Genomic DNA, 72,089 nt, shown 5'->3' on the forward strand with positions numbered 1-72,089 from the left:
TTGCACCAAGTTTTCAATAATACCCTTGATCCTGCTTCCAAAGAACGAAAGCCTTTTGTGCCAAATCTCTCACTTTGAATAACCAAGTGCCACATCATGTCCTATATGAGAATCGGTGGAATTTAATGTCACTAGCCCGTATGTTGGTGCTCAAGTTTGCAACAATTTTTGGCCGGTCTTGTAAGTCGGGTGTTAGTTTTTTGCTACGCTTTGTTAAGTCATGTCTTTGGATCTATGTTCTTGTCTTTGTTGAAGTTGGTACGTAAATTAGGCTTTTCTGAATCGTGCTAACGCTACGCTACGTAAGTTGATCTCTATAGATTGTGATTTAAACTTTGCAACTTTGTTTGCATGAAGTTAACCACAAACCGGTTGTCATCAAACCAATATGTAAGTGCTTCTTGTTCCTCTCGGTAGTTGTAATGCTATGTAGTTTTGTATTACTATATGTGTCAAACTTAACCGTATATTGCAAGTTTTCGATAGGAATGAGCATAGCTAATATCGCCCATTAAAAACCATACAATAAAGTACTTGGTTGGGAATATGGCTAAGGTTGGGAATATGAAACTTATCCATGTTGATAAGCCTTTCTTGGTAGTTCGAAAAATGACCGAACTCAACTTCACTTTGATACTTCTCCAATTTTACGAAAGTCTCTTCCTTTTCCTCTCGAAAATTCCTTATTTGCCAATTGAATTTTCATTTCTTCTCTCTTTTTCTTGAGCTCATTGATGGCTACCGACTTCTTAGCATGCTCCTTTTGTCGTTTTGCAAGCTTTGACTTCTTTTTCTTACCGAAGCATGGAACCATGAAGCATGATCCTTTCTTAACTTGTGAAAGAAATCCTGGATATAAATGAATAGAAATCAGCTTAGGATGTTGTTAAGACCGATGAACCGATGAGCATAAAGACCGTGTTTAGCATAATTGCGCTTAATTGATGTTCGTCGTTCCCCTCGTCGACTCGCAGCAAAGAACAAGTGCCGCATTTATGCAACCTTGTGCCCGTTAGTCCGTATTACTTGTACACCAACGAAAAATGGATAAATATACGGCTTTTATCTTTGGAATTCATTTCTCTTTTTATTTGGTAAAATTGAATGGTTAGTATTCTTGATGTTTTAATTTAACTAATTATTACAGAAAGATATCAAGAAATATTACGGGAAAATCACGGTCTCGGTACCGATATTGATCAATGAAGCATATTACGAAGTCCGGGGGAACAAGGAAGAGAAGAATATATGGTCTTGTATCTCAAGTACACAAAGTTATTATGGGCCAAATCTTTGCGCCAATTTTGCCTTTAATGCTTCAAGACGTCGAAAGCATCTTCAACTTCTCAATCGGCAAGACCTACTTTAAAATATGGAGGAGTTAGTGATGCGATTGATTCCTACCTTCGACTGATCGCTTGCTTCCTTTATTTATTGAGAAGGCACGCGAGTGATTTCTTCACCATCACATCATCCAAATACTCCGCCGACAAACCATCGGTTGTGACACCCATAGTGCCTCCTCCTACCATCGCCAACGTTGACGATGTTGATCCTTTAGTTTCGATGGTGATCGTAGTCCTTCACCTATGCATTAGTTTTTTATGTTATCCGCTTTTTGTTGGAAAGAACAAACTTATGCACTAACAATAGTTTTGATGGATGTGCAGGGGTTCTTTTGGTAGTTGATAGCTTGGTGTTGTCGGGTGTTTTGGACTTAACGATTGAGATTTCGCTATCTATTTTGAACTTTTTTTATAAATATTATTTTATGTGAATGTCAGGTTATTTTTAAGGGTATTTATTAATTTGTATTTAGTATGTTTCAACGAGCGTATTTAAAAAAAAAACGAGAAGAAAAATATTTGTGACGGCGACGGATTTGGTCGTTGCTAGAGGGACAAATATTCTATTGTCGCTAAATGCGAGCACAAATAATTCAATATTTTGCGACGGAATAGCGATAATGGTTTTCGTCGCTAATTTACTAAAACGACGAAATGAAATATGAAATTAGTCACGGAATTTATAACAATAGCAACAAAAATAATCCGTTGCTATAATGTGCAACGGATCTTGCACGCCGCTACCCGTCGCTTAAGTTTGCAACGGATTTCAATTTTCCGTCGCTAATAGGTTAGCAACGCGCAAAATTTATGTGAGACGCCATTCCGTCGCTAATCCGTCGCAACACATGTTTATATGATATATGTCGATTAGCGAACGAGTACGTCCGTCACTAAACGCTGTTTTTTTAGTAGTGAATTAGGGAGTATAGATCTGCTAAAGGAAGATTAATTTCCTAACTATGAACCATTATAAACCAACAGATTGGTTCATTATAAACAAGCATAGAGTCTATGATAGACAAAAACAAAGTTGATTAATATTGAACTAATACAATAAAAATACATTCAAATTAAAAAAAATCAAGTGGGATGCTCTCTCAAATATCGACATGTTGTTTTCTTGTGACCACTTACTTGCAAATCAAGCACGTGTTTTCTCGTCCCTTGCTACTTCCCTTGGACTTGAAAGATTCTCTGATGCCACGAATACCTTCACTCTCTTCCTTCCAAGTTTGGGGTCGTAAGGGGGTGGACGAATATACATGTTTGCGTACTTCTCTGGGACTTCCCATTCTGACTCTTCAGGGACTACATTAATAGTTTCACCAAATGCAAGAATGTAAGACTGAACTTTATACATGGGCGAGGAATACTCATAGATGCTCGAACCATAATCAGGTCTGTACTTCAATCTCAAGGCTGCCATCGCATGAGCGCACGGTAATTTCACCAAGTCATACTCTCTACAATTACTTGTTTTGTTCAGTGGATTGACTTTGGCAGTTAGGCCACTGCCGACTATGGTGAACTCCTTGGCATCCCCATTTATATTATTGACAAACAAGGAGTCACCCTCATTCATCTTTTCCCTTAGCGTCCTTTCAGCCGAAGGCATAAATAAATTGATTGAAGCTGATATACACGTCGGCTGCCAAAATTTCACCTCAAAAACCTCCTAGAAATAGAAGTGAATAAGGCAACATAGGTAATCTCTTTCATCCCTCAACATTGAGTTTTCGACTCCATATTTTGTGGTCAAGACATCGTAACTATTTGCTGGAAAATATGCCCTGCTCCGCTAGTCAAATCCAATAATCAAACTCGAGGTAATTAGCAGCTTCGCGACATTTATCCCTTAATTGCTGAAAATGTTCATTGATCTCCTGGTAACCATATGCCGTTACTGTATCATAGTACATATGAAGAGAATCTCCACATTGGAAACTTTTTCGAAGGTTATCACCAAGATTCTTCATGCATAGTCCATGATGGGCATGCAAAAAATTATAGAAACACCGCTGGCTATGCTCTTATGCCTATCAGAGATAATGCACAAGTCTGGTTCATCGACGATTATGTAACTCAGTTGCTCGAAGAAGTAGATTCAGGATTCATCACACTCCTTGTCCGTCACGGAAAAAGCAATTGGATAGATATGATTCTCAGTATCTTGTGCGACGGCGGACAACAACACACCCTCGTGCTTGCCGTATAAATGTGTGCTGTCAACGGCAATAACCTTTCACATGTGTTTATATCCTCGAATACAAGCTCCGTAAGCTGCAAAGTAATATTTGAACCTATCCGCATCATCAAGACTAATGCAAATTTTGGCACCTGGATTTAGATTTTCAACCATGTATGAATAAGCCGGTAAGCAAGCATACCCGTGCTCCGGTGTCTCCCTAACCATGATTTTAGCCGTTACACCTGCCTTCCAACACTGCCAATAGCTTGATTTACAATGGAACTCCCTGAAAACCGTCCTCTGGATTTCCTTTGTCGCTGGCCCTTTGTTGTCAATATAGTCATTCATCAAGACTGATGCAAGGACAGCTGCCGAGGCATGCTTATGAGTGCTCGTAACGTGTTCAACCCTGCATTGGCCCGCAACATCGAACCATAATCAGGAGAGGGGCATTCCACCTTATAATATTTATTGTTACTCTTGTTTGGTTTAAAACAAAACAGAGTCTTTATTGCAGCTTTCTTCAATAAAACCTTTAAATACCCTTTGTTCTCAAATATTTGCCCATAATAAAAATTGGTTCCATCACTGAAGTTGTGGTTGCTTTGTGAACCACTTGGTGGCTGCCCATCACCCCCTTCATTTCCATCACACTCTTCGTCTTCACTGTTAGGATCATCCATATTCATAAAATGATCACCTATGCCCTCATGTTGTATTGAACCTTCATCTACGCCGGGCCGTGTGGCTGGTGGGTACGTGGGTGGGGTGGTGTTGTTGATGTAGAACCAACTTGAGACCTCTCAACAACATTTATTCTTAAAACAGGCCTAGAACCATCAACAACAACATCAAGCATGTACAATACCACATGCCTATCATTCGTTAAGAAAGAAAGATGGGTTTTTACCCTAGTGAGCAAAGCATTAATCATAAAATTAATGCGCAAGTTGCTAGGCTCATAATTTAACTCCCCGCTTTCCATTACGCTCGTGACCAAGTCATTAAATGTACCATTGTGACGCATGATAATCGGCAGTGTCACCTTGCTCATAGAATTCCAATTCCAACATTTTGGGGTCTCCTCCCATTCACCCATGTAATCACCACCTACTATAATATATTCTGAAATTGACGCCATAATAAAATATATAATAGACTATGTGTAATGACCCTTCCAATCGTTAGGGGAAATTAGGACTCCGTTAGGAATTCCGAGGCCGCGGGTGAATTTGTGGGGCGTCATTTTGTATGTGTGTATGTTTTGTGTTGTGTTTTTGAGGCCTTGGATGAAATGTGGGGTGATAGGGGGAAAACTGGTCAAAAATCGAACTCACTGCCCAACATGGACCGCTACAGCGGTGGGTGTATCGCTGCGGCGGCTTGACCGTTGCCAGCGGCCATCCATGTCTGTGGCGGTACCGCTATAGCGGTGGGAATACCGCCATAGAGGTCAAGCGGTTTCCATTTGGACCGCTATAGCGGGACCGCTGCAGCGGCGTGACGACCACCATAGCGGTCGACGTAAAACAGTAACCCGAATTTTATATACTCAGTTTTTTTTCTCTTCTCACAAAACACCAACACACTTCCCAACAAGCACCTAGAGAGAATTTTCAAGCTAGGGCAAGATAACGTTGTGAGGTAAGTTCATTGAATTCCATTCTATCATTCCCTTCTCCTTTCTTATGGTAATCATCTTCATGGGTCTTTAATGGTGAAAGTGATGTAGAAACCCTAGAATGTCAATAAACCTTCTAAACTTGATGGGTTGGGGTTATTATCACGTATTTATCATTTAAATGGATTGATTAGTTGTTATTTGTCATAAAGTGAACATTTAGAATCATAAACTAAGTGATTGAGACCTAGGGTTCTATAAAAATGGTGTCTTTGCCATAGAAAACTGTTTGTAATAGGAATGTTTGATAGATTGTTGCATACATTGATGGTAAATGAATACTAAGGGCCTTGATAGGTTGTTTATCACCTAAAAAATCATCCACTCTCGGAATGGGGAAAGGGAAGGGCATTCTCGCTTTGGTGTTTGTAAATTGAGCAATGTGACTCATTGAGCCTTCTATTTTTAGATCGTGAATGTATTGAAGCTTTGACGAAAGGAAAGGTTGTAGCAGAGTAACCTGTGCGTTCCAGCTCTACTTTGAGGTAGGTTACGGTTTACTTAAGTTAGACTTTGGTTAGTTGATTGTATGTTTGGTGATCTCCTTAGGAGGAAGCATGTCTAGTTTTCATGCATGGTATTGTGTGGTTTAAATTCCTACGTGAATGTGATTGATTGATTGTGTAGGCTCCGTGCCATTATTCCTGTGTGATTAAATCTACAGTGGATGTGTTGTGATGAGAAGCTAATATAATCTTCTCAAAGATATTGTGACATGAAATGATGAGTTGATTATTGGTACATGGACACTATGGGTCCCCTGCAGGTCATGGCTACTAAGCTAAAACATCATCTAGCATGTATGTACAGTGCGTGCGGTTATTGTGGTAAATTGGTTTCCGTTATTGACTTACGTGATTGTGATGCTTGACATCTTGGTGATTGATTGTGATTGTTCTTGGTTGACTTGCTGTGATTTATTGATGTTCCTGACTGTTGACTGGCTTGTTTTATTCTATTGATTTTACTAAATATGCATGATACTAATCTTAGTTGACCTATGATGCTTACCAGTATATAGTGTTTGTACTTATACTAATTTGCTGCATTCTTTGTCTATAGATTTTGATATAGAGACCGCTAATCGTCTTCACATCTAGCGTGAAGGATATTTGCTGACGGATTTTGGGGTGAGCTTCTTCCTATGCCAGGCCGCCCGAAGATCTTCTTGCTATGATGTCTTTTCGTACTCTAGACATTATGGATTACTTACTTGTTAGACTTCAGATTCTTAGACATGTTTTTGGCTTAGAGTCCTATACGATGACTTTCGAATTTTGAGGATTGTAATAGTTAGAACTTCCGCACTTACTACTGTATTTATGGCATGATTTACTTGTTCTTTTGTTGTTAAATGAGTAATAATTGTTTAGCTTGATTAATATAAAATCGGATTGAATGGATAGGTGTTTTGTATGTTGGTTCACCCACTAGGATTTAGATGGGTACCAGTCTCGTAGGCGGGTTGGGTCGTGAAAAAGTTGGTATCAGAGCTTTAGGTTTGTTAATCTCATCGTACAAGGATATGTCTCGTAGAGTCCTGCATATCGGTACGGAGACGTTTGTACTTATCTTCGAGGGGCTGCCGGACACTAGAAAAACTCCCTTTTCTTTCTTTTTTCGTGCTACTTGATTCAAATTGGTATCTGACTATCCTGCATTCTCTCGCAGATGGCGAAAACACGCACGACAGCAGCTAGAGGTAGAGGTGGAGGCAGAGGAGCTAGCAGAGGGGCGGTCCCAACTGGGGGTGGCATCTAGTGGTTGACCCCGTGCCTCCAGTGGTTACGAAGTGTGGCGGGTTGCGGCCCGCGCCCGGCCCGGCCAACGGCGGTACCGGTTCCACCGGGAGGCGCGGTACTCGGGGTATACCGGACGCGATAACGAGTGTTGAATTGGTTGCATGGGTTAGCACGAGCCGGAGCTATACCTAGCGGGTCTAGCGGGTAGGGGCGCGGGGTAGCGGCCCGGATCCGGACGAGCACAAGCTCCGGGGGTTCGGCGTACGTACGGTGGCGCACTGCTTGGATGAGGTTTCGGGTTTTAGGCCTTAGGAGCTGTTACGGGGCCGATGTTAGTGGTGAAGAACATGATCTATTTTGGAGGTTCACTAAATGAAGCCTCACATGTTTTATGATGCGAGTCGGAGGACGCATATGAGTTCATCGTATTTGTCATGAGAGGCTCGTAAGATGGGGCCTGGATAAGTACGGGGTAGAGTTTGTGACGTTCCGGTTCTTAGGTGATGCCTAAGCTTTGGTGGAGGGCTTATGTGGAGTGTAGGCTATTTGGGTCTCCCTCGGGTTGACTTGGGTCCGGTTTACTTTGTGTTTCTTGACAAGTAGGTTTAAAGCGTACTACGATCGGAAGGAAGGATGAGTTCGCCACTATTGATGGGGAACTCGTCATTTCTTTGTATATGAGTCCGTTTCCCTCACTTTCTCGTTATGCTCTTCGATTCTGCCTTCGAAGGGGAGAGGATACGGCGGTTCGTGAAGGGGTTGAACACGGTTGCGGTTATCGGCTTCGGTTTTAGCCCCTAACGGGGCTTTATTTCGGGAGATAGTGGAGCATGCCGTGTCGTTGAGGAGATTAGGCATAGAGTTATATAGCTCGAAAGTTGAAGAAGGTCAGTAAAGGTGGGATGTTCAGTAACTCCTTCTTGAGGGGTCAGAGTTCGCAGGTATATTCAAGGTGTCCGGTTAAGTCCGCGATGCAGGTGTCAGCTGGGGGCCCATTAGGGGAAAGTTACCACGCTTCCGGTCAGCATGGAGGTTCTGTTTTCTTCGTATCCCTTGTTCGGCGGCCTCTGCTAGACCGTGCTAGCCGAGTGTGGTGAGATAGGGCATATTAAGAGGTATTACCCCAGACTTATACAGAGTGGGCAGGGGACTCGGTCAAACTCGCCGAGCTCGTTTGCACCGGTCCCGGGGGTGAGATCGCCCGCGGCAAGGCGGGGGTGACTACGCCGCGGGTAGGGGGGTGTCTTCGGCCCTAGCAGGCGGACGGCGGCGGCCCGGTGCGGCGGGGCTCGGAGGCTGGTAATGGTAATTGCGGGGGTACACAGGTGAAAGGGGGGCGCGATCATTTGTACGCCTTCCGGGTGAACCGAGGTGAGGCTTCGATCTGGATTATCACGAGTACTTTATCTCGTTTATGGCTAGTATGGCTTCTGTTTTTTTGGTCCGGGTTCTTTTCCTATGTATCTACCTATTTTGCTGTGGGTCTGGATATGATGTGTGATACTCTTGATACCCCTATTTTTGTCTTGATACCCCTATTTTTGTTTCTACTCCTGTTGGGGATGTTGTGGTAATGGATAGCGTCTACCCTTCGTGTGCAATTTCTTTTATGGGGTATAGTACTTGGGCAGATTTGATGATCTTAGACATTGTAGACTTCGATGTTATTTTGGGTATAAGTTGGTTGTCCCCGCATTATGCTATACTTGATTGTCATTAAGGCGTACAACGTGCCGGGGCACCCGGACTCGAGTGGAAGGGTAACCGTCCCCCCCTAAGAAAGTAATATCCTTTATTCGTGCTAGGAAGCTAGTACGGAAAATTTAGCTTATCGGCACGTATCCGTGATACCGGTGCGGATACTCCGTCATGATTCGGTTCCGTGGTACGAGTTGCGGATGTGTTCTCGCCCGACTTGCACAGTATGTGTCATAGGATCGTGATATTGACTTGAGAATTGACTTAGACCCGGGGACTCTATCCTATCTCCATCCCTTATAGGATGGCACTAACGGAACTCGGGGAATTGAAAAGAAGCCGGTTGTAAGATCTTGAGTAAAGGGTTTATTCGCCGAGTGCCTTCCGTGGGGTGCTCACTTGTGTTGTTTGTTGAGAAGAAGGATGGGTCAATGCGTATGTGTATTGATTACCGTCGATTTGAATAAGGTAAGCGTATCAAAATAAGTATCCCATTCCCTGTATTGATGACTTGTTTGATCAGTTACAGGGAGCTTCGGTGTTCTCGAAAAATTGACTTAAGGTCGGGGGTACCGTCGGTTGAAGATTCGGGCGGAGGATGTTCCTAAAACTGCTTGTCGAACCAGGTATGGGCACTATAAGTTCTTGGTTATGTCTTTTGGGCTTACGAATGCCCCAGCTGCGTTCATGGATTTGATGAACAGTGTGTTTAAGTCCTATTTAGACTCATTCGTAATAGTGTTTATCGGTGATATCCTGGTGTACTCTAGGAGTAAGGAAGAGCATGAGAAACATTTGAGAATTGCTCTTGAAATATTGCGAGAGAAGGAGTTTTATGCTAAATTCTCCAAGTGTGAATTCTGGTTGTCTTTTGTGTCATTCTTGGGGATTATAGTGGATCCTCAGAAAATTCAGGCAGTCAAGGAATGGGCTAGGCCCATGTCAGTAACCGAGATTCGTAGTTTTGTGGGTACGGCTGCCTACGTCATCGGTTTATGGCAACGGGTTTGCCTCGCTTCTCGTACGCGACCCGTTTGACCCCGAGAGAAAGGGTGTCGTTTCGGTGGTACGACGAGAGTGTGAGGAGAGTTTTTAAAAACTCAAAACACTGTTGACCACAGCACCAATTCTAGTATTGCCCGCGGAGGGCAAGGATTTTATTGTTTACTATGATGCTTCACGTTCTGGTTTGGGTGCTATTTTGATGCAGGAACGGAAGGTGATTGCTTATGCTTCACTGCAGTTGAAGGTGCATGAAAAGAACTATCCAACTCGCCCAGTCTAGAATTGGCGGCGGTGGTGTTTTGTGTCGAAAATGCGGAGGCGCTTACTTGTATGGTGTCCATTGTGAGGTGTACACGGACCGTGTGATTTGCGGCATATGTTCACTCGGAGAAAGATGCGAACTACAGACGGCGAAGGTGGATGGGGCTAACTGAAAGACTATGATATCACCATTTTGTATCACCATGGTAAGGCTAATGTAGTAGCTGACGCATTGAGCAAGAAGTTGGCTAGTATGGGAAGTCTGGCTCGTTTGATCTCCTCTGAGCGTCCGTTGGCTAGAGAGCTGCAGACTTTGGCTAACAGTTTTATGAGACTGGATATCTCTAACACAGGCAAAGTGTTGGCTTGTGTTGAGGCTCGGTCATCATTTTTAGAGCAGAATAAGGCTAAGCAGTTTGAAGATGCTAATCTATGTAAAATACGAGATAAGGTGTTGTGTGGTGAGGCCAAGGAGGTCGTGATTGATGAGGAGGGCGTGCTATGAATAAAAGGGAGAGTGTGTGTGCCACATGTGGGCGACTTGATTAAGACTATTCTGACAGAGACTCATAGTTCGAGGTATTCTATCTATCCTGGTGTCACTAAGATGTATCTTGATTTGAGGCAACATTACTGGTGGACTAGGATGAAGCGGGATATTGTAGAGTTTGTTGCTCAGTGTCTAAATTGCCAACAGGTGAAGTATGAACATCAGAAACCTGGGGGTACATTGCAGAGGATGCCCTTTCCCGAATGGAAGTGGGAAAGAATAGCCATGGACTTCGTGGTGGGTCTTCCGAAGACGCTAGGGAAGTTTGACTCTATCTAGGTTATTGTTGACAGGTTGACTAAGTCTGCCCACTTTATTTAGGTGAAGATAACTTATGATGCAGAGAAGTTGGCTAAGGTTTACATTCGAGAGGTGCTTAGACTCCACGGGGTTCCTATCTCCATCGTGTCCGACAGGGGCACCACGTTCACATATAGGTTTTGGGAGTGTTTGCATGAGGAGTTGGGTACAAGGTTGGATCTTAGCACAGCCTTCCATCCTTAGACTGACGGGTAGTCTGAGCGGACTATTCAGGTTCTTGAGGATATGCTTCGTGCGTGTGTGATAGATTTCAGTGGGCATTTGGATCAGTTCTTGCCCTTAGCTGAATTTTCCTACAATAATAGCTATCACTCGAGTATTGATATGGCCCCATTTGAGGCATTGTATGGAAGGAGGTGTAGGTCTCCTATTGGATGGTTTGATGCATTCGAGGTTAGACCGTAGGGACACCGACCTTCGAGAGAGTCCCTAGAGAAGGTGAAGGTGATTCAAGCCAAGCTTTTGGTATGAGAATAGACGAAGGAGTATGCGGAACGCGAGGTCGAGATCTTGAGTTTGAGGAAGGAGAGCGAGTCTTTATTGAAGGTCTCACCCATGAAGGGTGTGATGAGGTTTGGGAAAAAGGGCAAGCTTAGCCCGTGGTTTATTGGTCCGTTTGAGATTCTCAAATGTGTGGGAGAGGTGGCTTACAAGTTGGCTTTACCTCCGGGATTATCAGGCATTCATCCAATGTTTCATGTGTCGATGTTGAACAGGTACCACGGCAATGGTTCTTATATCATCCGTTGGGATTCGATTTTGTTAGATAAAAATGTGTCGTATGAGGAAGAGCCCGTTGCTACCTTAGACAGGGATGTTCGCAAGTTGAGGTCCAAGGAAATAGCACGTGAAAGTTGATGGAAGAATCGACCGGTGAAGACGGCTACTTGGGAGACAGAGTCCGATATGCATAGCAAATACCCTCGACTTTTCGCCGAGTCAGGTAACTCCTCCCTAGTTTTCTCACCCTTGTCCGTTCGGGGACGAATGGTGTTTTAATTGGTATCTGGTGTAACGACCCATCCGGTCGTTAGGGGAAATTAGGACTCCGTTGGGAATTTCGAGGCAGCGGGTGGATTCGTGGGGCGTCTTTTTGTATGTGTGTATCTTTTATGTTGTGTTTTTGAGGTCTTGGATGAAATGTGGGGTGATAGGAGGAAAATTGGTCAAAAGTCGAGCTCACTGCCCAAAATGGACCGCTGCAGCGGTGGGTGTACCATTGCGGCGGTACCGCTATAGAGGTGGCTTGACCGCTGCCAGCAGCAATCCATGTCCTTGGTGGTCGCTATGGCGGACGGTGGACTGCTATGGCGATAACATTATAGCGGTGGGAAGACCGCCATAGGGGTCAAGTGGTTTCCATATAGCGGTCACTTGACCGCTATAGCGAGACCATTGCAGTGGCGTGACGACCGCTGTAACGGTCGACGTAAAATAGTAACTTGAATTTTATATACTCAGTTTTATTTTCTCTTCTCACAAAACACCAACACACTTCCTAACAAGCACCTAGAGAGAATTTTCAAGCTAGAGCAAGATAACCTTGTGAGGTAAGTTCATAGAATTTTCATAGAATTTCATTCTATCATTCCCTTCTCCTTCATTATGGTAATCATCTTCAAGGGTCTTTAATGGTGAAAGTGAAGTAGAAACCCTAGAATGTCAATAAACCTTCTAAACTTGATGGGTTGGGGTTATTATCGCGCATTTATCATTTAAATGGATTGATTAGTTGCTATTTGTCATAAAGTGAACATTTAGAATCATAAACTAAGTGATTTGAGACCTAGGGTTCTATAAAAATGGTGTCTTTGCCCTAGAAAACTGTTTGTAATAGGAATGTTTGATAAAATGTTGCATAAATTGATGGTAAATGAATACTAGGGGCCTTGATAGGTTGTTTATCACTTAGAAAATCATCCACCCTCGGAATGGGGAAAGGGAAGGGCATTCTTGCTTTGGTGTTTGTAAATTTAGCAATGTGACTCATTGAGCCTTCTATTTTTAGACCGTGAATGTATTGAAGCTTTGAGGAAAGGAAAGGCTGTAGCAGAGTAACATGTGCGTTCCAGCTCTACTTTGAGGTAAGTTACGGTTTACTTAAGTTAGACTTTAGTTAGTTGATTATATGTTTGGTGATCTCCTTAGGAGGAAGCATGTCTAGTTTTCATGCATGGTATTGTGTGGTTTAAAATTTCTACGTGAATGTGATTGATTGATTGTGTAGGCTCTTGTGTGTGCCATTATTCTGTGTGATTAAATCTGGAGAGGTAAGGATGTGTTGTGATGAGAAGCTAATATAATCTTCTCAAATATATTGTGACATGAAATGATGAGTTGATTCTTGGTACATGGACACCATGGGTCCCCTGCAGGTCATGGCTATTGAGCTAAGACATCAGCTAGCATGTATGTACAGTGCGTGCGGTTATTGTGGTAAATTGGTTTCCGTTGTTGACTTACGTGATTGTGATGCTTGACATCTTGGTGATTGATTGTGATTGTTCTTGATTGACTTGCTGTGATTTATTGATGTTCCTGACTGTTGACTGGCTTGTTTTATTCTATTGATTTTACGAAATATGCATGATACTAATCTTAGTTGGCCTATGATGCTTACCGGTACATAGTGTTTGTACTGATACTATCTTGCTGCATTTTTTGAGTGCAGATTTTGATATAGAGACCGCTGATCATCCTCACATCTAGCATGGAGGATATTTGCTGACGGATTTTGGGGTGAGCTTCTTCCCATGTGAGGCCGCCCGAAGATCTTCTTGCTATGATGTCTTTTCATACTCTAGACATTATGGATTACTTACTTGTTAGACTTCAGATTCTTAGACATGTTTTTGGCTTAGAGTCCTATACGATGACTTTCGGATTTTGGGGATTGTAATAGTTAGAACTTCCGCACTTACTACAGTATTTATGGCATGATTTACTTGTTCTTTTATTGTTAAATAAGTAACAATTGTTTAGCTTGATTAATATAAAACCGAATTGAATGGATAGGTGTTTTGTATGTTGGTTCGCCCACTAGGATTTAGATGGGTGCCAGTCATGGCGGGTTGGGTCGTGACACTATGACTTTTGTCTATGCCTGGTCGATGATTCGTTGATGATTGTGGTCTATTACTGTGGTCTATTACTGACTGGAGAGTTGTACTAGATGCAGAACCAAAAAGAGCAGGGATAAAGCTCTTACCAGTTGCAAACTAAGGTATTTGAATGGAGAAGTGACGGAATGTCGGAATGAGGCCGGAATTTTCGCTGAAAAAGTGAGCTTTTACAACAATGAGGAAAGTTCCTTCTCAACGATTTCTACCAAATTTTACTTATAATGGCTGAAGTGTGGAAGCTTGCCGTCGTTGGGGATCGATTATCCGGTGAAAAGTCGAAATTTTTGCCGGAAAAATGGTCAGAAAAAGGCAGAAAATAGGAGCTTTTGGAGGGAAATATTTTGTTTTTTATTTCTATTCCAGGTAATAAAAATGTTGGGGCTGAGGAGGCCAAAGTGTAGTTTTCAAAACTTTGATGCTGAGATTTGACACAGCAATTTTCTAACGTGCTGGCATCATAAATGGTGGTCAAAACACCAATTTCTGAACACTTATGGCCTTTTGCCAAAATAACTTTTCAAAATGGCCTTTTGGCCGACTTACGGTGGTAACCTAGTTAGCTTACACGCACTTTAACTGTTTTATTGAGTACCTAATAGCTCTAGTCAATATACATGCAGAATAACAGAGGCAACCAAAGCTTAGGCAGACAGACGAAAAATCAACTAGCATTGTTTTATTTTTGTTGGAATTTGGCCGTAATCTACCATAACTTTCACCATCTTCATTAATCCGTAGACACGTTCTGTTAAAAATTATACATATATCGTGCCCAAGTCTATATCCTTAATGTAATCATTTTGTGTGCAAATCTATGGGTGTGTTTGTACGAAGGAAAATATCTTGGAAAATATTTTTTAGGAATATAAGTGGGTTTCTTATTTATTTTTTTTATGTTCGGTATGTAAGCAAAACACTTTATTCTAAAAGTATTTGTATATAATATAGACAAATACTATCGGAAATGGGGTAGGGGTTGCGATGTGGGGTGGTAGGGTTAGGAGCTACTGAGTTGGGGGTTAAGATTATTAGAAGATGGGAGGACACAATTAACACTATCAGTATAGACAAATGCCACTTGTGAAATTTGTTTTTCCTACTTTCACTAGGTAAGTTATTTTCCTCATTTTAATTACATTTGGTCTTCTTTTTGAATCGATCTACTCTAACGTTAGTTTGCCTGCAGAAAAAATCCCCCATTCTTCATATCCTCCTTTTTGTCCAGAAATATAAATCTTACTTTCCTAAGAAAAATTTCTCCACTATCTGATAGAAATTTAAATACTTGTTATATCTATTTATTTATCCGTTGTATTAATCGCACAGCAATGTCGCGAAGGAAAGAAAACAAATATTGTTAACAGAAAAACATGACTAATATTACAAGTATTCTTTATTCGATCGTGTTTTTTCTAACACATTCTTTAGTGACAATCCTTCTATCAATGCCATAATCTTCCCAAGGATACAACTTAGAAGCACTCATGAATGAGCATTAAAGTCACACCAAGTCAGTGTACCTAATGTGTGACATGTCCAATTGGACAGAACCCACCTCAAGTTCCAAAGAAATCGGCCAATGAAAAAAATTGCTAGCTAAGGTCTTTGGAACTCAAACTTGTAGACTAATACGTCCTGTACACACACTGATCATCAATTACTTCCAATTTAATTTCTCTTTAGCGTTTCTTTAAGTATACTTGGGACAGCAGAGATGAATGTAGAATTTTTAGTTTATGGGTTTTAGATTAATTATTGGTTCTTGATAAATTACTTGAGATAATATTTCATATGGTCACTCAAATATAGTTAGTTTACTCAAATATTTGTTTTGTAGATAAGACATGTATAAACTTTTTTTTAAAAAAAGTATCATACCATAAAAATATAAACAGAGACAAATGTTGATAATTTAGAAGGTAAAATAGGCATTTGAAAATTTAATTGAGATAAATGGGGGAGAATATATATTATTCAAAGTTGGGAAAGATGTTTGATCTTTAAAGCAAAGTTGGAAAAATGGTTTTCACCCTTGTTATATTAAAAATTAAAATAAGAATATATATTAATTCACTAGATTTGTGTAACACCAAGTACGGGTAACGGTACATTTTTACCGTCAATTATTCCCCACATCCCTTTCTTCCCAAAAATTAGGATCACGGAGTTGGAAAACAAAGATCAAAGTATATATTTCAAGATGTGAATTAAAACATTGATTTTTAACTATCTTTTAAGTAAACTTTGCACATTTAAAAAATTAAATTAAAAAATATGAACCATAATTTTTATTCTTAAAATGTTTGAAAAGAAAGTGTTAGGAAAAACATTTAACTACCAAAAAATTAAATGGTAGCGTACAAATTGAATCGGGAATATCTTTTTGTTCAATCAAAACATTTCCAATGACTATTTTTACGTGAGATGTAAAAAAACTCAGAAAAATTAAAATATAAATAACTAATACGCATAAAAATTAAGGAGATTCAATACATAATATATCCATTAAAAAATATTTATCTATCCAGTATAATTTTCTAGTAAAACAAAGGTGGCTCCCACTACTAAAAAAACAGGGATTTTCGACCAAAAATTTCGACCACACACGTAGGTCGCTAACACGTAGGTTGAAATTTTTTTCCGACCACGTGTGGTCGAAATAAAATTCTACCAAAATTAATAAAAGAAACTTTTTTCGACCACATGTGGTCGAAAATATTATTTTTATATTAAATTATGTTTAATTTTTTCGACTACACGTGGTCGAAAAAATTATTTATATTTAAATATATAAAAAAAAATATTTTCACAATTTCGACCACATGTGGTCGAAATTTAGCATTGGGCCCAGAATTTCGACCACATGTTGTCGAAATTGTATTTTTCTGGATACAATTAGAAATAATTGGACTGATTTTCGACCACCTGTGGTCGAAAATCTGGAATATTTTTTGTGGCATTTGCCTGCTTTTGGCAGCCCACCTACTAATTTCCAAACAACCAAATTCATCAACCAAAACAGTCGTCCAATTCATCAACAATGCAACATAACAACCATAAACAATGTTCAAACACTTGAACACTTAAACATTGTCCATTCAAACACTTATAAACAATCAAATTCAACCTCAAAGTACTTAAAATTAAAACTACATTCAAACACTTAAAGTACATTCAAACAATTAAACATCATAAACTTAAAAGTACTTCTAATTCGAATTAAAACTACATTCAAACCCTTAAACATAATATACATATCCATTTAAACATAGCAGAGTTAGAATCCACAAGTACACTAATCAAAAAGGTCTACGTTGGGTGTTAGAGACATGATCCGTATCCTCCCCACTAGACTCATTGATAAGAGCATGATCTATGTCAGCCTGTGAGCTACGTCATCTACCGTGGGAAGGTCGGGGTTGGCTAGGGGGCTGTGACCTACGAGCATCCCCAGGACATGGGGGAATCGGAAACACCCCCGAATTGAGTAAGCTATTAATTTGGGCTTGCATACCCAACATCCTGGCCTCCGAGGAATTAAGTGTTCTTGTTAGCTGAGCAACTTGATGGTTCATAGCTTCATACTCCTTAGGATCAATTGCCCCATCATCAGCATCACCTATGCCTTCAAGGACCGACGGGTATGGACGAAAGGCTCGATTAGGCATCCCATCAACTGTCCCATGCCTTGTTGGGGGAGCACCCTTCTCAATCCATTGTTGTTGTATTACCTCTTGGGCCATCGGCGTGCTACTTGGCTGAGTGGCTCGAAACTCCCCAAAGTGTTGTTGAAATTCGTTCTGAAATTGAAGGATACAATGTTAGTAGTCTAATTTAGTACCAAAAATAGATTATTATTGTTAACTAATGACTTACCCAAGTTCGCTCGACTTGGCTCAACCCATCGATGCAGCCACCGTCGGCTTTGTTCTCCTTCCTCGTGTGAGTAATCTTGAAGATCTCATCTTGAGGTCTTTGCTCGACCCTTCCGTAGCTCCCCGCAAACAAATCAAGATTAACAACTAGAAAAGTAATGTTTTTCAGTTTTGTTATGCATAACTGACAAAAAAATGAAATCTTAACTCACATATACTACCTAACTGTAGAAATGCACAACATTAAGAAAATTTAATAAAGATGACATGTTCAATCATGTGCAAAAGTTAGATACGTAGCTTGATTAAAAAATATAAACAAAAATCTGAACCAAAACAGTCCAAAAAATGACCAAAAAAGTCTCCAAAAAAAAAAAAAACAGTCCAAAAAAAGAACTAAAGCAGTCCCAAAATTGAACCAAAACAGTCCCAAAAATCTGAACCCAAACATGACAAAAAATGAACCAAAACTCTCCAAAAAATAACCAAAACAGTCCCAAAATTGAACCAAAACAGTCCCAAAAAACTGAACCAACACAATCCAAAAAATGAACGAAAACAGTCCAAAAAATAACCAGAACAGTCCCAAAAATGAACCAAAACAGTCCCAAAAAACTGAACCAACACAGTACAAAAAATAATCAAAATAGTCCCCAAAAAAAATGAACCAAAATAGTCCCAAAAATGAACCAAAACAGTCCCAAAAATCTGAATCGAAAGAGACCAAAAAATCTGAACCAAGAAGAATAAGAAATGTCATTTGACAAAGCTAAAGAAGGAGACATACCAGCCACTTCATCAAGTCCACTTGGCTCATGCGCCACTAGTATGTAGCGATCCACCCTTCACTGAGGCTCTAGCGGCCTTCCCATTTTTACTTCGTTTAAAAAACATCGAATCAGTCGCCTAGTAGTGCAGTAGGTCCTTCCACCATTCATCTTGGATCCAGCCAGGCTGAAGGCAATTATTACGGTCTCTAAGTAATGCATCCTTAAGTATTTTCGCCGCTTTTTTCTCAAAATTCTGCGCTACTAAATCATGATGTTCTGGCTTCCAGGAACACTTTGTCTGCAAAGAAATTAATATGATTTAAATGCATATTAAAGGAATATCCCAGAAACAATCAACATATAGTTATAGTATTTTACTACAAATATTAAATACCCTAAACTCTAGAAACATCTGTTTCTTCAGTTTCACTGGCACCTTGCCCCAAGACGGAACGGCGCCTCCATAGAGTCCTTTGATTGTCTTTGAAATCCTTTTAGTTGCTTTGCCTGGATAGAAGCTGCATCAAAACAATAAGATAATTATATGCTATAAAATTAGATGTTTTATAATAAAATAAATAACTTATGCAAATTAAATAAACTTACGTGTATCCAACTGGCTCGATTATGAGACGACCATGCATATCAAAATTCAAAAGCTGTGGAGGGTCTCCTTTTTTGGGACGTTTTTCATCAGAATCGGAGCTACTTTCTTCTCGCTCCGAGGTCCCAACATGTGGAGTAGATGATGTCGATGGCTGTGACATAGTCGGGCTAGGAGTAGCTATCGAAGTACCGCTCCTACTCGCTCGCTGTGATACATGATAAAACTCAGGGAGTCCATGTGGGATTGTCAAAGGTGTGATAGGGGACTGAGATCGTCGTGCATGTGGCTCTGTCTGGCCCTGAGGCCAAAAATATGGGGGCATTGTGACATGGCCAGTCGGCTGACTCCATGACAACCCATCTGTAACATGTGGCATTGGAAGGCCAAGTGGTGGAAGGCAAGGTGCAGGATCTCTAGCTCCAATCCGAAGGGGACCTGACTCTATGCCCTCTGGTGGTAAATACAGACCCTTCTTTTTTGACTCTTTCTGGGCTTTCGCAATAGCCTTACCCTTTTTATCACCCGCCATCTACAAAATAAATATATGTAAGTATTGCAATTAAATTATGAAACAAAGATTAAATGTTAATGGTAAATACTTACGCACAAAACACAAAATAGTTGTAAGAGATTAACATTGAACTACTGAAGTTAGTAAATCTTCAAAATATGCTCGGGTATTATTAAGTACTTACCAACTTAAAAAATCTCACAGGGATAGCTAGATCGAAACAAACATAAAATACCAACCAAATACCCAAACAATATGAGACATTTATAAGTCTTACATTCAATTAAGATTCAGATACTTATAAGTCTTACAATCAATTAAGTAAAACTACAGATATTAAATAGTTCTAAAATGAAATACAGGCTAATTTTGATCATTTTCTTCCTCGTCCGACCACTCTTCCTCATCGCTTGTTTCAATTTCATCATTTTCTTCGACTTCATCAGTAACTTCTGCTACATCGACTTCTTCTAATATATGTTCTGGATGCCCCAGTTCAGTTACTAATTCTGAGTTGACCACTTGGTTAACATGTGATATGTCGTCAGTCTGAAAGGCAGCAGGCAGATCATTCTCAACTTCCACACGACCAATCGGCTTGGTTTTAATAACCACCCACCAATCAAACTTATCTGGTCTCAATGGATAAGGGACATAGTACATCTGCTTAACATTGTGTGCAATGAGGAAAGGATCATAACCTGCATACCTCCACTTGTGCTTTACTTCAATGATATTGCACTCCTTCAGTACCATCGTACCTCTTTTTGGGGTTGGATCAAACCAGTTACATAGGAAAAGAACAATTTTTTTAAGAGGCCAACCAGAATAATCTAACTCTAAGATCTCTTCGATTACACCAAAATAATCAACACCATCAGCACTTTTAACCCACACACCACTGTTATTAGTTTTCATATGGTTAGCACATTCACGGGTATTAAATTTGAAACCATTAACCACATATTTTTCCATACAATGGACACTAGTAGGTCCCCAAGATATGTCCCTCAAAAATTGTTCATGAAAACCACACGGATTATTGTAAACCTATTAAAAGTTAAGAATTAGAAAGTTAGAAATATTCGAATTCAAAACTTAGTAATGTTGCTAGCATTGGGTTAGAAATTTATATATAAAACTTACGTAATTGTTAAACCAAGGGGCAAATTGGTCGGACACTATTTCTTGGCCATGTATCTCCACAAAGAGACTGTCCAACAAAATGGAATTTAGGTTAGCCCCTATTCTCAATTTAAATGATTAATTTTTGCAATTTTTGGTAAACTTACTCATAATAAGATTGAACTTCTAGGCAATTTAACAAGATATGTGTCGAAGCCGATTTAGACTCCATTTGATTCAATGGTCTCTCACGTTCTTTTGACCCATCACCGGGATCCACAACTGACTCAAAGTGGTAATAAGGATATTCATTCGAAATAGATACACATATTCAATAGCAAGTTTGAGAGTCCGTTGCGTTTTGCACCCCTAACGTATGTCCTCTTTTGTAATTCGCATCCTGTCCTTCTTTTTTTTTTTTTTTTTAATGAATAGCACCCTAACCTCTTTAGTTTTTTGCAAAAAAGTGAAAACACTCTTTTTTAAAAAATTTCACAAGTGCAAAATTGGAAATACAATTAATAAAGAAAAAAATGGCACAAAATAAAACTGAGCAATAAGAAAGTCGTTTGGGGGAATGGTTCTTCCATTTCTGATCACCATTCTCACAATATGTCAGCTTTGTTTGTCTATGAATGAAAAAGACGCATGTTTAAAAGATGCTTGCAAAGGAATCGAGAACTCCAACTTTAACTTATTGCTGAGTAGAAATTAGGCAAATCTTTTGCAGTCAATTCTTTGAGTCCTAAAGCGGCAAAACCAGAGGAAATGCTAAGAGATATTGGCAAATGCTAGCCTGAACGACAATCCATTACGGATAACGATCTTTAATTTTCCAATTAGTTACCTTGATTAGTAGATGTCAAAAAAGTTCTTTTCTCTTCCGTCCAGTGACCAAGGAAGTACTGAAGTGGTTAAGTTAAACTGTTAAAGGGACATAATTCATTCATCACACAATTTGCAAAAGTAGCAGAGCAATGTCACAGTAACTTTTATTCATTCGAACAAGTCGTATCCACTTTTCTTGAGTTTCAGATATAGCTTCTTTTTTTTTTTTTTTTTTTTTTAAAGTTTCAGATATAGCTGATTGTGTTTCTGCACTAAATTGATGAGGAATCTTTTATTTATGGTTTCTTGCATCAATGAAGTTTATTCTCATTAGAAATATTTGTGCTTCTACAGTTATGGTTATCATCTTTGATTTGAATGCTTGTACGCTAAAAATGGTGATCAAACGAATTTCTAATTTAGCTCAGCTTTATTTTGTGCCATTTTTTTCTTTATTATTTGTATTTTCAATTTTGCCCTTGTGAATTTTTTTTAAAAAGTGTGTTTTCATTGTTTTGCAAAAAACTAAAGAGTTTAGGGTGCGAATCATAAAATAAAAAAAATAAAAAAAATAAAAAAATAGGATAGGGTGCGAATTACAAAAGAGGAGATACATTAAGGGGGCAAAACGCAACAGACTCCAAGTTAGAAGTGAGAGTTCACCATCAAGAGGTGCCGCGAGATAAATGAGATATCTCTACCCTTAACCAAAGATTTCGAGTTCGAGCTCTGAAAATGAAGATAACACCTAATAGGAGGAGCTTTCCCTTTGAATGAACATTTCAAAACACAAATCTGAATAAACCGGAAAGTAAATTTCAAATACAAGATAGTTATATCAACAAAATAAAAAAGAAGAAGTTTGAACCCCATAAATCATGGCTTGTCATAACCTTTCCATAATTGAACCCACACCACAATTTCACCTTGTTTCTTATAAAAAGTTCACATTCTACGAAGTCAAATAGTATCCTGCTTTGGTTAGACAGCTATGGTACTGAAAATCTTGTTTAAGGTTTTATTTCCCTCAAATTAATTTGGAAACAAAATTAAAATTGTACTTTGTGAATCATGAAAATGATTTCATTGACAATAGTTGTCATTGTAATTGTTGTGCTATAATGTTCTCCCATAACTTTTTGGCATAACATTTAATCCTTTCATGACTTTAAACAGAGGCAAATCTAGGATTTCTAGAACATGGGTTCACCACTAAAAAAAAGAAGGAAAAAATGTATTAAGTGGGAATTGAATCCTAGTCCTCTAGGTAAATATCTCAACCTTCAACCAAGTGCACCTTTAGCCTTCTTGTAGCATGTGTTCCGGCAGTTAATATTATACCAATTTTAAAAAATATATACATAAAATACCTAATTTTACGGAGAGATCATGTGTTCACGTGACCCAAAAATACTACCTAAAATCGCCCCTGACTTTAAATAAAAATTAAAAAGTATAAAAGGAAGTGTATATGTCTGTAATTTCAAATTTAAGGCGTTTGTTATAACTATAGCATTACTATATGAAGTAATTGAAGAAGAAAGGGATGAACCCTAAATGAGAGGAGAAGAAGAAGAATACAGATTTAGAGAAAGAATATAGAGAGAATTATTTCAAATTTAATTTATCAAACTTGTGATTATAATACAATGATCAACTACTTATATAGTAGAATTAGAGTCTACTAACTTTATACCATTAACAGCTAATGTTATACTTAACAAACTAACTGAACTAACCACCTTAACTATCTTTCGGATTACAGTTAATCTGTTGATTAAGTTGAATGGACCAAACTACCCTTGAGACTTTAGCTTCTGTATTTCCATGCTTCTACACTCCCCCTCAAGCTAGGTCTTGGGCATTGCAAAGATGCTGAACTGACCAAGCTTGGAGCACAGGTATTCATGTTATACTTTTGCAAGCCCTTTGGTTAGAACATCAGTAGGTTGATCTTGAGTAGAAATGTACTTTGTTGACACCATTCCTTGTGTGATTTTTTACCTTATGAAATGACAATCTATTTTTATATGTTTGGTTCTTTCATGATACACATGATTTACTACAATTTGTATAGCAGATTTACTATCACTGAAAATCTCTACTGGACTAGTTACTTTAATACCAACTTCCTTGATTAATCCTAGAATCCATATGAGTTCAGAAACTGTTGCAACAATGCTTCTGTATTCTGCTTCAGCAGAACTTCTTGACACAATTGTTTGCTTCTTTGATTTCCAAGAAATCAATGAATCCCCTAGTTTGATTATGTAGCATGTTACAGACTTCCTTGAAATGGACAGGAAGCCCAATCAGCATCAAAATAAGCTGATACAATTTTCTTACTATAACTAGACAGAAGAATCCCTTTCCCAGGTTGATTCTTTAGATAACTTACAATTCTGAGTGCAACTTCCATGTGATTGCTTAGGTTGTTGCAGAAATTGACTCAGATTCCTACACTGAATGAAATGTCAGGTCTTGTCATGGTTAGATATAATAGCATTCCAATTAATCTCTGATAAGAACCTTGATCCTGAGTAGAATTTCCTAGATGTTCATCCTACCCTCTTATAGTTAGCTTCACATTTGTATCTATAGGAGTAATTGCTGGTTTAGCTACTGAAAGACCAGTCTCAGAGATAACTTCTAATGCATACTTCATTTGATGCATGATTATACCTTCTTTAGATCTAGCAAATTCTATACTAAGAAAATACTTTAGTTCACCAAGATCCTTCATTTTAAACTTCTGTTGTAGTGCAGTTTTGGTGTCATTGATCAGTTTGAGACTGCTTCCTGTGATGAGCATGTCATCAACATACACAAGTACAATAGCAACACCCTTTGCTGATTTCTTAATAAATAGTGAATGATCATACAAGGATTTTATGAGTCTATATGCTTTGTTCTCCCCTGACTCTTAAAACCTTGTGGAAGCTCCATATAAATTTCATCAAACAAATCCCCTTATAAGAAGGAATTATACACATCCATTTGGTGTATATGCCACTGATTTACTGTAGAAATTTCTAATACTGTCCTGACTGTTTTCATCTTAACAACTGGTGAAAAAGTCTCTTGATAGTCTATTCCTTCCTTTTGACTATAACCTTTGGCTACAAGTCTTGCCTTAAACCTTTCAACCTCTCCTAATGCCTTGTACTTAACTTTATAAATCCACTTACATCCTATAGGAATTTTGCCATCTGGTATAGTTACTACATCCCAAGTGTGATTGCTTTCTAAAACTTCAATCTCAAATTTGATAGCCTCAACCTACCTTGGATCTCTTACAACTTCATTATAAGAGGTAGGTGCAACCACATTTGATGTTGCAGCAATGTAACCTTGATACTTTGGACTAAGCCGGTCATCTGAAATGTATTTGGATATAGGATATTTCACATCCTGATGTATATTTGAAGAAACAAAATCCTTCATCCAAATAGGCGACTTCTTCAGTTTGAACATTACCATTTTGAGGTGGTATTTGTATTTCTAATTGAGGTGCAGGAATTTATATTTCTAGTTGAGGTGCAGGAACTGGTACTTGGTGATTGACAATTTCCTGTGCTAAACTTTGGTTCTGAGGAGAGGAATGTTGGACAGGACTGATAGATTCTTGAGATTGGGTAGTTGATGTAGGTATTTATGTTTGTGTACTTTCTATAGGTGCATGATCTATAGGTAAATTGAGTAAGTAGTTGTCTGCACCTATGTCTGTGAAGATAAGAGTTGGTGCAGAAGTAGTTTGACTTTGAAATGGAAATGTATCTTCTTTGAATATGAAATCTCTACTTACAATTAGTGTTTTGCTTGTTAGATCATATAATATATAGCCTTTTTGAGTGGTTGAATACCCTATCTGTACTGCAACTCTGGATCTTGACGACATGTTATCTTGTTCTTGAAGATTCTTGGCATAACATAAACAACCAATAACTCTTAAGTGTTGTAAGTTTGGTCTCATGTGATACACCATCTAAAATGGAGACTTGTTCTTAAGAGGTACAAGTGGCATTCCATTTACCAGATATACTGCTTTGCACACATAATCCCCAAAACCTTATGGGAATTTGACCTTGCAGTCTTAAAGCTCTAGTAACCTCAAATATGTGTCTATGTTTTCTCTCAGCAACACCATTTTGCTAAGGAGTATATGCACAACTGGTTTTGATTAACAATTCCCAATTGTTAAAATAGTTGTCCACAAGATGAATTAACAAATTCAGTTCCATTATCTGACCTTACACACGTAACTACTTTGTCAAATTGAGTCTTAACATATATGAAAACCTACTAATACAGTACACACATCAGATTTCAGTTTAAGCAGAAATATTCATGTCATTCTAGTGAAATCATCCACCACAGTTAGGAAGTACTTGTTGCCATCAAAAGTAGCTACTTTATAAGGACCCCATATGTCCATATGAATCAACTCAAACACAGAATTAGTTTTAATGCTACTAACATGAAACGTTTGTCTAGTTTGCTTTGCACAAGGACACACTGAACACTTATAAATATTCTCAAAAATAACATCCAAACTAACTTAAAACATCTTATTCAAAGTAGTAGATGACGCATGACCTAATCTTCTGTGCCAAACTTGAATATATTTTGCTGATATGTTGTTTTCTTCATTTGCTATCATTGCCACTCCTCTATTGTATCTAAAAGCGTGATTCACCAAGATGTAGATACCATCCACTTCGTTACCAATCTCCTTCACCTTCCCGATGTAAAGATCCTGAAATTCACAAAAACCAGGGAAGAAACTGACTGAGCAACCTAGTTCTTTAGTCACCTTGGATACAGACATAAGATTGAACTTAAACTAGGGTAAACGAAACACATTACTAATTGTGCTTCTGCTTGATAGTAACCAATATGAGTAACTACTGCCACATCTCCATTAGGTAAGTGCACTTGTTTAGGAGTATTAATTTGAACATATGAGCTTTTGTCTAAAGGCCTTTGTCTCCTACCATATGGTTTGTTGCTCCAGTATCAATAATTCACTCATACAGTGATTTAGAAGCAAACAAAGCAGTACTATTACCTGCTGACTGATCTCATGTTGCCTAAGCTGAGAAAGCTATTTCAGGTCCCTTGCCTTTGAGAATATTTATAATTTTCTCATATTGCTCTCTTGCAAATGAATATTGTCCTGCTTGAGTATTCTGACCATAACTTGGCTCATTATTCATGTTGAACCCCTGAACCATATTTTGTAACACCTATTTTTTCTCTGTATTGTTTCCTGTGTTTAACTGATCAACCCCATCAGAATTTGCATTGCAGGATGCAACACTTAAACCAGACACCAAATTAGAAGATTGTCTGTACTGATTATTGTAGTGACTTGCATCATCAGTAGTTGCACTATAAGGCCTTTTCTTGTTCTTAAACTCTGGAGGATACCCCACAATTTTATAGCAGTTCTCTTTTGAAAGCCCTTTAATTTTACACACCTCACATATAGATTGTTATAGTTCTTTCTTGACCTTTGAGGACCACCAGCATTTCTAGAATACATTGCAACATCCATGTTACTCATAACTGCAGGACTTGCACCCAACAGACCTAAATGACTAGCACCAGAACTAGCATTTGCACTAATAGACTTTTGACCTTTATCACTCAAGATCATAGCATATGCCTGATTTAATGAGGGCATAGGACACATTAAGAGAATCTGAGACCTCGCCTGACTATAGGACTCATTTAAACCCATCAAGAATTGAAACAACCTTAATTTCTGAAGATGAATTGCAAGCTCTTTTGATTTCTCACATTTACAACTAGGTGTAGGAATTAAAGACTCAAATTCTTCCCACAAATCTTTGAGTTTTGAGAAATATGTATACACAGAACTAGTACCTTAAGTAAGAGATGCAATTTCCCTGTGAACATTGAATGTTCTTGATCCATCTAACTTATTGAATCTGTCATACATCTCATCCCACACAGCTTGAGCAGTGGTAGGATACATCACTCCTCCCATTAATCCTTTAGTAATTGAGTTCATCACCCAAGAAAGGACAATTGCATTAATTATTTCCCAGTGATTCCATAAATTCTCTGGATATTTATCCATACTGCACGAACCATCAACAAGTCCCATCTTGTTTTTTCCAAGAAGTGCAATATTCATTGATCTAAACCACAGTGCAAAATTTTCAATTTCAGTAACTTGAAAAGTAATTGTTTGAATTCCACTTACGTCTTGTGGATTCAAGAACAATGAATGATTGTAGTTTGTAGTCGACACCAACACCCTAAAAACTTCCAGAACTCTGAGATGAATTGTTTCCATTGTTGTTCACCATTGTTAGTCACAATTTCTTCAATCGCCATTATTGACAGAATTGAATCTTTCCAGATTTACTAATTATCCATCGATTCTAATGATTGTTGTAGTTCAATGAACTGTTATTACGAGTCAATGAAGCCCGCTCTGATACCATGAAGTAATTGAAGAAGAAAGAGATGGACCCTAAATGAGAAGAGAAGAAGAAGAAGAATACATATTTAGAGAAAGAATAGAGAGAATTATTTCATATTTGATATATCAAACTTGTGATTACAATACAATGATCAACGACTTATAGTTGAATTAGAGTCTACTAACATCATACAATTAATAGCTAATGTTATGCTTAACAAACTAACTGAACTTAACCACCTTAACGTAACTAACTTCTGGATTACAGTCAATCTGTTGATTAAGCTGAATGGACCAAACTACCCTTAAGACTTTGATTTTGTATTTCTATGCTTCTACACTGTAAATTTAGAACCAAAACTTTAGAAATTCCTATTCCGATTTCACATTTGAGCACAAGCAATTATGACTTGCAATCTCTTTTTTCTTACAAAACTAATGTAAATATACTCACGTAAGTAATTCACTTCACGTAATATTTGCAGACCATCGGTGTACCACACAGTGAAAGACATCTGGTATTAAGTTGGATATTAAAATGAGTTTTCTTTTACTTTTTATGTTGTGCCACATGAGTATAGTAAAATTGAGTTGCTAAAATGGCAGACTAGTTGTGTTTCCGAGACTGAATTTACATTTGCCAGCATTCTTTACTTTTTGTAATATATACATATTCTAGATGGTTCTTGATGCCTAATATATTATCCGGAGTGTTTTGGATGTGGAAGCATTAATACGGGGATGGAGATGAATCATCAAGGTTGTTTTCCTGGAGGTAATGTTGGAATCGAAATAACAGAGTCATGCAGAAACTAATAATTCCAATCCTTGAACGACGATTCTAACAGGTAACATCAAGTTGATTTGATGGATCTCAATTCTCTTGTTGGAACCTTTACCACCTTTTGATGATTTTAGTTATGTTCCGTTGTAGAAATGAGAGATTTGATAAACAAGTACCATTGGATAGTACTATTATATACTGTTTTTCTTTTCTTTTTATTTTACTCATGGATTATCATGATTGTTATGTCATCGTATTAAGGGAATTAGGAGAATTAGGGATGGAATTAGGGATTTAGGGGAATTGGGGTTAAATCTGAAGGTGAAGTGGGGTTAAATCTGAAGGGCCACGTGTAGTAAATTGAAGGGGGACAGCTCATTAATGAGACTCACATCCTACGGTGCAGATGAGAAGGGAAATAAATAAATTGAACGGTGGAGATTAGTTCCTCAAATAAGTGACAGCTGAGATGGTCAGCTGGTGCCAACTGTCAGGAAGTGGGACCCCAACTAAATAAATAAATATCTCAACTGATAGGGGAAAAAGGCAGTTAATCATTTGATGGTATTTTCTTCCGTCTCCAGTTCTCTTCCTTCTCTCTTCGATCTTCACTCTCTCTCTCTCTCTAAAATTCTCTTATCTTCTCCACAGGAACCCGATCACGTTGCAAGCCTTTGGCTAGGGCGATTATAGCTTAGTTCACCTGGTTATCGTGGTGACTTGTAGTCATTTGGTGATTGTAATTGATCAATTTGGTTGAGAATATATAATAAATTCCCTGATTTGGCCCTAATTTTGGTTTAATTACTTCCGCGCACTGCTAGAATATTACAATTGGCATCAGAGCTCTATCTTGGCCCATAAGAAGTTTACAAATATGACAATTACAGAAACGAGATCGAAATCTATGGAGGAAAATGTAAAAAAATTGGAAACGCAGTTACAAAATCACATCACAGAGGCAGGTCGTAAATCTGAGGCCACGGATGCCAAAATTGATGACTTAGGGAAGAAACTGGATCAGGTGATTGAAAGATTTATGTCGATACATGATGGTATACTTGGTATCCCACCTAGGGCAACCGCACCATCAACTGCTGGGAAAACAAGTGGTAATGGAAACTCTGGCAACAGGAACAGAGACAATCAAACGATGGCACCTGCAGTAAGAGCACAGGTGAATCAATTTCATCACAAAGTAGAATTTCCATATTTCGAAGATGGTGACTCTCAAGCATGGCTGAGAAAATGCAAATGATATTTCCACTACAATAACATAGTTGACCCTCAGGAGAAACTAGAAATGGCAGTTTTACACTTAAATGGTAGAGCAGAAGCATGGTACTACTCGTATCACTTGAGTAAGGGGAATGTGGAGTGGGCAGAGTTTCTTTGAAGAACTCTGCAAGAGATTTGCTGAAGGAAGTAATAATATACTCAACCTCTTAGGTGAATTCAAAAGGGTGGAACAAAGAGGGTCAGTTAATGATTACTTGGAGAAGTTTGAAGACCTTAAAGCTTGGGTGCTTATGAGAAACCCAACTATTCCTGAGGAGTTCTTCTTAGGATTCTTTGTGGAAGGATTAAAGGAGGATATTAGGCCCATGGTAAAGATGCTTGACCCATACACACTAAGTCAAGCTGTAGATAAGGCCAGACACTATGAGAAACTGTTAGATACAGCTAATAAAAGGAGTAAGGTGACTTAGGGCAAAGGACCAGGACAAGCTAATAATTCCACCTACAGTACTAACAGTAGGAGTGCACCAATAGGGGAAATGAATAATAGGTCCATGGAGGCAAGGAGGAGTCAAGGATTATGCTATAAGTGTGGGTATAAGTACTTCTATGGCCATCAATGCAAAAACAAGCAGTTGAATGCTATTTCTGCAGATGAAGGACAACAAGAAGAAGAGATAGAAAAGGAGTTGATAGTCACAGGAGAGGAAGATTCAACACCTTTCAATGAACAAGAGCTGGTGGAGGAGGCCATAAGTTTGCATGCATTATCAGGGACTGAGGTCCCAAACACTATCAGCCTTATAGGAGAAGTTAAGAAGCAATTGGTGAGTGTACTACTAGACTCAGGCAGTACTCATAGTTTCCTAGATATGAAGACCGCTAAGAAAATGGGAAGTGCAATCAGGCAAGTGAACCTAATGAGAGTAACAGTAGCAGATGGCAACCAAGTTATGAGCCATCATATTTGCCCAAGGTTCAGATGGAAAATTAATGGGATTGAATTTGAGGACTGTGTTAGGCTGATTAATGCGGGGCATCGACATGATATTGGGGGTATGGATGAAGAAGCACAACCCTGTGCTACTAGATTTTGAAGCTTATGAGGCCCAGGTCACTCACCAGGGGAAAAGGGTCAGATTGAGGGGTATGCATCATCAAGCTACTCTTAAAAGCATGACTTCTACCGGTGTTAAGCAACTCTTGAAGAAAAGTAAAGTGTTCGGGGCCATCCGTTTTTACTATCGGCTGCAGAGGAAGTTAAAGAGATAGAGGTATTACCTCGGGGAAATCAACTTTTTCTTCGAGTTGTTTGCGATGTGTTCGGTGAACCCAAGTCTCTCCCTCCATGCGACAACATGATCACTTCATACCACGCGAAACACAAAGACTGAGTTAGTATAAGGCCCTACAGGTACAATTTTTTTCAAAAAAATGAGATAGAAAAACAGGTGAAAGACATGATAAGCAATGGGATTATTCAGCCTAGTCATTCTCCATTCTCTTCCCCTGTGCTATTGGTTAAAAAGAAGGATAACACTTGGAGATTTTGTGTAGATTACAGGGAGTTAAACAAGATGACTGTCAAGGATAAATTTCCAATTCCCTTGGTGGATGATCTATTAGATGAGCTAAATGGGGCAGCTATTTTTTCAAAAATTGACCTTAGGGCTGGCTATCATCAAATTAGGATGAATGGGGATGATATATACAAGACAGCCTTCAGGACACACTTGGGGCATTATGAGTTCAAAGTCATGCCATTTGGCCTAACTAATGCACCAGCCACTTTCCAAAGCTTAATGAATCATGTATTCAAGGATTACATTAGACAGTTTGTACTTGTGTTCTTTGATGATATATTGGTATATAGTGCCACTGTGCAGGAGCATGTGGGGCACTTAAAGAAGGTGATGTACATTCTGAGGAAGGAACAGCTATATGCAAAGAGGTCAAAATGTTCCTTTTGCCAAGAAAAGGTGGAGTATTTGGGGCATGTAATCACTGGGGAAGGGGTGTCTACAGATCCTGCTAAGATTGAAGCCATGTTAACCTGGCCTATCCCTAAGACCCTTAAAGCATTAAGGGGATTTTTAGGCCTCACGAGGTACTATAGGAGATTTATCAAAAATTATGGGTGGATTAGCAAGCCACTGACTGTACTATTAAAGAAGAACTCGTTCAAATGGAGTTCTGAACCACAGGCAGCCTTTGAAGAGCTGAAGAAGGCTATGACTTCAGCCCCAGTTTTGGCTTTAGCTGACTTTACTAAAGCTTTTATTGTGGAAACTGATGCTTGCTCAAAGGGGACTAATCTACTAGGTTTTCTTAGCAGGCGTTTAGCCAGGAAAACCAAATATTTTTCACTTTATTTGGAATTTTAAAGTTGGAGTTGAAGATGAAATTATGTTTTGTAATAGTTTTTGCAAATAATATTTATTATTTGAATGTACTGGAAGTGAAAAAGTGAAAACAGGTTTTTTGGTGTTTTTCAAATTCCAAATTGTATTTGGAATTTCCATGGCCAAACATTGATTTTCAAATAACGTAAAAACGTTTTCTAAAAAAAGTGAAAAATTCTTGCAGCCAAACAGGTCCTTAGAATGTTTAATGGTTCTCATTTTAGCCATTGATTGAGGATCATTCATTTCCACGTATTAGTTTTCAGTTTGTGATCAGTTTCTTCCGTAAGTCTTACGGTCTATATCATTCTGATAAATAAAAAATAAATAAAAACAAGTTTATAAGCAATAGTCTTGCAACCAAAATAAATAGCTTTTTTAATTGTGCCATTCCAAAATTAAAAGTCTCCTCATGTTAAACAAATGGACATGAAAAATGAAAACGAAAAAAATAAAAGGCTTGCAACTTTGATTTTCCAGTTAAATGAAATAGAAAAGCGTACAAAAGTCACAAGAGTATAATTGTAAACTAGTTTTTTGTACATTTAAAACAAAACACAAGTTTTAAGTTAAACACTGTATATCCATTTTTAGTACAGTGAACCAAACGCGTGATAAAAAATAATATCTGCATAACTAATCCACGTATAACTAATTCTAGTATAACTAATCCCTGCATAACTTGTTTCCGTACCAAACGACCCCTTGGTGTTGGGTGCTATATACATTGATCTCTCATGAAAGAATATGCAAGTCGCCGTCCTTGCTTGAGCATGCACAGTCGACTTAGGATGCACATCAGCATAAAACTTCGGAAGGAAAAATAAACTACAGTTTATACCGTTATCGAAAGCAATTGCTCCATCTTTAGAATCATGAGTATCTCCCACTCCAGCATCCCCCTCAAGCACTCAGTGACAGGGAAATGACGGAGGACAACTGGTATTTGCTCGGTTTAGCTGAACCTTGGATTTGAAATTTCAATTCTGTGCCAGATCGAACAGTGAATTCCTTCCATTCAGAAGTTGATACTCCTTCAGCACGATAATCCCGAGGGTAGTATAGGACTATGAGCTTTGAATGAACTGCATCGCACAAAGCAACAATGATTTCTTTAGAATTTCAAGTATTAGATCATCGATCTGTCATGCAGAACATGTCTAACCAACGTAAATTTTAAGGAATTCTTCTAATGCAATCAGGCCAACACAATTTCCTTACTACAAAGCATTTCATATTCCTTACCCAGACCAAACATGCTCGTTTTCTGGATCTCTAGTCTACTGACTTTTGATCTCCTGATATTTCTCATTGCTTGAATATCCTCTCTGTTCCCTTTGAATTCCAGAAACTCTCCAAGGAGACACTTATTACCTTTAAGCTCTAACCTGCATGTGTTCAGAAGAATTTTAGTAAAACCTTGACTAAAGTATACCAAGTACAATTTTCATTCAACAGAGTACAAGAAATATTATTTCCACATCAAGCTGCTGTGCTTTTGCGGACTGCTTTCATTTCTTTGAAGTTCACTTGCCTACTCTCTCAATCACACAGAAGCACATATCTTGGATATTTTCTCAGAGAAAGCTGATATTCTCAACTTATCTTCGAGTGATACTACCAAATGCTTTCTGCACTGTCACCACAAATCTAAAATAGTGGTTTTCATCACCTGATACACTACCTATGAGTCTATGACCATGAGGATTACACAGCCAGCTTCATCTAACTAGATGTTGTTCTTACCCAGTATCACACGCTGCAAATAATCTAATAAAAGAACGAATTGAAATACATCACATCTGGACAAACAGTTGGACTTGGACCAAATATTTCCCTCTGGTTCCTGAAAGCATCATGGAATACAGTCATGAAGACAGACAAAATTATAAGTAATGCAACAGACCTATCTGACGTCGGAGCTGTGCTGAGAATGAAGTTAAGCTTCTCATATATTGATTCCTGAAATTCCTTCTTCCCGCCACGAAATGCACCTTTAATCCAACCAGAAAGCATGTTCTTATATTGTGGTGTTAGTTGCATCCATTGGTCATATGTTACGACCTCAGGAGGAAAAGAGACCGAGTGAATGGTACTGCAAAAGGAGAAGCAAGCCTTAGACCAATGCACAAAAGGCTAAGTACAATAATCACAAGACAAAAAAGTGAAACATCGACAACAACGGTCTATGACAGAATTACAGAAACCTGATGGTATATCTCCCTCTGTCACTTCTAGATACTCAAGAATTAAGAATTTACTTTAATCAACTTAATCGAACAAAAGTAACTCAAAACCCATTGTGTCTGTGTAGTTTGCATGGTTATTTTATACCTTAAGCATTAATGAACAACCCAATTAACCGAGCTCTGGGTAAGCCACATTCAGTTCCAGCAATGGCTTTAGGAGTTAAAACTACGAAGAAGAACAAAACAGCAAGCTCTGAAATAACTGCTGCTGAAGACAATTATGCTTATCTATATTGTCAGATTAAAAACAAAGTCTTCCCTTCAAAATAATGCTTCTCAAAGGTACTTATTGGAGACATGTACAATCATTGAGCCAGCACCATGGTTCATGTGTTTATCTGTTGACCAACCAAAGCCTAGAAGAAGTAACTCGAGAGAATGTTGTGCAACGCAAATACTATCTTAATTTCAACATTTACTGTGATATATAACCACCAGAGAATCAGATGCTTGCCTGAAATTGGGGTTTGGACATATAACTTTGGCAGACAAATATCCTTCTGGAAGAGCAACCCCCCTTTGTTCGAGGTAAGATTCGAGAATGGGAACTAACCCTTTTGCATCTGCAACCTGAAATACAGAAATCTATAATACCAAGAGAAGAAGACACTTATAAAGAATGAGATAGATAGAAAAAACAAAAACCCCATATGCTGCCCTTTCCCAAGGTTAAGGAACCATATGTACTTAATAAGCTACTCGACAAGAAGATATTGTTGATCAGTGCATACCCAGCACAGAAATGATGCAAGAATGCAAAAGAGGGAAGAACAACTACACCTCAATCTGAAGCAACTGACCACAAATATGAATCCTCACTGACCATGCAAGAATGAAGCAAAGAAAGCAAAAGAAGGTATCTGAATTGAATTTTATCCCCACCAAATATCCTAGAAGGCAATTAATGCAGAACATAATAGAATCTCAAAACTTTGTAAGCACATGGACTCATAATTATTGTTGCATGACCAATGAGCTTACTCTCCAAATAATCAAACAACCAGCAGCAAATGACAACAACAAATCTCCCTGTTGCATCTCCTCACATGGACAAACCCTTTGGGTATATGCTTCATGATATGCCCACAAAGCCGCTTCCGCAAAGATCCTTTCTTTGCCCATCTGTTCAAGCCCATTCATCAAATAAGGCATCACATGGGTACTCCTATTTAGTCTTCAGAAGAGAATACCAGGGAAAACTCTTGTAGTGAGTTAATATAATCAATAGGACCAATCTAGCACTCTCGCTGATTGTTCTCTCTCCGCAAGTATCACCGTTGTAAGCAAAATTCTGGATTCTAGAGAGCAACCTGCATTTCTTTCTAAGTTACACGGACTCGGGTGCAGGTATCCGATACGGGTACGGATCCGAGTGTCGGATTCAGCAAAATTTAAATTTTAAGATTCGGGGGTTGCGTATCCAGCTATAATTATATTTCAAGTATTTCGATAGTTCAATATTAGTTATTGCTCCTAAATTAATATTAATTAATATAAATTAAGTGCGCTTAAATTCTCTCATTCTTGATATAGTTATCTAAAATGCTCGATTATTCTTCTTTGGCATTTTTCTAAGTTATTTCAATTCATTATCAAATTACATATTTGAAATTATGTAAAAATACTATAAGTTACAATACTTAATAATTTAAATTATTTAAACGGCATATGAAAAAATACGTTCCAAGAATAATCCGTTGTACAAAGGGGTCAATTTTATTATGTACAACCAATAAATTTGTCCGTGCTTTTGTGCGATTAAAAATATAAATTAATTATCAAAAAAATGACATGCTAATAATTAATTTAGAAATTATCCCTATATTGTATGAGAAAGAAACATTTATAAATAGCATAATTAGGTGCCTTTCAATTTTGTGTCACAAGTAGCATATAATGGAAAATAAAGGGGATAAAAATAGCATATATGGAGAATAAAGGAGTCAATTTTGTACGTTAATACAATTAAGACTTTAAGAGTCCTAATTCTAGCTTCTACGCGTCTCCTCCAGCTGTAACCCTTTAACTTTTAAGTGGTCTTCTTCAAATTCTCCAAACTTCCTTGTCAAGCTTTTACAACAAAGTTTTTACAGAGCAAAGTTAGCCTCTAGGTCGTCTCTTTCACTGTCTCTTCGTTCTTTCCTCAAGATAGAAAGAGAAAGCCATTCAAGGCCGGAAACAAACCCTCCATCTATATCATTGCTTCTCTCTGCCATCCGCACTCAACACAACCTTGTATTCTTGGTTTATATGAAACATGAAGCAGCAAAAATGAGATAAAAGTACTATAATATTGAAAGTATGTCATTTTCCTTATCTTAAATCTGTTTTATTTTTAATTTTGAGAAATCAAAATCATAAATTTCCCGCCAAATTTGTCGACGGACTCCGGTCAAAGTATCCAAAGTTAGTTGACTGTATCCCTGACGTTTGCCGTTCCCGCACCCGCACCCGACCCGTGTCGAGATGGGAACAGCACCCAAACTGGCGAGTCTGTGCCACTTAGATTTCTTTAGCTGATTGGTTATAGGAGGTAATTTGGATTAAAAAAATGTAGGGAGATTGTTCAGATTTCACAAATTGGCTTTCAGAAATTATTCCATACCAGTTCCAGCATTAGATGGTTAAAAATAATTGATACGGTAAACATCCAATCGAGAAACAATAACACTACTCTGCAGTTGGGTTCATTAAGATATCCTTAGCAGCAGAATTGTTTCACAAGAGGTGATATACTTGGCAGGGCGTTTTATTACTGTGAAAGAATTCTCTTTCATAAACTTGGACAAAGAACACTATCTTTTCAGAGAGTGGTTGATTTGAAATTCTCCATGTAGAAAATCATGGGATGTATCTAGCCAGTGCTCTCTGTTAAAGTACTTGTGCATAAGCTGCAACAAATATAGCACTTCTTCTAGGTACAATCATGATTAGTGGTGGCAAATGGGCGGGTTGGTTCGGATTTGGGCGGGTTGAAAATGGGTTGAATAAAACGGGTGGGTTTACAACCCTCCAAAATTTAATACGGGTAAAAAACGAGTTGGGTAAAATATGGGTTGGGTAAAAAACGGGTTGGGTAAAAAAGGGTGCTGACTCATTTTTATTTCCTAAAACTGAAAGTTTGCTGAAGCTTTACTTTGTAGCGTAACTAATCTTTTTTTTTCCAGACAAACGAAGCTTTCACTTATCAACATCCTAGCAACATCCACATACAACCTACTCCAACACCACAGCAGGTTAAAAGCTTTAAGTAGTCGACACACATTTTTACAAGGAGAAAATAAACATATTCCTTTCAAAATGTCTTTGTTTGGTGAAATCCTGTAACTCAACTTTCATTGCCCTGATTCCCAAAAAGAAAGGTGCTATTGAACCGAGGGATTTCAGGCCAATAAGCCTCATCGGTAGCATTTACAAGATTCTAGCTAAGGTGTTAGCAGAGAGATTGAAGAGGGTTATTGGTAAGCTGGTCTCTTCTCACCAAAATGCTTCATCAAACAAAGACAGATAACTGATGCAGCTCTCATTGCAAATGAAGTACTAGACTGGAGGATCAAATCTGGGCTTCCTGGAGTTATGAGCAAATTAGATATTGAAAAAGCCTTTGACCAATTAAATTGGTCTTATCTGATTGCAATCTTGAGGAAAATGGGATTTGGTGATAAATGGTTAAAATGGATGAGATACAGTATTTCTACGGTCAACTATTCAGTCTTGATAAATGGAGGTCCGGTGGGATTTTTCTCTCCTCAGAAAGGGATCAGGCAAGGAGACCCTCTCTCCCCCTTTCTGTTTATTCTAGCTATGGAAGGATTAAGCAAAATGATGGAGAAAGCCGGTCAGATGCAATGGATCTGGGGGTTCAGTGTTGGTGGCACAAACACTGGAAGCACTGTTACAGTCTCTCACCTTTTGTATACTGATGACACATTGGTCTTCTGTGAAGCTGAAAAGTCTCAAATGCAATACTTAAACCTTACCCTCCTCCTTTTTGAAGCCTTATCAGGGTTACATATCAACAAGTTGAAGAGCATTATATACCCAGTCAACAATGTTCTAAACATTGATGAACTGGCCGGAACTATGGGGTGCAACATTGGGACTCTCCCTAGCACTTACCTGGGTCTTCCATTGGGGGCAAAATTCAAAAGTTGTGAAATTTGGAATGGGGTGGTGGAAAAATTTGAAAAGAGATTGACTTCATGGCAGCTTCAGTACCTATCTCTAGGGGGCAGAGTCACCCTTATCAGTAGTGTACTTGATAGCATACCCACTTATTTCATGTCTCTATTTCCTATCCCTGGTAAGGTGCTAGAAAAATTGGATAAGATCAGGAGAGACTTCTTATGGGAAGACAATAGCAACTCAAAAAAATACCACAAGACTTCTTATGGGAAGGCAATAGCAACTCAAAAAAGTACCACCTAATAGCATGGGACAAAGTCTTGAAACCAAAGTATGAGGGAGGGTTGGGAGTAAGAGATCTGTCAGCTCACAACAAAAGTCTATTAATGAAGTGGCTTTGGAGGTATGGCACAGAAGAACCAAGCTTATGGAAAGAGGTGATCAATTCTATACATGGGGCAAAGGATAACTGGAGCACCCGGATATCTAATGCCCCCTATGGAGTTGGGCTTTGGAAATATATTAGCAAGCTGGGTGATGAATTTTTCCAGAAGGTCCACTTCAAGCCAGGCAATGGAGAACATATAAAGTTTTGGGAAGACAAATGGCTAGGCAACAACACTTTAAAGGAAGAGTATCCTGGTTTATTTAGCATGGCACTGGACAAGGTCTCCTCAATTGCCCAAAACAGGAGCAACAACAGTTGGGATGTACATTTCAGAAGATACCCACAAGATTGGGAGATACAGGAATTACTGGAATTGCTAGCAAAGGTGGAAGCTTCTAGCATTGATGCAAGTACTTCAGACAGAATAAGATGGGGCAGCAAAGGCAATTTCTCAGTTAAAGATTGCTATAGTCAGCTTGGCAACCAAGATCAGGTCATTGACTCATGGCCTTGGAAGTTGATTTGGAGGACGAAACTACCTACTAAGATCAAATGCTTCAGCTGGATAGCTAGCCTTACTATAGATAATCTTAACAGGAAAGGACTTCAACTGGACAATAAGTGTTTTTTTTTTTTTTTTTTGCAATTGCCAGCTGGAAACAGTCAATCACCTCTTTCTTCATTGTCCAGTAGCTTTTAATCTCTGGAGCTTATTTTTCACTATTTTTGGATTAAGTTGGGTGATGCCTCAGAATCTGAGAGAGGCATATGTGAGTTGGAGTAAATGGAAAGTTGATAAGGCCATCAAGGAGACCTGGTTGATGATCCCTGCTGCTATTTTTTGGAGCCTTTGGAATGAGAGAAACAGTAGGTGTTTTGATGGCATCTCAACTCCAAGTCACTCTCTTAAAGCTAAATGTTTAGTTCATCTCTTTTGTTGGACAATGTTGTCCCCAGTAACTAGTTCAGTACAGTTTTTGGATTTTATTAGCACTTTAGCTCTTGACTGAGACATTGTATTTGAGGCAAACAATGTTCTCCTACACTTTTGTTCTTTTGTAATTAGCCTCCTGTAACTTTGCATCTTCTTGATGCGTATCTATGAAACACATTACTTCATCAAAAAAAAAAAAAAAAAAAAAAAAAAACTTCTGGATGTGGCAAGAATAAGCAGCATGCACTAGTGAAAAATGAACGATAATTTACAAGTGACAACATTTAGACCACAAAAAAACTGCTAAATAGATCAGCTAATATAAAACTTAGACATAACTAAAGTTGACAACATTTACAAGTGACTATGAAAGATTAGAAAAATAGAAGTTGGGGATAAGATCCATAGTCAGGTTTATGATAATTGGTCAATTTTTTTAAGATACATCGTTGGTATGAAGTTCTACAAGGAAAACCAAAGTTGAAACACAAGTAAATGACTTTCTCATAATAGATAAAAATTCCTCATTAGCCACCGTAGATATCTCTGCCTAAGATCAATCACAAAGTATTGACAAAAAGGAGGCAATAATAGTGTGTACAAGTAACTAAATAGATTTACTTTTGTACTGACATTTAGCAATTTTACCTCTAGAAATTCTACGGGCTGCATGAGTAGCAAGTGCAAATGTAGAAGAAAAAAAAGATTCACTAAACTTGTGGCACTAGGGCAAGGATTTCGGCCGATCTACCAAAGCATACATACATCAACTAGTTTGGCTCCGTAACATAAAACAAATAACAAAACAAAGATTTTCAACTTACAGGATCGGAGAGATGTTGGGTCTTGTGTTTATGGCCTCCAGCGCAAACCCAGTTCCCATCCTTATCAATGGCAACAAATCCCGAGATATTCTTTACACAGATCATCACTGCTTCCCTGCAGAACCAGAAGCAAATTCGTGATTCAGGTTGACAAGAGGCGGTTGCTCAGAAGGTAAATATCCTTCACCTCCAACCCCAAGGTTGTGGGTTCGAATCACCAAGGAACCAAAAAGGCGGCGGCTCCTAGGGAGGGGTAAATGAAAAAAATCGTGATTCAGGATTTCTTCAGGCTAATTAAGAGAAGTAGAACTCTTGAATAACAGAGAGAACTATCCTTGTGGTACCTTCTCTTCTCTATAAAACAAACTTGAACAGACACAATAAAAGTAAGAAAAAATTTTACAAAATCGGAAAAGAAAAATTTAACTTTAAAAGTGTTCAAATCATAGTCAAAATGCAAAGCATTAGGAACTGCATAAAGTTGAAAGATGTTGCAATAATGTATATCGCTAAGAAGCATAAAAAGGGCAGCCCGTGTGCACTAAGCTCCCGTCTATTGTAACCAGCCTTACCCTGTATTTCTGCAAGAGGCTGTCCCGTGACCTCCTGGTCACATGAAGGCAACTTTACCAGTTACACCAAGGCCTATTATATCAGTAGGCATCATATACTATGAATAATGAGCATTTAAATATACTCACAGTTGTGTGATGAGAAGTATATCAACAGTTTGTCGAGTAGCAGTGTCAGCATCAGGAACTTGAAGCCCAACATAAGCCTTACCACCATAAAGCTTCTCAAGTCTAGTCAAAATGAGGATTATCAGAAATGAGACTTGTGTAATACTCCCTCCGTCCATTTTTACTTGTCTTGAATGCTAAAAATAGATATTCATTTTTTCTTATCCAGTTTGAAAAATCAAAAGATAATTTACCATTTCATATTGTTTTATCCTTACTATTAATTATTGGGTTGGAATTGTTAGTGGTTGCACAATGTTTAAATTATATTTGATTGATTTCAATCATTAGATGACTTATAGCTTATTTAGTCACTTATTTTAAAAAGTGTTTTTCAAAAAGTACTTTTGGTGAGAAGCAGTACGTGTTTGACTAATTAATTTAAAAATAAAAGTAACAATTAATGTTTGGCCAAACTTTTTAAAAGCGCTTCTCTAAGTGTAATTTCTCAAAGTGCTTTTCAACAAAGTATTTTTGGAGAAAAATTACTTTTTTTAGCTTCTGAAAAACAGTTTTAGCACTCCACAGAATCACCTATTTTCTCCCAAAAAATAAGCACTTCTGTCCTCCAAAGCTTGGCCAAACAGGCTATTAGTAATAATTAGACGTCATACAGTAAAATCATCATCTTAAAATGTGTGTGAAGTCAATACGTGTGGACGGAGGGAGCAACTAATAGCAAAAGGGTGGGACGGGAACAGAAGCAGTAGATACCTTTGTGCTACGGAAAAGAGGGCATTGAAATCAGAGATTTGGTCGTCGTCATCGGGGTCATCGTAAAAGAAGCGCTTAACCACTCTGTAAACCACAAGACCACATAGCAGCTGCACCCACATGCCTATTTTTATTTTGATAATTATAATTGTGTGCACTACAAGTATTGATATGGAGCTGGAATAACTACAGGCGAGTTATGCAACTGGGTTTTTGTTTTACTGTATTTTCACTAGAAGATCCGAGGATCATGTTTAATTTTATTTAAAAAAAAAAAAAAAATAGCCCCTACGCTTTTCTTAATCACAAAGACAACCGAGGCCAAGCGTACGCCTCATTTGTTGTTGGGAAAAGGGTCAAAAATACCCCCCTCTACTTTGGAAAAAGGACTAAAAATATCCTCCAAACTTATTTTGGATTAAAATACCCCTCTCATCCTTAAAGTTTTCAAATATTTTTGTCTTGATGGAAATTATCTCCCAAAATAACCAAAATCATTTCTAAACCAGCCAATCATTTAAACCCGCAACTAAATAATAAATAAGATCACTTATTCCCAAATTCCCTCAAACTTCAAACCTACGTATTGGGGGAATAAGGGGATCTTATGGTTATTATTTAGTTGAGTGTTTAAATGATGGGTGGATTTAGAAAATAATTCCGAGGTTATTTTGGGGGATATTTCGTCAAGAGGGGTATATTTGAAAACTTTGGGATGGGAGGATATTTTGGCCAAAAATAAGTTCGAGGATATTTTTAGCCCTTTTTCTAAAGTAGAGGGGTATTTTTGACCCTTTTCCCTTTGTTGTTATCAAGATTTTTTTTTTATTATTATTATTATTATTATTATTATTATTATTATTATTATTATTTTATTATTATTATTATTATTATTATTATTATTGTAAGTCGTTTGATTTTAAATTCACACTTGAATATTAACATGTTATTTATAGCCACACAAAATGAGAAAATAATCAAATGCCCCCTCAATGTATACTCGGATTAATTATGACGCACTTAACTTTTGCGGGCGACCTATTACCCCGAACCTTATTTTTTCTGTATTTTTGTACCCTTTTTCGGCTGACGTGGCACAAAAAAAATTAGATAACCAGTTGCATACTCTCCGCCACATAAGCCCCACGTCAGTGCCACTTTTCCTTTTTTTTTCATTTGATTTTTCTTTTATTAATTATATTCCATTGGTTCATTTTAGCTCAAAGAAAAAACTTGTTGCCATTGACATGATGTTGATAGTAGCAGCAGCAGCAGTACTCCCTCCGTTTCAATTTACTTGTGAAAACTGTCCACAAATTCTTATGGAAAAGATTCCATCTTTTCAAAGAGGCAGTGATGATATTGCTAATTCTGGGGCTAAAATTCGGGTGATCGAGAAAACCCGACTTGTATCTTGGCAGGGCAAACCCAGATCATGTAACCAGTTAGTTTTGCGGCCATGGTATTATTGTCTTCTCTTTGCCCCATTTTACACAGATCTGAGCCTCGCTTCCAAAGAGTCATTGTGAAAAATATTTGGAATCTATGGCCAAATGCCTACTTAGTCTTTCACACAATAGTGAGGATCAGCCTTGAATGTGTGTGTGTTAATGGAGGAAGAAAATGAGTTGAATGTGTGTGTGTGTTAATGGAGGAAGAAAATGGGTTGGTTGATTTCTTGAAAAGATATGTATGATTGATGATGAAATTGAATGTGTGTATGTTAATGGAGGAAGAAAATAGGTTGAATGTGTGTGTGTGTATTAGTGGAGGAAGAAAATGGGTTGAATGTGTGTGTGTTAACGGAGGAAGAATATGGGTTGGTTGATTTCTTGAAAAGATATTTATGATTGATGATGAAATTGAATGTGTGCGTGTGTATGGATTGATTGATTTCTTGAAATGAAGAAGAAGAGAAGGGTTTAGTGATGAAGAAGATAAAATTAATGAAGGGTTTAATGGTTAATTAGTGTAAATATAATTAATAAAAGAAAAATCAAATGAAAAAAAAAAAGGAAAAGAATAGAAAATTAAAATTTAGAAAGTTCCAATGTGGCACTGACGTGGCGCCGATGTGGCGGAGAGTGTGCAACTGGTCATCTAATTTTTTTTCGCCACGTCAGCCGAAAAAAGGCACAAAAATACATAAAAAATAAGGCCAGGGGGGTAATAGGTCGCCCGCAAAGGTTGAGTGCGTCATAATTAATCCGAGTATACGTTGAGGGGGCATTTGACTATTTTCTCCATACAAAATATATGTGACTCATTTAGGACCACAAGTTTAAAAGTCTTCTCTTCTTTTTTAAACTTCGTGCCCAGTCAAATGGGTTCACATAAATTGAAACGGAGGGAGTATAAAATTTAAATAAAATATTAAATGAATCTAATATTATATCAACAAGATATTTAAAAAAAAAAAAGAATTATATGATTATTAGTGGTGGTGATTGATGTGCACTGTTTGTGAGTGCAAATTGAATATGGTGTTGGCGGATAGTGGTTTTTCTAGGTAGTAGTTAGTTGTGATGGAGATTGGCAATAGTGATCATGTTGATGGTGGTGGTGACTAACAATTGTAGTGGATGACACTGATGGTTAATACTGGTAGTGAATGATGATGGTGAATATATGGTGGATGATGGCGGTGACTGCAGTGATTGGCGATTGTAATGGTGGTCGGTGGTTATGATTGTAAATGGTGTCTAATATTGTGGTGATTGGCAACAGTGGTGGTTGTGGTTGAGGATGTGTTAGTGGATGGTGGTAGTTTATAATGAGGGAGGCGGCGACGGTTCGTGGTGAAAATAGATGGAGTAGTGGTAAACTACCATCTTTATAGAAATCCTTGAATAGACGTTTAAGACTTTGTTATAGATTATTCAGGTCTATTCAGACACATTAAGTAGTTGTAAAATTTTAAAACAAACACACTTAATGATTAAGATTCAGGCCTAAATACACTTAATTACTGAGACTTGAATGATTGATATTAGACGTTATCTAAGTGCAAACAAATGAGGCCTTAGCCTGGTCTATGGGAGAGGATAAAATGGTATGACTAGGTTTTTCGCCGGGAATCAAAGTTTAGAAAGCATTTGAAACAATTGTTTTCTAAGACGGAGGTAATATTTTTTTGACAAATATACTCCTAGCTAAAACACAGAACAACTTCAACACAGGGCACTGAAGTTCAGAGCTTCAACAACTGAACTCCTACACATTTTGAAAATTTTGTAGAATCACAAATGTAGTTTAAACTCCAGCATTTCTTCATGGAATTTGAACTGGCATTTCTCAATTACATTTCAAACTTTGGAAATTTTTTCATGGAGCTTGAACTTTTAAAGGTTCAAGTTTTAGAGTCCTCTCATGAAGTTTAAAATAGGCATCATGAGTCATATAATGTCAAAGGATTATTTTCCTCATGGTACGTGATAAGTTGGCAAAATGCTTTGTTCATTCTTTTTCTTTGAGTTTTAAGCTTCTTTAAGTACGATTTAATAAAGAAAAAGTAACTTAATCACTTTAGGTATTCAAGCTTAAGGGTAGCAGTTGATGACGAATTGGATAAATGAGAAGGAAAAGAGATTAAATCTGGAACAAAGAAATGAAGAATAATAAGAAGATTGAAGAAAAGGGACGTCCCACGATTTGTATTAATTATTGGGCCGTTTGGACCTTGATTTGAAGAAGCCTATGAGTTGTTCTAAGAAGATGATGCGTTTCCCAAGTTCACAATTCTAATTGGTTAGCCGAGTGCTCCATGATTGGAGGGAAGTAGCTGAAACGTGAAGACCAAATGTGGAGTTGATGTATAATCGTCTTCACAGTCAGTCTTGAAGAAAATGAAGAACAAAGTCTGAACACGAAGGCAATCGGCTCCACGACTGTAATTCGTGATTACTTCTGGGCTGAATACATGTCACGCCCCGAACTCGGAAAGACGTGGCCGGCACCCGGTGGCTTACTTGATCAAGCGAACCAATCTGTAACACATATATTTGACAAATAGGGAAACGGAGAAGAACAAAATACTCGTCTCCGACCTACTAACACAAGTACATATATAAGTGGCCTTGAGGCCTTAACTGTGCAACTATGAGTAAATGACCGGAATAAGTAATGTATGTCTACAAGCCTGCGAGTCGACAGCTGCGTCTGTCTGGGCCTAACCACAAACACCGGCCACAACTATATCACATATGCTACTAGACTCGGCTACTCCAGAATGAAGTGGAGTCCACCAAATCACTGCTGAAAAGCTAGATCTCCTTACTGAGAAGGCCAGCCAGCCTGAGATCATGCACCTAGGGCATGAAACACAGCTCCCCCGGCAAAGGGACGTCACTTCGAAAGAATGTACCGAGTATGTAAGGCAGATATCATGACAAATGTAAGTGCAGAAACTTCTAATGAAAGCAAATGGGAATGTAAGAACAACTATATAGAAACCTGGCCCTCATCTACAAGCTACATCTTATAAAACTACTATTATCTTTTCAGCATGTTCTGCCTTAATGGGCTTGCAAGATGTACACAAATGCAGTCAATCCTTATCCCACAACTAAGCACTTCGGGGGCAACAAATAAGCCTTGGTGGCCAGCAAGTAGGCCTCGGTGGCCAGCAGATGGACCTCATGGTCAGCAACTAGACCTCGATGGCCAGCAAATAAACCTTAACGACCAACAAATAAGCCACATAGGGCCACCGAGTTGCCTTTCTTATATTAGCCCCACGATATCTCTTATTACAAGTGATGATAACTCTTATACATGTTGTTGTAGGATGTGCGTCCACCAAACAATATATGAGGGACCTGGTTGTGTACCAGTTCCCTGATGCAATGTAGTAAGTATAGAAGGCAACATTTTACCATGAAAAACTCCTTGCTCAAGGGATTAAAAACCATGACCAACCCCAGTAGGATTTTGACTCCACTACATCGAGCAACTTCAGATTACAACTTATTGTAAGCTAGGAACTAACTCCCATAATCCCTCAACCCTTACAATAGTAGGAACCTATGAACTATCTCCCGTAGTCCCTCAACCTTTGCAATACTCCGATTACAAGCACCTCCACTTGACTAACTCTAGCCAAGGAAACTAATACACTTAGACTAATCCTAGCCTAATGTACCACTCAACATCTTGAGGAAACACACTTCCAACAAGCACCCTTTGAGGCTTTTGATTTACCTACAAACAACTTTCTTTAAAGAGAAGAGTATGTTTACAATTTAAGCACAAAAGAACAAAGATTTACAACAACCTAAAGAACATAGACTAAACACATATTAGGATCTGGTTCTTCAGCTTGAAAGTAACTTTGTTCTTACGATCACTTGAATTCTTGCTGCGGCAGCTTTGCACAAGTTTGATTAGGTTTTTCAAGTGATACACAATATGTTACAACATGTTGTATATATAGTGGGAAGAATGTGGGATGGATAGAGACCACTCATTAAATATTTGACCTAAAGCATGGGCCAGCTCAGTGCTTGTGCCCGGAGTGCGACAGCGGCACCGACTTTACGGCCCAATCTCTGTCGGCCCGTGCAAGTGCGCGGAAAGCGGAGGGTCGTAGACGGAGTCTCTGTCACGGTTCTGGCAGAATCGGTTGACAATCATCAAAACATGAATGCACTTGGAACAATTAATTTTCTCTTTTTTGATGATGACAAGCCTATAGACGATGTTCCCCCTGAGAACCAGCTTCCCACTTGTTCCCCCTGTGAAGCCAACCATCATTTTCAAGGCACCTGCAACATGTTAGCAAAAAAATACATTTCTAGAAGACCAGGTCACCTACTAAAGGATCCTTCAATTTTGGAAGATATCAATCTTTCAGTTCTTCCCCCTTTTGGCATCATCGAAAAAGTAAGCAAGCATGCATATTGATAGATTGAAGACAATATAATCAATTATAAGCACACACAGAAAATAATCAATTCAATGCAAAAAGATGATAAGTTAAACTACAATGGGGCTACAAGCCAGGGATGATCACTCAAAGAGGAAAGGGTGAAGAAACATGACCTAGGGATGATCATTCAGTCGTGTTAAAGCTTGAAGAAGCTTATCGATTTGCTCACCGTTGGCATTTTGATTTTTCATTATCGATCGTGACGCATCTCTTTTGTGATACTCGGTGATCCCTTTAGATGCTTGACACTTTCCATTGTATCGTGTGAATGTAGTTCTTGTTTGTTGACTAATTTAGCCTTCAAGAGAGTATTTTCTGTTTTGAGCTAGCTAATTTCTGCATTTGCTGCCTCTTGGGCTTCAATTAAGATTAAGATGGTGGAGGAACTGTCAACACTAACTTCTTTAGGCACATACTCGCAATCTTCCTGGGTAGCCTAGAAAATAAGTACTCCTTTGTCCCTATAGTGGCCTTTCCCGTTCTAACCCCAAAGTGCACAAGTATCCGAGATAGGAAGAATCCATAAGGGAAACCAGACTTGCCTTGCACTGTTTTTTCGACCTTGATCATTTGTTCAAGCATGATGGCTGGAAGGTTGGTTGGTTCAAATGTTGTTAGAGCTTCTACAAGGACCAGATCTGCCAACGTCATAATAGAGCATTCTTTAGTTCTAGGCAGAAGCACCTTGTTAACAAATTCAAAAGCTAGTTAATAGATAGGTTTGAGCTCTCTTTTGGAGATACTTTCTTTGGTTGCAAATTTTTCCTCCTTAACTATCATATTTTTTAACCCGGTAGATCCTTTTCCTGTTACCGCTCTTACTCCCACAGTTTTAACCCCTAAAGCGCTCTAAAGTATTAACTCTATAAACATAAACTCTTTTCCATTCACAGTTAGGGCCAGAGTACTATCATTGATCCTGTAAAAAATTTCATACAGCTCAATTACTTTAGCCTCATATACACTGGGTGCTGGTGGAGTAAAGAGATGTATCCAGTTTTGAAATTCCACCATTTCCTTCAATTCTTTCATTCCTGGTTCCTCATATAGGTTGGTATCACACACTCTTCCAAATAAGACTCTTTCCTCTTTCAGACTTTCCTTCCTTCCCTTTGTATCACAATCACTTCTTTGTCTTTTGGAGGGATCGGGTGTTTGAATTGTAGTTAAATTCCTCCTTCATTGTGAGGAGAGTCGAGTATAGCGTTTTTCTTCCTTTATCTCTTCCCTGTTCTCATTCCCTAAACTCTTACCTTGATTGCTTACACCCATAGTGTCGAAAGGACTTTCCCTTCCACTCTCCATTACCCTTTTGGAACTTCTTCTCAGCAGAGGAGATTCCTCATTTTCCTCCACTTTCTTGCTCCCTTGTCTTTCTGTAGTAGATGAGCAGCTTGCTTCATCAGATTCATTTGTTTCACTTGTTGATGACTCTGTTCTCACCTTTCTGGTTAGCACTTTCGATCTCGGAGGCTTCTGTGCAATATTTTTCCTATCAAAGTACGTTCTTCCACCTTTTGTTTTTACTTTTCTTTTCTCATTCACTTTCTGTTCCAAGCCCTTAGAGGACTGATTTCGCATAGAGCACAGTAGGATGTCTCCGTCAGTGTCAACATTTAAAAATAACTTTTCTTTTGAGGCACCTGATGAGTGAGATTTTGGGTTTGATATAGTTGTGTTTTGATCTGAAGAGGTTAGATATTTTGAGGGTGATACCTTGGAATCCATTTGCCCTATTTTGACAGAGAGTTGATGCCACTTAGCAAGGGCTTGACACTGAGAGCAAATGTATCGTTGTTCAGACAACTTGTGTAAGAGAGAGTGTAGAGGAGAATACTAATGGTTTAAAGGTATGAAGAAACGAAGATGGGTATTATAAGGACTGATGTGGCCACTTTTTTTTATAGGCGTAGAAAACGGAATGGAGCTGATTGGTTTATGAGAGGGGCAACAAGCTGATGAGACATTATTTAGAAGTTTGACGAGAGAGAAAAAGCTTATTCCTTTTGCAGTTTAACAATCATATATGAGTACTGAAGAGATTACTAACTTAAGTCACAGAGACCAAATCCCTGAAGCTGATGCTGATCATCAAACATGTTGAATGCATTTTCCTTCTCTCTCTCCCATCCTCTGAGACATGTTACTGATTTGCCTTGGGAACCCACAGCAGCTTGGGTCCTTTGTAGTTGTAGAAGGGATGGATTAGACTCCTCTTATCCTATAGGGGCATCACTTTTTTTCTTTTCTGAGTTCCCTTCTTTTGGGGACCGGCTCCCTTCCATTTTCATTTGACCACTTTCTTTCTGAGGACCGGCTCCTTTAATTCTAACTCTTTTGTTGATATAACTCCTCTCTCCTTGCCTTACACTCCTCTTTGTAATGGCCAGCTTGCCCACAATGAGTGCATAGCCAATTCTCAGTTGTGGAGACATATTTGCTATGGGAATTGTAGGGCATCTTCTCCTAGACAGAACCAAGTCCTTCTCCACTGCCTCCCTTGCTTTTGTACATGGAGGTGATTACATCGGAGGACCAGGTCCATTTTAAAGCTTTATCAAGATCAACCTTGACCCTTTTTAGATCTTCTTTCAACTGCCCATTCCTCTCAATTTTTGCAGTGATGCACATTTTTGCTTTCTTCAACTCATTTTCTTGGTCCAAGTATGACTCACTCGCTTCACTTTTTCCTTTTGAGGGAACTTCCATACTTGTTCTTACTTGACTCTCCAAAGTAATGTTTAGTTGGTTTGTCTCACAGATTTGTTCCTTCATTTCTCCAATAGACAAGCACAGGTTGTCCTTTTCACGCTCCATCTCATTGATCGCTGATACGCTCAAATTACACCTTTGATTAGCTAAAGCAGAAGATGTCAAATAAAGTAACCCAACACGGTTGGAGTCGAATCCCATAGGGAATATGGTGTGAAAAGGTTACTAAAATTATAGAATGATTAATTTAGGTCTAATGTCTTACTCCGATGATTTTTTGTAGAAAGTTGGTTGTTTATGACTAATTGCTTTGGATTGTAATATATGGTAAAAGAAACCTGGGTGTCCCCATCGGATAAAGTGTATGATCATGGGTATTGATCTTGATATACTTCTAATGGATCGTTATATGAGTGCACTTAACCTCTATGTAAATCTCTACTATCTCCCAATATATAAAGATTATTTCTTTCTATGATTTTCCCAAATATAAGAAAGTTGATATGAAGAACGTTAATTATGCCAAGTAAATTCTTCTTATTCCTAAGTGAATTTATTAAACAAAGTTTAAAGCTTTGAGTTCTTGTTATTAGTTCTTACCAAACCCTAATTATTTCCCCAAATAAATGAAGGTTTAAGGCGTTAGTTAATGTTTGCAACCACTAACTATTAATGAATAATGAAGAACAAGTAAACCCTAACAATCCATTATGCATATATCAATCACAATTCCCAGTCACAAAACACCCATCTTTGGGTTCACAACCTTAGTAAAGAAATTAGCTACTCATAGAAGAAGAAGAACAATAAAAAGATATAGAAATTATAATGCTTACTTTTGATTGATGAAAATTGGAAGAAAGTAATTGTAATTGTTTGTTGTCAAAAAATCTCCAAGAACTATGAGCATTCAATGCTAAGGAAAGGAAATAATAAAAACTGAACGGTGTCCCTTCCACAGAAGCCTATGAGAACTATTTATAAGGTCTAGTAATCAGAAAAACTAATTATTACAAAACATTGTCGGCGGGCAAAGTGCAGGACGTACTTCAAAGTACGTCCTGTACATTCCAAGTACGGGCTAGCTGTAGCTTCATAAAATCTCAAAGTACGGGCTCAAGGTGCGGGCCGTACTTTAAAGTACAGTTCACCCTTTTTGCCCGTCCTTGGCCTTTAATTTACAATGCTCTTTGGAATTTGCCAGCGAGGGACGGGATGGAAGTGCGGCCCGTCCTTTGGCAAATTTCCCAACTTCAGTGAAAATTCTTCATTCTTGCCTTATAGTCCTCAATTACCTGAAAAACAATAAAAACACATCAAAACGACACAGACTCGCTTAAAAATAAGTAAAATTTCTTATAAAAAAGCATCAGATGTGCCGTAATTTCTCGGCACATCAATCGCATGATTCAACTCACTCTTTTCAGCAATCAGATCGTGATAAGCATCGATTAGTATGCTTGATAATAATATGAGTTTATTCTGAGAATAAGTTCTTAGGTTCCTTAACGTCAAGAAAGTTTACTTCTTTGCACTCATTATTATCATCACCATCATCATTTGTATATGATTCAGCCATGAGTGAAAAGATCAAATCATACCTTGTTTCTTTATCTTCAATGGCCATCATTGATGTGATTCCTTGTTCCCCGTCATCTTCTGATTTGTTGGAGGAATCTCCCCATGCGGCCAGTGCTTGCTTTACCATTTCATCTGCGGCTTCTTTTCTTCTGAATCTTCTGTCAGGAACCTGGTTCCTCCACCCAGCTCTTTCATAGGTGTCCTGCTTGTTTTGAGGACCGTCTTTCATAAAGTGACCAGGTTTCCCACATGTATAATAGGAGTAATCATTTCCTTTGAAGTTCCTGCTGGAGCTTCCTATCTTGGAAATTCCTCCATTTCTCTTGATCATCTTATGAAATCTGTGGGTGAGATAGGCCATTTCAGATTTCTCATCACTTAAATCTCCTCTTGCAGCTTTAAGAACCAGATCTCTTTCCTTCTTTACTTCATTCTTCTCCACCTTCTTCGGAGTCATCTTTATCTCATAGGTCTTGAGATTTCCAATGAGTTCATAAACCGTCAACTTGCTAAGATCCTTAGATTCATAGATGGCATTCACCTTGCTGTCCCATGAGTCAGGTAAAACACCAAGAAACTTCCTTACCAGTTTAGTAGTGGTGATAACTTCTCCTAGGGAGTTGAGCTCATTGATTATAGAGGTGAACCTGGTATGCATATCATGAATGGATTCACCTTTCTTCATTTTAAACAGCTCATACTCTGTGGTAAGCATATCGATCTTGGAGTTCTTCACCTGCGTTGTTTTTTCATGGGCAATTTGAAGAGCTTCCCAGATCTTCTTGGCAGTTGTGCATGATGAGATTCGGTTGTACTCATCTGCTCATATTCCACAGACAAGGATCTTCTTTGCTTTAAAGTTCTTCTCAATAGCTTTCCTGTCTGCCTCGGAGTATTCTTTTCTGGTTTTTGGTGATTTTTTACACCATCTTCACCTCGATTCATGGGAATATGAAGGCCATCACAAACGATGTCCCATAGCTCTGAGTTTTCAACCATGATGAAATCGTTCATCCTAGTCTTCCACCACCTATAGTATTGTCCATTAAATCTAGGTGGCCTGGTGAAAAACTGTCCTTCTTCCATATTTGGTGAGGCTGCCATTTTACAGATTCTTTCTAGGTGTTAACCTTTAGAAAGCACCTGCTCTGATACCAATTGGTGTAGGATGTGCATCCACCAAACAATATATGAGGGACTTGGTTGTGTACCAGATCCCTGATGCAATGCAGTAAGTACAAAAGGTAAGATTTTACCGTGAAAAACTCCTTGCTCAAGGGATTAAAAATCACTACCTACCCAGTAGGATTTCGACTCCACTATACCAAGCAACTTCAGATTACAACCTATTGTAAGCTAGGAACTAACTCTCATAATCCCTCAACCCTCACAATAGTAACAACCTAGGAACTATCTCCCGTAGTCCCTCAACCTTTGCAATACTCCGATTGCAAGCACCTCCACTTGACTAACTCTAGCCAAGGAAACCAATACACTTAGACTAATCCTAGCCTAATGTACCACTCAACATCTTGAGGAAACACACTTCCAACAAGCACCCTTTGAGGTTTTCGATTTACCTACAAACAGCTTCCTTTAACGAGAAGAGTAGGTTTACAATTTAAGCATAAAGGAACACAGATTTACAACAACCTAAAGAACATAGACTAAACTCATATCAGGATCTGGTTCTTCAGCTTGAAAGTAACTTTGTTCTTGCGATCACTTGAATTCTTGCGGCGGCATCTTTGCACAAGTTTGATTAGGTTTTTCAAGTGATACACAATATGTTGCAACATGTTGTATATATAGTGGGAAGCATGTGGGATGATAGAGACCGCTCATTTAATATTTGACCTAAAGCACGGGCCAGCTCAACTGCTGTACTTGAGTGCAGCAAGTGGCTCAGCTTTACAACTGTCTCTGCCGACTGTGCAAGATGCACAGAGAGCAGATCGCAGACCAGGTCTCTATCTGGTTTTTGAATCAGTTTGACAATCATCAAAACACGAATGCACTTGTAACTATCGCCTATTTATAAATCAAACAACTGATTTCTTATTACTGCCTTGCTCACCTATTCGTATCATGAGTCGATCGTTTGCACCCACCATTCATTTATAATTGACGCAACTAGAGGATTCTTTTATTTTAAATAACCAAGTCAAGTGTTACTCAATCAATTAAAGATCTAATTATAGTAAATAGAATCAGTTTAGCGGATTGGATGGCTATCAAGTATACAAATAGGACTCTTCTACAACTTGTTCTCAAGGAGCCCTTGACTTGAAGAGAAAACAACTAATCAACATACACAAGTCATCATATATAAAGGTTCAACTAATGTAATCGACCTCAAGAGACGCTAAATAATCAATTGACAGGTTCAACGCTTTAGGTACTATGGCACATAAGAGAGGTCACAAATAACTTGCTCTTTGTTTATTCCTTAAGCACTCAATGAGACTCATGCAAACACAATTGGGGAGTTTCCTATGTGAAGGTTCATTTATCACATCTAAGATACAAATGTATTTGAAGGGCCAAATACGCATCACTGACCCTGACGATAACATATCAACCAGGGATATCTCAACACCTCTATACGCTGCCTAACATGAGACTGAACAAACGTCGATACGAGAATAGAGTACATGGAACAATTGCTTTCTTAAGCTTGTCGATGATAACGTATTCAAGTGATTCATGCTCAAAGTGACATACCTCTAAGCCGACCTTTTGCCCGGGATGATGGAATCTGCCTCTTTCCCAATCAAGCTATAATAAGAAATTTGTATTACTATTAATAAAGAGAAACACAATAACTAGCCGACGAACGGCGAATCACTTTATATAAGACTCTATTGCCTCTAACTTCTTCTAACTCCGTTCAATCTCTCATGACACCATCAATCAAAACATAGACATATATATATAACAACATCTCCAGCCCCTTCATATGGTAAGAATAACACAATATACCATACAACACCACCAACACTTCAATTACAACCTCTTCTACTTCCGCCTATTACTTGCATCATCTAAGCACATTCAAATCATCAAACTAACTCATGTATAACATGCTAATACTTTCAGCATCTAAATCATGAAAAGAATATCCCCTTCACACGCAACATAACACCTAACAAATCAACAACAACTTCCACCTATCAACTTGTAACATCTAGACATATCCAAGGCTCAATCTATTTCATACACATAAGAAAGAGGATGATTCTTACCTCAAATATCAAGAACAAGCTCTAGCTTTACTTTACTTCAACTCAAAGTAAACTCCCAACTTGAGCAACTAGGAGAAACACAAGCTCAACTTAGCACCACAAGCTATCCAGAAGGGAACACCATATCAAAACCTTGTTGATCTTCTCTTGGATGGTGGGGGAACTCTTTGGGAGTATTTTGGGAGCTTAGGGATTTGGTAAGTCTAAAAAATTAGGATGAGAAATGAAAGCATCATCCCAAACATTTAAATAGAACCTCCATCGCCTCAAATCTATGGTTAGTGGTATAGACCATATTTCAATTTTACGGTCTGTATTTCTAACCATATATCCTCAAAAATTTATCAACATTCTGCCTAATGAGATACGGTTGAACCCTACAAATTTACGGTTCGTAAAGCCCACATGCGGTTCGTACATTGGACTGTAAGACCTACCAATCCAACGAATTTCGATGAAACGTATTTTCTTCTACTCATTCATCCTTTAATCCTTCTAACACATACGAAACATGAACCTAGCCACTTATAAACTTAAAATTAGCCTAGCTCTCTGATCTTACGTCGACTAACTCACAATGAAACTTAATGTATGAAAGTACGGGATATAACAATACGACACCTGAATATTAAGGCCAAACATAGAAATGATTATTGATCGATTCCATGTTTAGGCACTAAGTGGGAGGGCTTGACTACGGAAAAAATTCATGAGTTGGGGGAGACGTTGGTGTCTATGGGGGCTTGGGAGAGTAGTGGGGACACAACTAGTATGTGTACTAGTACAACTAAGAATTAGAAAAATAGCTAGAGAGGTATTATAGGTCTCGAAAGGGTAACTTTGGGGGACATAAAGGGGACTAATAGTGGAATGGGAGGTCCAAGGGAAAGTGGAAGCCAAGAAGGTTGCTTACATGAAGTTAGTGGAGAGTTAAAACGAAGAGGAAAAGAGAACGAACATGGAGAGTTATGATACTACGAAAGGAAGCGAGGATGGCTAAAGCACCAGAATTTGACACTTCTGTGAATAACTAGAGGACAAATGTGAGGAAAAAAAGTTTTACAGGCTCGCCAAGGCGAGAGAAAGGAGGGCTTACAACCTAGACCAAGCAAGGTGCATTAAAGACAAGGATGACAAAGTACTAGTCGAAGACGCACACATTAAACTAAGATGGCAGCGTACTTCCACATTCTCTTAAATGAAGGGGGAGACATGAATATTGTGTTAGGTGATTTAGAGCACTACCAGAGCCATCGAGATTTTGGGTATTTCATGTGTATATAGCATGAAAAAGTTAAGAAGGAATTCATAAGATTATAGGGGGACGAGAGACCGAGCTAAACGAGATTCCTACGGTATCCTGGAAAAGCACAGGCAAAGTGGATTTAGTGTGGCTAACTGGGTTGTTTAATGTCATTTTCAGGATGACTAGAATGCCCGAATAATAGAGGTGGAGTATAATGATCCTGTTTACAAGAACAGGGACGATATTCAAAATTTCAACAACTATGGGGGTATCAAACTACTAAACCACCCTATAAAAGTTTGGGAGAGAGTGGTCGAGATGAGGATGAAAAAAATGTGTCTATTTTTGAGAACCAGTTTGGATTCATGCCAGAACGATCGACAATGGAAGTCATTCATCTTCAGGAGAATGTTGAAGCCGTATAGGAAGAGGAAAATAAACTTACATATGGTGTTCATCAATCTAGAAAATGTATACAATAAAGTCCCAAGGAAGTGTTATGGAGATGCATGGAGTCTGTACGTGTACTTATGGCATACATTAGAGTGATTAAGGACATTACGATGAATTCAAGATTCGAGTGAGGATAGTGAGAAGAGACTCAGAACACTTCCCAGTTGAGATGGGGTTAAACCAAGAATCAGCTCTCAACTCATTTTTATTTGCCTTACTAATGGCTGAATTGACACGACATATTCAAGAAGAAGTACCATAGTGTATGTTATTTGCAGACGACATAATATCAATCAACGAGACACGCGGTGGAGTTAACGATAGCCTGGAGGTTTAGAGACAGACCCTAGAGTCTATAGGCTTCAGGTTAAGCAGCTTAAAAAAATAGAGTACATGGAGTGCAAGTTCAATGTTGCATCATATGAGGCGGACGGTGAAGTGAGGATTCACACACAATTCGTCCTAAGAGAGGAGGCTTTAATTATCTTAGGTCTAAAATTCAAAGAAATGGGGAGATAAACAAGGATGTCTCACATTGTATTAGAGCGGGGTGGATGAAATGGAGGCTCACATGCGGTTTCTTATATAATAAGAATGTGTCACCGAAACTTAAAGGCGAGTTCTATAGATGGTTGTTAGACCATCTATGTTGTACGAACTGGAGTGTTGGCCAATCCAAAAACTCTCACGTTCAAAAGATGAAGGTAATAGAAATGATGATGCTTAGATAGATGTGTAGGCATACTAGGGGAGACAAGATTAGGAGTGAAGATATAGGGGAAAAGGTGGGAGTAGCCTCCATGGTGGATAAGATGCGGGAAGCAAGACTGAGATGGTTCAGGCATGTGAAGAGGAGCATAAATGTGCTAGGGTGGAAGTGCGAGAGGTTGGCGGTGATGGGTTTAATGAGAAGTAGAGATAGACCAAGGAAGAATTGGAGAGAGGTGATTAAACAATACATAGCACAGCTTCATCTCATCGAGGACATAATCCTAGATAGGAGAGCTTGGAGGTCAAGGGTTAGGGTAGACGGTTAGTAGGTTGTCGAGCATTTTTTCTCTTCCAATGGTAAAGCAAAGTTCTAATTTGGAGCACCTATTTGTTCCCTTACCAGTATTATTATTGTGATGTTAGCATTATCTTATTCTTCAATTTTATTACTATTGTTGCTTCTTTTACTTTTATTACCTTTAATATTTTTACTATCAATACTTTTCTTTCTTCAATATTTTCATCATAGTTTTTTTTCCTCGTATTTCTTTCAGACCTGCCCTGAAAAATAATTTTCTTGAGTCAAGTGTCTATCATCTACCTTAAAAAGATAGGGGTAAGGTCCGTGTACACCTCACTCTCCTCAAACACCACTTGTGCGACTATATTGTATTTGTTATTGGATAATGATAAATTAATCAAAACATGATAATTAAAAAAAAAAATACTTTGCCTTGGAACAGTTGAATTCTTATCGTGTTTTCTTTCACTCTATCAGATTTTCTATGTCTCAGTTTAAATATGTCACTTCTCGATTTCTCCAAAAATGATAGAGGGTGTTTGGCTAAGCTTATAAGCTGGTCAAACTGTCTTCTAATCACTTTTTGATTTATCTACGCATTTAGTAATATTAAAATGACTTATAAGTCAAGTGCTTATAAGCTAAAGGTCTAATACATAGACAGCCCCTTTAAGTTATCACAATTTTCCATTTAGACATTTGAACTGAGATTGTGACCTATTAGACATAATGATCAAAATGTGTTGATAAGAACTTTTTCTGTGAAAAAGATTGAAATATCCTTGAATCTATTTATTAAGAAACAAAAATTTAAAAGTATTTTCAAATAAAAAAAGACGAATGGTAGAAATAGAATAGAGAAATAACTAAAATTTATGTTTTAGGAAGAGTGTTTAAGAGATTAGGGATAAAATCGTAAAAGGTTTGTCAAACCAAAGTTGCTTCTAAGCTATAAATATTGTATAGAGGGTGAAAATTTATCATGAGAATGAACAGATTGGTTTGTGTATAAGTTGGGTTTCTGTTTGACCTTTGAATTAACAGTACAAAAAGTTAAGTCAACAAATCCAACTTAGTTTACGCTTTCATATGTGCGTGAGTAACACAATAAATGTCATGTCACAACTTTATTTCAATAAGCACATTTTGATTATTGTTTGAGTGTCTAATAGGTCACAATCTCAGTTTAAGTGTCCAAATAAAAATTCGTGACAACTTAAACGGGTTGTCTATGTATTTGGCCTAAGCTAAAAGCAGCCAAAAGTCATAAGTTGGGCATCTCTAACATATAATGTACAGCTTATAAGCAATTTTGGTTTGACCAAACCTTTGCGATTTATCCCTAATATCTTTTATAATCTCTTAGACACTCTTCCTAAAACATAAGTTTTAATTATTTCTCTATTCTATTTTGATCATTCGTCCTTTTTTATTCGAAAATACTTTTAAATTTCTGCTTTTTAATAAATAGATTCAAGGTCATTTCAATCTTTTTCACAGAAAAAGTGCTTATCAACATCCTTTCACCAAACACATAGACTGTTTATTATCAGTTTCAACACTTTACCTAAACATATAACTGCTTATTTATAAAATAAGCTTCGGCACCTAAAAATGCTTTTCACACTTGATGTTACCAACTACTTTTAATTAGCTAACACCTTGGGTTTTCTGTGTTTTTTCAACCATGCATGTATTAATTTATCGTGGTGGACACTCCCTAAATTAGTAGATTTCTCTATTCGAGCAGCTACTACATGATTTGCAGCTTAGCCTCTCTTTTGCCCCATTAGAGAGCAGATCTGAACCTCAATATTTCAATTGATCCTTCTAGATGTTGTTTGATGGAAATTATTTTCATTTCTTGTAAACTCAGCTCATAGAAAGGCATCAATGACAAATGGAAATTTACTTATTTATTTATGTAGCCGGTTTTGCTGTTAAAATAATAATTTAATTTCTTGCTAGATGAAATTAACAGTGCTTAGACCTTTCTGTGTCTCTGGCTTCAAAAGATGCACGTTGTTGTTGTTGTTGATTTTTAAATTTTTATGCTGAATATTTGTGATTCATTTAGTTGGAACATAATAGTCATAAAAATTTTAATTTCCTAGATTTTTTAAAGTGGAAGTTGTTCAAAATAGGAAAAAAAGTACGCTGTCTGCACTGTAAGAGGTAATTTAGGCACTCCTTTGTTCTAATGGTATATGCTTAGTTATATTAAAAAATGGTTGTTACTTTGTATTTCATGTTATACGGTGTAGATGTGTGTACTTTAGGAATCAATTAAATTTTAGATTTTCATATATAAGTTTAAGGTAACACTTGCTAAACAAATGCCTAACAATAGAAGCAAGATATTGAACTACAAGAGTACGTATTACACTCTTTTTTATCTTACGGTTTGAGATTGACTTATTAATGCAAATTTTAGATGAGAAACAATATAAGTGAGTGAACTCATTGAGTTTTATTAGTATTGGAGGTTGCATGATCGTCGCCTAGGAAAAGCTAGAAGAAAGATTGTTTGGAACTTTGGATATCTTGGGAAGTTAAAAGTGTGACACATTTTTCTTTTGAGCTTGGCATATATATATATATATATATATATATATATATATATATATATATATATATATATATATATATATATATATATATAAATCAAAAAGGAAGTATAAGCTCAGTATGATATTTCTCCTTTTTACATTCCAAGTAGGCAATTTTATCTTTTCAATGTCTAAAGAACTATATTTTTTGCATGTGTCCCTTGTTCTTTTTGTTTTATGATGCTGAGTAGTACTTGCAATTTGTGTAAGCTCAAAGTAATGTAGTTTATGAGAAATAATAACTTGGTGAAAGACCATTTAGTCCTTATGATTTTTTCCCTGCAAACTACCAAACAACATGAAAAATTGAAAGAAATATCCAATCAGTCAGAGCAAAAGAAAAAACCCCCCAGAATCAATAGAAAAGTATGAAACTAAAGTTCACCTGCAACATCCAATCGGAACATGAGAATGAAACTAATAAATGTGGAAGAAGGTGGTTAGAGAAAGGTAAACATTGAAATGTAGATGAGCAGAGGAAGGAAAACGTGAAACGGAGAGATCAATAGAACAAAATAAAGAAAAAACAAGACAAGAACAGAAGCATCGCCATAAGTGAAGAGAGAAGAAACGACACTGAGAAGGGAAAAGAAAAATAGAGACCTATGATGAAGAAGAAACGGCCAAATCCAGTTCTACCTAATCAATAGAACACGTATTTACAAGAAGAGAAGTAAAAGGATTGAAACTAAAGTACCAAAATGCCCATAAGATATAGTCGTATTTCAGAAGTACCCTTCATCAACTCTACTGTTGAAGTATTTAAAAGTCAATCACTCTTCAACACAACCTTTATGGCGGGGCTCTGTCTATTGTACGAATTCGATATTCTATATTCAGTATGTTCAAATAGAAATAACAATGCGATCTTGAACATCGCGACCAGGAGAATTTGAAATAGTTAAGGAAGGAATCACGAAAATTACTACATCTCATTAATTTGTAACTGAAATCCTTGTTACGCAGACCAATGGGATATAGATTTTGCATATGATTCTGGATCACTTTGATTTTGTGATGTTGAAAAGTGCTTGCGCTTCTGTGTAATTTTAAAGTAGTGTACTTGCACAATGATAGCTTAGTAAAGTTGCATGTAGTTTATCATAACACTACCAACACCTTTAATAAGAGAGTATCCTATGGTTGAGGTATTCTTTTAGTCGTGAGCTTGACACGTATAGTAGGTCTATCACGTTTCATTGGTCGGTCACGTCCTGTCCAATATTTGAAAAACTTAACCAATATATTTTGCAGTCATGAAGGAAGGAATCATGAGTATATCAATGTCACAACTTTGATATTGAGAATACATTGATAGCATCGAGTGAAGACTGGCAGAAAATTTTGGTTTCTTTGTTGAGTTCTTTGTTTATGAGAACATCAATTCTCCACTTGATGAATTTAATTTCTCCGGATAATGCAAATGCACTTTGGCCCCTCGCAAGGCTAAGTGATAGAGTTTGAGCTTTTATGTGTCTATCTTCGCTAATTCTCAGGTAGAGATCTTTTGGATCTCATATATTGTTGTTTCATATTTGCTAATTGTTGACTCAGAAGAAGGTTATTTTCTTCATCTCTAAATTAATTTTTTTTTTCCTAAACTAAAAAACTATTTCTGCATCGAGCTCTACTATTTTAAGTTTGTCAAATCGTGAAAAGCTTTTGGTAATTTTCTTCCCGATTTTTGAGGCAAGAGTAATTATTATTGGTTCTTATTTCTGATATGTCTTCTCTATGCGTGTATGTACATACTATGCAATACTTTTTACATCTTACCACAATAGCCTTACTATTAAAATTGTGGATCTTGACGTATTCTTGCAATCAGTTAGCAAAGTCGATTAATCTCTTTAAGTTTCGGCAAATTTAACTAATAATACCAAAATTTTATTTCAAATGGAGTAGTTGGAAACGTTTTGAGTACTGCTCTAAGTGTATTTATTTTTGGTTTTGTTGAACATTCTTTTGGTGGATGACAGCTGATGCCCTGATCTCAACGGGTCTTAATAAGCTGGGATATAAGGTTGTCAATTTGGGTATGAATTTAGAGGTAGTGTGAATCTCTTAATATACTCAATTTCTAGAATTTTACTTTAGCTCTTATATATGTAGATGAGACTATAGGTACACAAGCACCCACAGCTCATATGCTATATCCACCTCTGCATTTGATTATGTTTTTTGCAGCTAACTTTCCTTAGTGATTAACATTAAAGAAACCTACAGCTACTAAAACCATGTATATGAACACTTGTCTTTTTAGATGATTGCCGAGCTGAACCTCAACGTGACGATCATGTAGTTTTGTCTCAACTGAAAACTGTGTTCAGTCCTTCTTCACTTTAATTTGTTCGTTATCTTCCTTATTAATTTTCTTTGCTTATGAAATCCAAATTCAAGGGAAATTTTGCACCTACAAAAGTCCACATCCCTTCTGGAATTAAAGCTCGAGCTGACTATGTTCATAATAAAAAGCTAAGCTAGGAATCACTCCGATGCTAACTTAACCTTGCACATGAAATTCATTTTTAAAAGATATTCTTGTTCTAGAAATTCATCATTTAAGGTTTCTGCAAGTATTATACTTGCAGCAAGAAACTACCTGGTTCACTTGGTCACAAAATGCAAAAAAATTTGCTACACATTGAGGACAACAAGCCAACAATTATATCTAATCCACCACTAATAAGGTAAAATCCGACAAAACCATTTCTTATTCTAATTATGTTATCTTTTTTAAGGGTTATTATATCATGCTTTCCATTTTTCCTTTTAGCAAACTACACCTGTTTCTTGTATGTTGCAGTTTCCATTCTAAAATCATTCACTTACCATTCTCTGTCTTAGTTACAAGTTGGATTTGTAGTCTCCAGAAAGCATTATGTGCACTCATGTAACTCATTTTTCTTCAAATTATTAACCTCAGTTCCCTTTCTTAGACAAATAGATCTACCTACAATTTATCAGATTTTACATATTGCATTCTACCCATTGATGTTAACTTATCTGATATTTTATCTTCGCAATGCACTATCTTTTTAGTTTCTTCTCTTTTACAATATTTGCGGACATATGTGTAAAGGTATAATTTATTTGGTTGATGCAAATGTTTCATAAACTGTAGATAAAATATATTGGATACTTTACTGGATGATTTTCTAAACCCCTCATTCCCATCAAATCACTATATGTATATACTTTGGCGGACAATTTTCCCCTCTTCAAATAGAAGGTCATCTCTGATCTATTAATTTTCCAAGGGACTGCAGACAAAATCATGAAACACAGATATGGCTTTGAAATTAAAGCGTAATCCGTTGATTATCGTTACCAAGAGAAATATTTTCATCTTTTCCTAATTGGCGCTTCACGTATTAAAATAAATAGTGGCAGTACTTTTTACTGCCTTTTAGAGCCCGACTTAAGGAACCTTTAGATTTCACTTTTCCTTGCAGGTAGCTATTTTTCTTATAAGACATAGAGCAAATGTGGATGAAATGCTTAGATGTAGAACCACCTGGCATCATTAGCCACTCGACATATTCAAGGCATACTTTGTAAATGGTAGATGCGAAGGTGTGCTCAAATTTGTGAAGCTGGCTACTCCGAATGCTTCTTTAGTTCCTTGGTATTGTTTTTATAGACTAATAGGCAGCTTAGTGTTAGACTAATTCTGAGATGAATTCTATAGCCTTTATGAAAGAAGAGTTCAACAGCTCTTTAGCTTCCAAATTTAGTTTAGAGTGTGGATTGGAGTGTTCATCTCCTAAGTCATTTTCTTAAGATATTCTTTGATCTTTGTTTTGGCAAAGATGATTCTTACTTCCTTTGCAACCACAGGTCCACTGTTACTTTTGCATGAACAAAGTTTTAAGTTTAGTGAAGTTTGTTTTTCCCATCTATAATAAGCGTGGGTTCTCATTAGTTTCGTCGCCCACCCCAAAGGGTATTACCCTAAATGACCACCCGTCATTTGGAATTTCACACCTACTTTCTTACGTGTCCTTGCATTAATTCTTACTTGATTGTTCCTTCCATTGCCCCTCACACTCCACTTCTCTTGTTCAATTTTTGCCGTGCACCATGAGAATTCACTTCAATTTTCAGAGTCAATCCCACTTTACCCTACTAACATTTAAGGGTTGAGAGTTGAATGGGAACCACAACCCCCTTATGTAATATTTTCCTGTGAGAATTTCCTTTTTTTGAATAAAAATCTTTTTCAAATACAAAAATATATAACTTTTATTATTATTCAATTCACTTATTCTGTTGAAAATAAGGTACTTCTTTTAGGATATAACTTTATAACACAAAGAACAAACATAACAAAACTAATACTTTAAATAACAATATTTCCTTCATCTTACTACCACAAAAAAATTCCTTCATCTAAATATATTTCATAAGGGTTTTTAAAAATTTCACATATGAATGACTAATTTTGCATAGTTTCTTGAAATTTGTATATCATAATTTTTTCTTGCAATGACCTCAAAATAATAATAAAAAAATCTCTTAATTTTTTGTAGAAAGTAAGAAAGACGAAATCAAAGTATTCTTTTGGATGAAAATATTATGCTTCCCCTTTTAATAAAATGCCACGTTAAGTCCAAGGAACATAAGAAATAGTGGTTGATTTAGAATTCTCAATTAGGGGGTTCTATATTTTTAAAGGAGTGAGCAGTAATTTTTTTTTTTTGACAAATGGTTCATACTGGTAAATTAAACTATTGTTAAAAATTAAAATAATAATATGTTTGATCAAAGTTAGTATAGTGGTAAGTGGGATTGTAAAATATTTTAATCGTACATATCACTGGCCCCTGTATTAATTTCGGTTTAACATATTATTATTTTAATTTTTAACAATAGTTTAATTTACCTCTATGAACCATTTGTCCAAAAAATGTTACTGCTCACTCCTTTAAAAATATCGAACCCCCTTATTTAAAATTCAAAATTCGTCACTATTACTTATGTCTTCGGATTTAACTTGACATTTTATTAAAAGGGGAAGTATGATATGTTCATCCAAAACAATACTTTGGTTTGGTCTTTCTTACTCTCTGCAAAAATTTAAAAGTTTTATATACTTCTGAGATCATTGTGTAACACCCAGTACCTTTGAACTAGGCTACGTTCATGATTCAGGACTTAGAAATCAAAAAAGAAAGCATTAGAATTCGAAAATTCCTTCATCACAGTGAAGGAAAATTTTATGACCAAGGTACGGGCCGTACAATGATGTACAGGTCATACATTGGTGGGCGTACCTCGTAGGGAATTACAGAAGCCACTGGAAATTGGCATCCATCCATGTACGGGCAGCGAAATACGGGCCGTACTTCAAGGTACGGGACGTACCTTGAGCCCGTACCTTGCCCGTCAAAAATCGATGCCCACTGGAAATTTGACCCAATGTACGGGCCGTTCTTTGAAGCACGGGCTGTACATTGAGGCCGTACATCACCCGCGTCGGCCAGAACCTATAAATATGAGGGTTTAGTTCTATTTTTCACTTTTCATTCTTCAAGCCCTGGGGACGAAGTTCTTCTCTCCCAACCGTCAAGATACATGAAGGTAAGCCTATGCTAATCATTCCAAGTGAATTCTAACATATATCCATGATCTCTAAATAGAATTCAATGCTTCAAAATTAGGGTGTTCAAGAAAACCCAATTAAAGGGATTCAAGACTAAAGCATTGGGATTCTTCTACAAAGTTCAAATTTTTATTACGAGTTTGGAGTGTTACCAGGTATGTAGGGCTTCTATCTACGTTTGAGAACATCTTTGTTCTTCCCCACGCCATGTCCTTCCATGATTATGCCAGAAATCATCAAAACTAGGGTTCTAGCCATGTTCATGATGACCCTAGAATCATGTACCCGTTTATAATAGGTCTTGAATTCTTATTAGTCCGTTATTGTATTCTTGATACATCATTTCGATTATCGAGAATCCATCCGTAATCCATGAAAACCCACACTTTGCATTCCATGGGTTCCTACATGCAAGTTAATAAATGTTATACTTATTTTAATGAAACATCCTACATGTCTACACGTTTCCATGCAAGATATGTCATGTAATTAAATTCATGTTATATTACACTTATAATTCATGTTTACAAGTCATGTTTATGAAAAACCATGGGCTCAGATGCCACTTATATTCATGTACATGTTTTTGGGAGTTGCACAAATTACCGAGAAGGCTCACGTAGCCTGAAACTATGTTAGCCACCGTAGGATAAGGATTGTGTAACGACCCGTTTGGTCGTTATTGCATCTCCGACACTTTTGATCCTTTCTCGAGCTTGGTTAGCTCAATTTTGACCCGAAGGGACCATTGACACGCTTTCCGAGGTGTCTAGATTTGATTTGGGAGACCTCTTATGAAAATTGGGCTTAAAGCGAAAAATAGTTGACTTTTGGGTAAACGAATTTTTTTCAAAAATTCGTCAATTCCGAGAGGTCCGGATGGTCTTTTAGAACATTTGTGCATATTTGGTTCGGTTCACAACGCACTTAGATGTATGTTGAGACTTTTGTTGGAAAGTTAGTTTTAAGGTATCGGCGGTTGACTCGGTCAACGAGACCTCCAATTGGAATTCGAGCCCGTGAGGCATTCGTAGCCCGTTTTTATGTATATATCCGCATATTTGGTTTGTGTTCGAGAGGTTTAGGGATGGTTCCGGGTGTCAAATTCAATTTGGAAGACACTAGAATTTCTGGTGTCTGGTGCCTCCGATTCGGTCCTCCGATTCGGCCTCCGATTCGGTCCTCCAATTCGGCCTCCAATTCGGTCGTCCATTTCGGCCTTCGATTCGGTCCTCCAATTCAGCCTCCGAAAAATTCGTCAATTCCGAGAGGTCCGGATGGTCTTTTAGAACATTTGTGCATATTTGGTTCGGTTCACAACGCACTTAGATGTATGTTGAGACTTTTGTTGGAAAGTTAGTTTTAAGGTATCGGCGGTTGACTCGGTCAACGAGACCTCCAATTGGAATTCTGAGCCCATGAGTGCATTCGTAGCCTGTTTTTATGTATATCTGCATATTTGGTTTGTGTTCGAGAGGTTCCGGGTGTCAAATTCAATTTGGAAGACACTAGAATTTCTGGTGTCTGGTGCCTCCGATTCGGCCTCCGATTCGGTCCTCCGATTCGGCCACCGATTCGGTCCTCCAATTCGGCCTCCAATTCGGTCGTCCATTTCGGCCTTCGATTCGGTCCTCCAATTCAGCCTCCGATTCAGTGACGGGCAGTGACTGGTGTATTTAATGATATAAAACCCCAAATCTTTCCATTCATTTCTTATTCCTAAGCAGTTCATCTTGGGAGCTTTTCTAGAGGTTTCTTGGAGATATTTTTGGAATACTCTTGGAGGTAAATCTTGTTATCCCTCTTCTATTTCTTTAATCCTAATCATCATAGATTCTCCCTTTCCTTTAATAATCCCTTAGTAATGGAAGATGAAAGTGGGTTTTGATGAACTTTTCCCTAGGCTTATTAATGATGAGATTGTGGGTGTTTATGTTAGATTTTGATGAATCTAAGCTTGTTAATCATATATCTTCTATTTCTAGTGTTGAATTTCGAAATCGAAGAGTTAGGGTTTATACCCAAATTGGGGGTTTTACTTCAAATTCGAAATTGGGTAAATCTATGAGTTAATTTAGCAATTAGTGGTTGGGTTATGATCACCTAGTGCCTAATTGGATATTTTACTTTTGAATTTTCCATTTTGCTCTTGTGGGCCCGTTTTTCCAATTTCTAGGGTTGAAATTGACCTAAATTGAGAGAAACAATATTAGTATCATTCTTCATGATTTCTAATCTAGATTTCAGTTATGCTTAGATACTTTGGTTCTGGGGTTCAGCGGAAAGGCAAGGCAAAGGAGTAAGTTGTTGGTGTTGCTGTTCGGCCATCCAGGTAGGTTATGGCTTACCCTTTGGTGAGACTTCGTATAGCGAAGCACATATTTAGATTATATTGTTGGAGACAACATGTGAACCTTCGGGTATGAAGTTGGGTTGGATATTGCCTTAAGTTGGGCCCTGTTGTGTGTTGGGACTGGCCACCCCGTTGTATTGTGTTTGATTGTTCTATTGTGTTGCCTTGCAGTCGTGAGTTGTTGATAGATATTGGATTGATTACGATATTATTGGCATACCCACTGTGGTATTTGTGATTTGGATATATTGTTGGCATACCTACTGTTGGTATTTGTGATTCGGATACATTGTTGGCATACCCACTGTTGGTATTTGTGATTCGGACATACTGTTGGCGTACCCACTGTTAGTACTTGTGATTTGGTTATACTATGGCTTACCCATTGTTGGTGCTTGTGATATTGAGGATGATTATCGATGTTGATCCATGCATTGCATGCACTCTCATTTTCATGATACATTACTGCATGGCTGATATCCGAGCTTCATCCTAGAATCGTTGTTGAGTGAAATTGATACTTGATGAAACTCTTTTACTTGAGTGACGTGAGGTGGCCGATATCCGATGTTTATTCCAGAATTGTTGATTGTGTGAAATGGAACTTGATGAAACTCTTTTACTTGAGTGATGTGAGAGGCCGATGTCCGATGATCAATTCCAAAATCGTTATTGCATGGCCGATATCCGATGTTAGTTCTGGAATCGTTGTTAGTGCATGGACTCCGCGGGTCCCCCAGGGTGGTGCCGGTGAGAACCCCCCGTGGGCAAAGATTTGGGGTCCCGTCTGTCTGTTGGGCAAAGATCCGGGACGGGTGGCACTTAGACTTCGCGAGTCACGTTGGGTTGTGCTACCGAGACGTCGATATTTTCGTCCGGAGTACATGTGTACACCGCATTTACATGGCATTGAATTCATACACTACTGCATTGCATTGCATTATGACTTGATTTGAGATATTTGGTGTTGTATTGTGATGTTGGATTGGATTGGATATATTCAGACTTGGCACATTTGGGATTAGATGCTTTATATAGGCGATGACGGATACTTGGATTGATTACATTGACTTATACTTGTTGGTTTATTTGCTTATCTACTTTATTATCTGAGTTGTATTAGCTATGCTTAGTCGGCCGATGATGCCTACCAGTATCGTTGTTTTGTACTGACCTATGCTTGCTGCATTCTTTTATAGATGCAGAGTATTAGACAGGTTCCACTCTTTTCCCTCGTGGCTGATTGGCGAGGCTGTTGTAGAGTCATTCCAGGGTGAGCACAATAACGGCTGCTGCCCGGATGTTCTCTCCTTTACTTACTTGTCTTACTCTTATTTCGAGACAGTTGTATTATGAGAACTTATCATCTTTCAGACTCGTAGTATGTAGTTAGTGCTCTTGTATGACCAGACCAGATCTATGGGGTTGTATTCAATATTTCTGCACTTTATCTTATATGGATGGTTTGAGACTTATTCTATATTTATTTCTTCCGCCTTTACTTAAATTGGTTATATTGGGATAAGGGTTCGCCTATCGCGATGGTAACGATAGGTGCTCGCATGGCCTAGTAAAATGGGTCATGACAGATTGCTCGATTCGGACGATCCTTTCATGTTATATTGATTGGATCTTTTCATGCTATGTTTGTATCTTATACCCCTGGCAAGGTATGAGAGCTCTGCTGGTCGGGTCAGGTACCAGACTCTACGTACCCATATGGTGATTCATGTTGCCGGTTACATTTATGCTGTCCCTACTTGAAATGTTTTTACTCATGTTATATATATATATATATATATATATATATATATATATATATATATATATATATATATATCCATGTTCATGACCAGGTTCTAGTTTTAGTTTCAGCTCTCATCGTGTTATTTCATTCAGTTGCTTTACATACTAGTACATTCAATGTGCTGATGTCCCCTTTCTATTGCCCGGGGGCCTGCATTTCACGATGTAGGTACGGACTTACAGGACGACGGATCTGCTTAGTAGGATCATCCACGTATTAGCTTTTGGTGAGCCCCATCTTCTTCGGGGTTTTGTCATTTATTACTTTCATGATAGTTATGCAGTTATGGTATGCCGGGGGACTTTTCCCAGCAAGCATGTTTAGAAGTTTAAGCTCATGTTAGAGGTTTCATAGACTAGTCAGTTATGTTATGTCAGATTCAGAGTCGTATAACCATCTTTGGCTCAGTATTTATGACAATCCACATTTACGTTTTAAATAAGTACTTTATCTTATATTATGATATTTCATGTTATTTAGCCTCATCATGTTTTAAGTTATATTCCGCTCATGTTTGTGCCTCATGATGATTCAGCAAGCTATGTGGTTCGCTCGGTCACATGCAGTGTGGCATCGAGTGCAGTGTTACGTCCAGGCCATGGTTCAGGGCATGACAAAGCTTGGTATCAGAGCCTAGGTTTAAGTGTCTTAGGGAGTCTATGAAACCGTGTCCAGTGGGTCACTTTTATATGTGTGTGCGCCCCACACATATAAACATGTTGACCACCAAGACATTCAGGATTGTCTCACTTCTTTCATACTTTAGATTGTGCAATTAGAGCAGTACTTTCAGGAATTCTTCTAACTCGTGTGAATTACGTATTTCGAAAAATGGCTCCGAAAAGAAAGTACATGAAGAGGACTTGCCTACCAGCCAAAGGGCTGCCGCTGATGCAGTTCAGGAAGAAGGCGTTCAGACTCATTAACCGGCTTCGTACCCGGCAGCTCGCAATGGCCTACATCTCCTAGTGCTTCAGATATGGATGTCAGGAGAGCTATGCAGTTGCTTACCCAGATCGTTGCTAATCGGGCTCAACGTCAGGAAACGGCTCCT

The 72,089-nt window shown here is 37.9% G+C and overlaps 3 protein-coding genes and 1 long non-coding RNA gene across 5 annotated transcripts; all 4 read right to left on the minus strand.

The window, feature by feature from the left end:
- Window positions 1-18,615: 18,615 nt before the first annotated feature.
- LOC132062418 (uncharacterized) lies at window positions 18,616-19,698 on the minus strand. Its single transcript, XM_059454993.1, has 3 exons — window positions 19,169-19,698; window positions 18,957-19,080; window positions 18,616-18,860 (listed from the first exon to the last, which is right to left on the minus strand). Exons 1-3 carry the CDS (start codon window positions 19,696-19,698, stop codon window positions 18,699-18,701), a joined length of 816 nt encoding a protein of 271 aa, XP_059310976.1. The 3' UTR covers window positions 18,616-18,698.
- A 238-nt stretch (window positions 19,699-19,936) lies between these two features.
- LOC132063034 (uncharacterized) lies at window positions 19,937-21,073 on the minus strand. Its single transcript, XM_059455478.1, has 3 exons — window positions 20,973-21,073; window positions 20,827-20,893; window positions 19,937-20,730 (listed from the first exon to the last, which is right to left on the minus strand). The coding sequence occupies exons 1-3, from the start codon at window positions 21,035-21,037 to the stop codon at window positions 20,044-20,046; spliced, it is 819 nt and encodes a 272-aa protein (XP_059311461.1). The 5' UTR covers window positions 21,038-21,073; the 3' UTR covers window positions 19,937-20,043.
- A 5,073-nt stretch (window positions 21,074-26,146) lies between these two features.
- LOC132063035 (uncharacterized) lies at window positions 26,147-28,460 on the minus strand. The gene is made up of 2 exons (XR_009416312.1): window positions 26,702-28,460; window positions 26,147-26,389 (listed from the first exon to the last, which is right to left on the minus strand). It is a non-coding gene; the product is annotated as an uncharacterized LOC132063035 (long non-coding RNA).
- Window positions 28,461-33,025: 4,565 nt separating this feature from the next.
- Window positions 33,026-42,782, minus strand: LOC132061814 (uncharacterized). Of its 2 annotated transcripts, XM_059454462.1 has the most exons (7): window positions 42,487-42,778; window positions 41,734-41,835; window positions 41,033-41,147; window positions 35,216-35,331; window positions 34,419-34,607; window positions 33,758-33,900; window positions 33,026-33,597 (listed from the first exon to the last, which is right to left on the minus strand). In XM_059454462.1, exons 1-7 carry the CDS (start codon window positions 42,606-42,608, stop codon window positions 33,416-33,418), a joined length of 969 nt encoding a protein of 322 aa, XP_059310445.1. In that variant the 5' UTR covers window positions 42,609-42,778; the 3' UTR covers window positions 33,026-33,415. The 2 variants fall into 2 exon arrangements, with proteins under 2 accessions (XP_059310445.1, XP_059310447.1); XM_059454464.1 differs by lacking the exon at window positions 34,419-34,607 and having other exon boundaries at window positions 42,487-42,782.
- Window positions 42,783-72,089: the final 29,307 nt, after the last annotated feature.

The sequence above is a fragment of the Lycium ferocissimum genome, chromosome 7 (assembly GCF_029784015.1).
Source record: "Lycium ferocissimum isolate CSIRO_LF1 chromosome 7, AGI_CSIRO_Lferr_CH_V1, whole genome shotgun sequence".
Taxonomy (NCBI): Eukaryota; Viridiplantae; Streptophyta; class Magnoliopsida; order Solanales; family Solanaceae; genus Lycium; species Lycium ferocissimum.

Excerpts from the sequence above, each read along its gene's own strand:
- LOC132062418 (XM_059454993.1), bottom strand. The coding sequence starts at position 19,698 with ATGGCGGGTGATAAAAAGGGTAAGGCTATTGCGAAAGCCCAGAAAGAG. Across the intron at positions 19,081-19,168 it reads ATCGAGCCAGTTGGATACAC|CTTCTATCCAGGCAAAGCAA; the intron begins GTAAGTTTATTT and ends GTTTTGATGCAG. Across the intron at positions 18,861-18,956 it reads AGATGTTTCTAGAGTTTAGG|ACAAAGTGTTCCTGGAAGCC; the intron begins GTATTTAATATT and ends ATTTCTTTGCAG.
- LOC132063034 (XM_059455478.1), bottom strand. The coding sequence starts at position 21,037 with ATGGAGTCTAAATCGGCTTCGACACATATCTTGTTAAATTGCCTAGAA. Across the intron at positions 20,894-20,972 it reads GAAGTTCAATCTTATTATGA|TCTCTTTGTGGAGATACATG; the intron begins GTAAGTTTACCA and ends TTTGTTGGACAG. Across the intron at positions 20,731-20,826 it reads CCCCTTGGTTTAACAATTAC|GTTTACAATAATCCGTGTGG; the intron begins GTAAGTTTTATA and ends AACTTTTAATAG.
- LOC132061814 (XM_059454462.1), bottom strand. The coding sequence starts at position 42,608 with ATGTGGGTGCAGCTGCTATGTGGTCTTGTGGTTTACAGAGTGGTTAAG. Across the intron at positions 34,608-35,215 it reads TGTCCAAACCCCAATTTCAG|TACCATTCACTCGGTCTCTT; the intron begins GCAAGCATCTGA and ends CTCCTTTTGCAG. Across the intron at positions 33,598-33,757 it reads AACGAGCATGTTTGGTCTGG|TTCATTCAAAGCTCATAGTC; the intron begins GTAAGGAATATG and ends TGTGCGATGCAG.